Source organism: Cinclus cinclus, unplaced genomic scaffold (genome assembly GCF_963662255.1).
Source record: "Cinclus cinclus unplaced genomic scaffold, bCinCin1.1 SCAFFOLD_32, whole genome shotgun sequence".
NCBI classification, from domain to species: Eukaryota; Metazoa; Chordata; class Aves; order Passeriformes; family Cinclidae; genus Cinclus; species Cinclus cinclus.
In genome coordinates this window covers 4,038,554-4,108,368 of record NW_026912098.1, presented here as the reverse complement: position 1 = coordinate 4,108,368, position 69,815 = coordinate 4,038,554, and the positions used below count along the sequence as shown (strand labels likewise).

At 52.5% G+C, this 69,815-nt stretch overlaps 3 protein-coding genes across 3 annotated transcripts; 2 read left to right on the top strand and 1 right to left on the bottom strand.

Annotated features, from left to right (window-relative positions):
• The first annotated feature begins 16,752 nt into the window (after positions 1 to 16,752).
• On the top strand, positions 16,753 to 19,133 carry LOC134057419 (serine/threonine-protein kinase pim-1-like). The gene is made up of 5 exons (XM_062514408.1): positions 16,753 to 17,253; positions 17,340 to 17,390; positions 17,586 to 17,952; positions 18,591 to 18,770; positions 19,027 to 19,133. Exons 1-5 carry the CDS (start codon positions 16,753 to 16,755, stop codon positions 19,131 to 19,133), a joined length of 1,206 nt encoding a protein of 401 aa, XP_062370392.1.
• A 21,839-nt stretch (positions 19,134 to 40,972) lies between these two features.
• On the bottom strand, positions 40,973 to 51,689 carry LOC134057418 (olfactory receptor 14J1-like). The gene is made up of 4 exons (XM_062514407.1): positions 51,627 to 51,689; positions 51,180 to 51,310; positions 50,494 to 50,560; positions 40,973 to 43,183 (listed from the first exon to the last, which is right to left on the bottom strand). Exons 1-4 carry the CDS (start codon positions 51,687 to 51,689, stop codon positions 42,632 to 42,634), a joined length of 813 nt encoding a protein of 270 aa, XP_062370391.1. The 3' UTR covers positions 40,973 to 42,631.
• A 5,265-nt stretch (positions 51,690 to 56,954) lies between these two features.
• On the top strand, positions 56,955 to 57,719 carry LOC134057417 (olfactory receptor 14J1-like; the record flags this gene model as incomplete). The annotated part of the gene is made up of 1 exon (XM_062514406.1): positions 56,955 to 57,719. A coding segment is annotated over one exon (765 nt), but the record flags the coding sequence as incomplete, so codon positions are not given.
• Between the last annotated feature and the right edge of the window lie 12,096 nt (positions 57,720 to 69,815).

Sequence of the window (69,815 nt, the reverse complement as noted above, 5' to 3'; positions counted from 1 at the left end):
AGCCTGGAGTCAGGCTCAGCTGTGCCCTCTGTAGCTGTGGTTCTGGTCTTCCTACGTCGAATGCGTAGGAACTTCTGGAACCTCTGCAGGAGAACAAAGGACAGGGAAGAGAGGCAAGTTCCATGCAATGCTCCAAGCGCTGTGCTGGGCTGAGCAGTGACAGCAGGCCCAGCCCAGGTGGGGATGGCTGCAGGTACCTTCAGTGTTGTGCGGAAGCGGCCGCGGGTGGGTTCCTGCTCTTGTGTCTTGTCCGTGGCTGCTCCTGGGTAAGAGCGAGTGCAGCCAGAGCTGAGGGGCTGTGGGAGAGGCCAGAGAACACAGCCCAGCCCTGCGCTCCCCAGGCAGGGACAGCCCCGGGATGCCCCAGGGGATGGAGCACGGCTGCTGCGGGGTGTCTGCCCAGCCCCTCTTCTGTCCTGTCCCTGGCCATGTCCACAGTGGGTGGGATGGGATGGGATGGGATGGGATGGGATGGGATGGGATGGGATGGGATGGGATGGGATGGGATGGGATGGGATGGGATGGGATGGGATGGGATGGGATGGGATGGGATGGGATGGAGCCCAGCTGGCAGCAGCCATTAGCCCTGTGGCCCAACTGTGCCACTCACCATCCTGCATTGGCTGGAACTGCTCCAGCTCCTCAGGTGGTTGTTCTGGGGATACTCCAGGGCCTTTCTCTTTTTTCCCTCTGCAAACATTGAACAGGCTGAGAAATCTGCCCGCCATGTCAGAGTCTGGCTCAAGGGCACCTTCTAGAGAGATGCCTTGGGAAAGCTGTGAGGCAACAAGTCGTGCAGTTGTGTCTTGAAGACACCCACGACAGAGTTGCCTCAGGAAGGCTGCAGGACAGCAAGTCCTGCACTCTGCTCTTGAGGACTCCTGCCACAAGGACAGGAGACTCCTCGTAAGCAATTCTAGTCACCAAGTCCCGCGGTCCGGCCGCGAGTGCACCTGCAAAAGAGAAGCCTCGGGAAGGCCACGGGCCACCAAGTCCCACAGCCTTGCCACGAGGTCACCTGCAGGAATAACGCCTCAGAAAAGCTGCGGGTCAGACACGAACGAGTGCGCTGTGTGGGGGCTCCTCACAGCACCGCTCCGGCGCGTCCTGTCCCGTCGCCTGCTCCGAGCACTGTGGTGTGGCTGTGTCACTGCCAGCTCCTATGTCAGCACAGGTCACAAAGGGTCCTTTGACACCGTGTCCCCTTCCATGCCATGGTGACCGTGCTGCTTTGTGTCACAAAGGCCCTTGCACACACTGCCACCTGCCCTGGGGACACCCTCAGCCCACCCAAAGTGGCCCAGGTTGGAAGAAATCCCTCACCCCAAGTGTTTAAGGCAGCCTGACAGGATGTTTATGAGCAGCTCTAACCACCAGCAAACACTGCCCTGCTCTGCGGGCTCAGGGCAGCAGAAGGAGCCCCCAGGGCTGCTGACACAGCCGTAGCTGGAAGGGCACGGGGCCTTCCAGAGAAGCTGGCACAGCCTCCTTGGGACACATCCCAAATGCTGGCCATCCTAAACCTGGGGGTCCAAAAGTTCCCTCTTGGTCAGCCCTTGTGGCCTAAAGCTTCAGCTGCTTTAGCTCCTGGGGCTAAGCTGCTCATGCTGAATGTGACAACTCAGAGAGAAGAATACAGTTCATCCAAATCCTTCTGGGACACTGAGAGGGGAGGCTGTGCAAACAGGAGCATGGTTTGCTGTCACCTCTCTGCCCTTCATGCCCTTCAGCACTTGGGAAGCTCAGCCAAGCGCTTTGTCCAAGGGTGCAATGAAGCAGCTGTTCCTGCTCCCAGCTCTGGCTCTTTCCTGTCTCTGACCTTGACTGGTTTTGTCCCTCTTGCTGTGCCCTCTGTTCCCCCTGTGCTCAGTGGCTGCTCCCCAGGACTGTGGAACTGGCACAAATCAAGGGCTCCAGCCCCTCCTTTCTCTGCCCTTGCAGCTGCCTGGTCACAGCAGCCTTTTCCATCTGGAAGCTCCACATGGAGAGGCAGTCCCCACCTCTGTTCCCTGCACGACCTCCAGGAGCCCAGGGCTGCCATCTCCAGTCCCTGCTGGCACAGAGGGCTCCCAGGTGCCTCAGGCTGCTGTGACACCACTGCACACGGGAGGGAACAGTGCCAGGGGCTGTGCTCAAAGTCAGGTCCATGTGCTGCTGCTGCTGCTGCTGCTGCTGCTGCTGTGGGTGTCGTTTGTCCAGCCGTGCCCCAGAGTCAGGGATCAGATGCAGGCACTGCTGCTGCTCCCTCGGGATCAGCCACAGTTTGGGTGTTGCTGTCAGTGCCAGCAGAAGCGGTGGCTGGAGCAGAGGGTGCTGACAGTGCCCCAAGCCCCGGGGCCAGAGGGGTCCCTGGGCTGGGGCTGGGAGCTGGGAGGGAGCTGCCCCTTGTTCTCCCTCTGCCCCACACAGAGCTGGGCCGGGCACAAGGGGGGCAGCCCAGCAAACAGGGAGCCTGCGAGTCCCTTCCAGCCCTGTCTGCTCAGAGCTTGGGCCTTGGAGCTGCAGGTGGACAAAGGCAGCTGCTCCTGGTCCCTCGCTTTGTCCCCGTGCTCAGCAGTGCTGCTCCATCAGTCTGTGCCCAGCAAGGGGGAAAAGCCTCAGCCCTGCAGGGCCAGGAGCTGCCGGGCTCTGCCTGAGCAGCTCAGCCAGCGGGAAGGAGCTGCTCCACACGGGAACCAGGAGCAAAGGACTGTAGCACCTCGTTCTTGGGCAGAGCCCCGATTCTCTGGGGGAATAGCAGAGCTGTTCTCATGCACTGCTGTGTCAGAGCTGCAGGTGCTGTGCCTGCAAACACAGGGCTTGAGATCTGCACAAGAATTCTGCAACTCGTGACTGGATCAGGATGTCACCAGTGCTAAACTTTAGTTTAGTCCAAAGTAACCACTCTGCATCTGCTGCTGCTCTCTACTCTGCTACATTATTTTCTTCAGAGTATCCAGACAAAAGTAAACAGACGAGGAGCCTACATTTTCATTGTTTATCAGAAATGCATCTCATTTTGCTGTACATTCCTTTCTTAGGATGTGTTCTCTGTTTAAAAAAAGAATAAAGGGAAAAAATGAACAAACAAATAGTGAAGAAGAGGATAAAAAACCACAATGTGTAGTAAAAAAATCTTCTGTAACTTTGGACTAATTGGTAACTGACCATTTTAAAAGACAACTAAATAATTTGATTTGTGAAAGTTCTGATGGCATGGATCCATCTTTCTGACCTCAGCATCATTTTTTAAATGATTTTGGGATTTGATTGTAATATTAAGTCATCTTAAATTGTGGTTGAAGAAAGAGGAAATTGAAATATGGATTGTGTATGATTGTGTCTTGAGGGTAAAAAAAACCTGCAGTTTGAAACTTCACCCTAAAGTATTGAAAATTAAAGTTATAACTCCAAATGGATTGGGTGACAGCAGCTTTTCCTATAGGATGTGCAGCATCAGAAAGACTTCATCAGTGAGGTTGTGGGTGCTTTTATCTTTGTCCTGTGCCACTCTGGGATGTCATGAAACGGGAATTCACCTGCCACCAGCCACACTCTCCCTCTGACACTGCAGATCCTTGGACCTTGTGTCCCCAAAGCAGAGCTGGGAAAAAAATCCCCTGGCCACTGATTTACAAGGTGAGCTGTGCCAAAGTAAGAGCTCTGTGAGAAATCTCTGTCCATCCCTATCCTTTAAATATATCCATACAAGGGGGTGTGCATGGATGTGTCTGGTATCGAAAGGAAGGGGTGTGCAAGCAACGTGACTGACTTTTTCCCTCTCCGTGTTTACTCCATACCCATGGGTAAAAAGACATTATGGAAACCCTGCAACAGTCAGACCCTTCTGTCCATGGATACAGAGACATCCCAGAGCCCCTGGCACAGACAGACCCTTCTGTCCATGGATACAGAGACATCCCAGAGCCCATGGCACAGACAGACCCTTCTGTCCATGGATACAGAGACATCCCACACCCCTGGCACAGACAGACCCTTCTGTCCATGGATACAGAGACATCCCAGAGCCCCTGGCACAGTCAGACCCTTCTGTCCATGGATACAGAGACATCCCAGAGCCCCTGGCACAGACAGACCCTTCTGTCCATGGGTACAGAGACATCCCAGAGCCCCTGGCACAGACAGACCCTTCTGTCCATGGGTACAGAGACATCCCAGAACCCCTGGCACAGACAGACCCTTCTGTCCATGGGAGCACAATGGGGGTGGGTGGGCAGTGAGTCCTGGACAGGAGCCAGACCTGTGTCCAGCCCTGCCAGGCCCTGCCAAGGCTCAGTGCTGGCTCCTCTGGAATGGGAAAGCCCTTCAGCCTTGTCCCTGCCCAGAGGGGCAGTGCTGGCCTGGCAGCACAGGCTGTTTTCCCCACAGGCTGCATGAGATGAGAACACAACACTTGCAAACACTGAGTGCAAGCCACAGCTCTGGGTGCTCCCCATGCACCTCAGCCCTGGTTCCATTCTCTGCCCCAAGCTTGTGAAGTAAAAGGCAGGTGGGGGAGAGAACTGTTCAGAGAAGGACTGAGCTACAGCTTGAGCAGGCTGAAAAATATCATTTGGGGTCATCCCAGATTGATTTCATTTCAGAAGGTATTGAACAAATTTACTTTTTGGGGATTGTCATGTTTTCCCTTGGAGGTGTACACTCTGCAAACTTGAGCTGCGTTGCTGAAATGCTCAAGCAAGTCTCTGCTGCAGGTTGCTCCATTTCTCCTTTGGCTGATGCCAGCCTGGTGCTGAGCTGCAGCAGAGCCCTGGCAGAGCCCAGAGCAGCCTCAGCATCCACAGGGCCCGGCTGCAAGGAGGGAAACCAGAAATTGCCCGTCAGCTGAAGGCTCCTGTGCCCCTTGTCCCAGCTGCCACGGTGCCCAGGCCATGCTGGCCGTGCCCAGAGCAGTGCCCATCACTGCTGCCTTGGGCAGCAGAGCAGGAGGGCAGGACATGTGCCCAGCCTGCAGCCAGCCATGGCACATCCACCTCCTCAGCAGCTGCCACAGCAGGATGCTCCTGTGCTCGCTGCCATCTCCCAAAAGCTCTCATCCCACCGTGCCAAGAAGATGGGGACCCACCTCATGCCATCGCTGCTGGAAGAAAAGCTGGTCCCAAGGGATGTCCTCAGCCTTCTCCAAGGGCACGGCCCATCCACGCCGCAGCTGGTCCCGAGCACTTCCTGATCCACACTGGAGCCCACCTGGAACACTTCCTTTAGAGAAAGAATCAACAAATTAATGAAAATAGATTACAGTCCAGAAGGGGAGAGAAGAAAAATGGTAAAAAATCTCATCTCTGTCAGGGGCTTGAGGAAGGCCCAACCCTAGATGCCAGGGAAAAACCCACCCACGGGTGAGAGAAGCCCATGCTTTCTCCCTTTTCCCCTGCACTGGCCCCAAAAGTCATGGTGATCCCAAAGCAAGCAAGGGCAGTGGAGCAGCCCAAGCCCTTCCTTGCCTGCCAAGGAAAGCAGCCATGCCCAGTTCTGGAGTCCCACCTCACTCCCACCATGGGGCTTTGTTTGTGTCGTGCTGGCTGCCCCAGCCCGGGGCACGGTGGGTGCTGGGGGCTGTTGGCAGGGCCAGGAGCTGACTCCCATTTCGTACCCACCCCAGCCCATCCCCCTGGCCCTGCCAAAAAGTAGCTTAGCAGATGACAGAAGAATCAGTTTCATCCTCCCCAGCAAAGGGGGAACCTTTGCTTCCTGTCCAGGCTGTGCAATGCCCAAATCTGGGAGCATCCCCCTGGGTCTGGACTCATCTGTAAATTCACTGTGGAGCCTGGCTTTGAAGAAGGTGCCAGAATCCAAGTCCATCTTCAGCTTGCCAGTGGCCAGGAGGAGGAAGAGGCTGCCATCCTTGATGTCATCCTCACTGTCTCCAGCAGCAGCAGCCCCACCTGCTACAGCTCCTCCAGGGGCTCCTTCTCCTTCCCTGGGGTGAGACCAGGCTCTCAGTGTTCTGCCCAGGCCCCAGCTGTCAGTGAACCAGGACAAGCCAAAGCAGCTCAGATGGTGGCCACCAGTGCTGGGCAGAGCAGCTCAAGGGCTGTGTGTTCCCACCTGATGACCCCTGTGCAGTGACACAGGCAGGACAAAAAAGTCTGGGCTTCTTTGCTTCTGATTGCCAAGGCCTGTGTGCAACTGGAACTTACCAGAGCCCTGCATCCAAGTGTGCCTGTGGCTCTCTCCCTTCTTCTATGGCAGGTGAATTTGCTGCATCCAAGGGTCACAAAACAGGTCTTCTGACGAGGGCCTTTCCATGTGGAGCATGGATAAGCACCATCTGATCAGATCTTGGCACTCTGGACAGAGAAACCAGAAACCACCGGTCAGTTGGAGGAGGCTCCAGTCTGCTTTGCCCCACTGTTCTCATGCTCAGGCTGTGCTGCATGTGCTCAGAGCAGGGCCTAAACCTTCTGTCCTGGTTTGAAAGACAGGTGTTTGCTACGGAAAGCAGAAGCTTCCCTTTGGACTGAAAAAAAAAATGTGATTCTTCCGATTATTATAATTTTGGAATTAAGAGAGCTCTCAGGCAAAGATATGGGGGTAGGAATAACAGTTCTTTACTAGTATATCTAACACGACAAACAAGAACAACAACAGCTATGAAATTACCCACAAACAGAACAGTAACTCAGTCCCAGTGTTTTTTGGCTGCAGGCACCTTTTCCCTGAGCTGCAGTTCCCGGTGCTGGGGGCGGGCAGGTCCCACAGAGCTGCAGGAGGGCTGGGGGTGATGGCAGCGCTGTCCCAGGGGGAGAGAGAGATGGAGAGAGAGCCCTCTGCTCACAGTGTGGATCCTGCTCCTCAGCAGAGTGCTGGATGGTGGCAGGTTACAGCGAGAAGACAGCAGGGCAGTGTCCGATAGTGGTTTCCCGACGCTGGGATGGCAGGGATGGGACACAGGCAGCGATCGTCCTTCTTGTCCAAACTCCGCGGGGGAAATGGGCCGAGGCCCAGCCTTCCGCTTCCTCTTCTGGCTGTTTGAATCTCGCGGGGCTTACCTCTTCCCTCCCCTCCCCCTTGTCACCAGGGCCCGGTCAACAGGTACCTTAGCATGACAATGGGGAAAATTCCACAGAGGGAAAAAGGGAGAGAACCAACCCCCTACATTATCCACCCCGAATTTTCCCCTACCATCATGCTAAATCAAATTAAAATCTTCAAATTATAGACATCCATACAGTTACAGACACAGGCACAGTATTGTAGGTAGTTCACCCTAAAACAAGGTCTCCTTGGGGTATGCATCGGGTCTCTCCTTCCCTTTGCATCACTCACCAGGTACAACCTGGCCCTTGAGCAAAAACCACCCCACGAATTGGATTGTCTTTGCTGGAGGCAGAGTTCACCCAAGCAGTTTTTCCTAGCATACCTCTCATATGCACCACTGGAACCTTGTCCCCATCTGGTGTTCTCAAGGGCTCAGACTGGGAAGGGCCTGCTCAATTAGTGGAACCTCGGGTGTTCACTAACCATGTGGCCTTTGGTAGATTAATCTCCCAGTTTTTGAAAGTCCCCCCACCCAGTGCCTTCAAGGTGGTTTTAAGCAGCCCATTGCACCGTTCCACTTTCCCAGCCGCTGGTGCGTGATAAGGAATGTGGTACACCCACTGGATGCCGTGTTCTCTGGCCCAGGTGTTTATGAGGCTGTTCTTGAAATGAGTCCCATTGTCTGACTCAATTCTCTCAGGGGTACCATGTCTCCAAAGGACTTGTTTTTCCAGGCCCAGGATGGTGTTGCGGGCAGTGGCATGAGGAACAGGGTAGGTCTCCAACCATCCAGTGGTGGCTTCCACCATGGTCAGCACGTAGCGCTTGCCTTGGCATGTCTGAGGCAGTGTGATGTAGTCAATCTGCCAGGCCTCCCCATACTTATATTTGGACCACCGCCCCCCATACCAGAGGGGCTTCACTCGCTTGGCTTGCTTGATGGCAGCACACGTCTCACAGTCATGGATAACCTGGGAAATACTGTCCATGGTGAGATCCACCCCTCGGTCTCGTGCCCACTTATAGGTAGCATCTCTGCCTTGGTGACCTGAGGCATCGTGGGCCCATCGAGCCAGGAACAACTCTCCCTTGTGTTGCCAGTCTAAGTCTATCTGTGACACCTCTATCCTTGCAGCCTGATCTACTTGCTCATTGTGTTGGTGCTCCTCATTAGCCCGACTCTTGGGGACATGGGCATCTACATGACGGACCTTTACGGGTAGCTTCTCTACCCGACTGGCAATGTCTTTCCACTCATCAGCAGCCCAGATTGGTTTTCCCCTACGTTGCCAGTTAGCTTTTTTCCATCTTTCCAGCCAGCCCCACAGAGCATTGGCTACCATCCATGAATCAGTGTAAAGGTAAAGCTTTGGCCACTTCTCTCTTTCAGCAATGTCCAGGGCCAGCTGAACGGCTTTGAGTTCAGCAAGTTGACTTGATCCACCTTCTCCTTCAGTAGCTTGTGCAACCTGTCGTGTGGGGCTCCATACGGCTGCTTTCCACTTCCGGTTCATCCCCACGATGCGACAGGAACCGTCAGTGAAAAGAGCGTAGCGAGTTTCATCTGCTGGCAGTTGGTTGTATGGCGGGGCTTCATCAACCCGGGTCACTTGTTCTTGCTCCTCTTCATCGGCAAGACCAAAATTTTCACCTTCTGCCAGTTTGTAATTATTTCCAAAATCCCAGGGCGATTTGGGTTTCCGATACGTGTGCGCTGTGTGATGAGGGCGATCCACTTGCTCCATGTGGCATCGGTGGCGTGGTGGGTAGAGGGGACCTTCCCTTTAAACATCCACCCCAGCACTGGTAGTCGGGGTGCCAGGAGGAGCTGTGCTTCTGTGCCAATCACCTCTGAGGCAGCTTGAACTCCTTCAGAACCAGCCAAGATCTCCTTCTCTGTTGGGGTGTAGTTGGCTTCAGACCCTCTGGAACTTCGGCTGTGGAATCCCAGAGGGCGGCCTCGGGTCTCACCAGGTACCTTCTGCCAAAGGCTCCAGGACAAGCCCTTGTTCCCGGCTGCAGAGTAGAGCACATTCTTCACCTCTGGTCCTGTCCTGACTGGGCCGAGGGCTACAGCATGAGCGATCTCCTGCTTGATCTGGGCAAAGGCTTGCTGCTGCTCAGGGCCCCAGTGGAATTCGTTCTTCTTCCGGGTGACCAGGTAGAGAGGGCTCACAATCTGTCTGTACTCAGGAATGTGCATTCTCCAAAAGCCTATGGCACCTAGGAAAGCTTGTGTTTCCTTCTTGTGGGTTGGTGGAGATATTGCGGTGATCTTATTGATGACCTCAGTGGGGATTTGGCGCCGCCCGTCCTGCCACTTTACTCCCAGGAACTGGATCTCTCGGGCAGGACCTTTGACTTTGCTCCTCTTGATGGCAAAACCGGCTCCCAGCACAATCTGGATGATCTTCTCTCCTTTCTCAAATACTTCCATTGCCGTGTTCCCCCACACAATCATGTCATCGATGTATTGCAGATGTTCTGCAGCTTCACCCTTTTCCAGTGCAGCCTGGATCAGTCCATGGCAGATGGTGGGGCTGTGTTTCCACCCCTGGGGCAGTCGGTTCCAGGTGTACTGCACGCCCCTCCAGGTGAAAGCAAACTGAGGCCTGCACTCTGCTGCAGAGGAATGGAGAAAAATGCATTGGCAATGTCAATGGTGGCGTACCACTTTGCTGCCTTGGACTCCAGCTCGTACTGGAGTTCCAGCATGTCCGGCATGGCAGCGCTCAGCGGTGGAGTCACTTCATTCAATGCACGATAGTCCACAGTCAATCTCCATTCTCCGTCAGACTTGCGCACAGGCCAGAGGGGGCTGTTGAAGGGTGAGTGGGTTTTGTTGACCGCCCCTTGGCCCTCCAGCTCACGGATCATCTTGTGGATGGGGATCACAGCATCTCCATTTGTCCTGTACTGCCGGTGGTGCACTGTGGAGGTGGCAATTGGCACTTGCTGCTCCTTCACCTTCAGGAGTCCCACTGCAGATGGGCTCTCTGACAGTTCAAGCAAGGTGTTCAATTGTTGAATGTTTTCTGCCTCTGCAGCAGCTATTCCAAAAGCCCACCTGAGTCCCTTTTGGGTCTTTGTAATAGCCATTCCTGAGGAAGTCTATGCCTGGAACACACGGTGCCTCTGGGCCAGCCACAATTGGATGCTTCTGCCACTCCTTCCCATTCAGGCTCACCTCAGCCTCCAGCAAAGTCAATTCCTGTGATCCCCCTGTCACCCCAGCAATAGAAACAGGCTCTTCCCCCACATGTTCTGATGGTGTTAGGGTGCACTGTGAACCAGTGTCAACCAATGCCCTATGTTTTTGTGGCTCTGATGTGCCAGGCCATCGGATCCACACCATCCAAAAGACCTTGTTTTCCCGTGCCTCTCCCTGGCTAGAGGCAGGGCCCCTCTAGCACTGGTTATTATTTCCTTCCTGGACATACATGTTGGAGGTTCCCTCAAGGGGATGGGACGAATCATCCTCCCTTTTGTAATACCCTGCATCTTGGTTATGGGAAGTTGAGGCTACCTTCACTTTAGTGGAGCTCTTTTGGTTAGTGTTTCCCTCCCTGAGTTGACGCACCCGCGCTGCCAGGGTAGAAGTGGGTTTCCCATCCCACCTCCTCATGTCTTCCCCATGGTCACGCAGAAAGAACCACAGGTCAGCTCGTGGGGTGTATCCTCTCTCCCTGGCTGGGGGACATTGGGCTCTAACTCTGGCATCTGTGACTTGCACTGGTGCTGCACTGACCTTCCTCATCTCCTCCCTCACCCCTCTTATCTCCTCCTTGAATTCCTCTCTGAGTTCCCTAATCACGGCAGAGACCTGAGCCTGCATTGGGCCATTCATTTTACTCTCAAAATTTCTGAGCTTATCAGCAACAGAACCCACTGTCTCGTGGTTGGTGTCAGCATTAATGGCTGCAATGAATGTGGTGTATTGAGATGGCCCCAGGTGTGCCAGATTCCACAACATCTGCCCTGTGCACCTGACCTTGTCGGGGTCATTGTCATGTTGTCCACCCCTCCCAAAGAGTACTTCCAGTATTGCTACTTCTCTCAGCTGTTGGATCCCCTCCTCAGCGGTTTTCCAGCGCATTCTATGGTGGTGCTCCTGCATTCTCTCTCTATGGACAAACATCTCTCTTACACTCATTAAAAGCCGCTCTCAGAGGGAAAGGAGGCCTGGTTCCCTTACGAATACGTGATCCAAACCTGAGTCCTGGGTTAGGGGTCCCAAATTCCTTGCCTCAGTACCATCCAGTTGCACACCTGTACCCATAAGGTCCCAGACCTGCAATAACCACGTTGTAAAAGCCTCACGGCCCCTTCGTACAACATCTTTATGCAGATTACGGAGACTCTCGTATGACAGGGACTCTGTGATGATCTCAACCTCTGGCTCCCCTGCTGGTTGTGAGGGCCCTGCTTTCTGATCCTTATTATCCAGGTGCTTTGTTTTCACCTTAGACTTTCTAGTTTCCACGGGGGCAACTGCTGCTGGCTGTGAGTGCCCTTGCAGTTCAGCTGGAACCTGGTGAGATGTAACATTTGTGGGTTCCACTGCTGCACCATCAGGTTCTCCCTCTTTAAGGCAGAGGGAGAGTTTCTCAAGAGCTGGGGAAAGGTACTCCTTCAGCATTTGGCCCATCTCCTTCACTAGAAACACCACCCATTCTGGATGGTTCCTTTCTGAGGCGAGCTCTGGGGCAGAATCAGGCTCAGGGGCAACATCTTTAACCTATGGGGCAGAATCCTTAGTCTCTGGGGCAGGGGCAGGGTCAGGGTCAGGCTCTGGGGCAGGGCCAGGCTCTGGGGTAGAATCCCTATTTCTTGGGGGATGTATCAGGGTTGTCATCCAAGTCAATCTCCCCTCATCTCGGAATGTTAAATAGAACAGGTTTACAAGGCCTATTAGCAATGTCAGCCACTGTATGATATCATTACTGCTTAGAAGAGATTTGAACCCCTCAAAAGCTGGTGGAGCAGACACAAAAAACTGTGTAAGGGGTTGGGACAAAATTTTTCCTGCTGTCATATCCTCACAGTATGTGCCATTATTAAAGTAACCCCAAAAACATACAATTAGAGTGTGCTAGCCCTGAATCCATGTGCCCACCTTCCAGAGGAAGTTAAAAATCCATGAATTTCTCACGTTATCAGCCCACAAAAGGAACTGGATAATAGTTACAGCAGCCTGAGTTATAGGACCCATGTTCAGGTAAGGGATTGCAAATGGGAGAGATACAGCTGTGGCCACATGAAGCCTAACCACGGTAAGCTGGACAACATGATGCCACCTAACACAAAACTGAGGTAACTCAAGAACTGTTATTGCTTTTTCACCCTTTCTTCTCAATGCCCTCGGGCCCCACATTGCGTGGCCTAAATCTGTCCTGGTTTGAAAGACAGGTGTTTGCCAAGGAAAGCAGAAGCTTCCCTTTGGAATGAAAAAAAAATGTGATCCTTCCGTCCTTGTGATTATTATAATTTTGGAATTAAGAGAGCTCTCAGGCAAAGATATGGGGGTAGGAATAACAGTTCTTTACTAGTATATCTAACACGACAAACAAGAACAACAACAGCTATGAAATTACCCACAAACAGAACAGTAACTCAGTCCCAGTGTTTTTTGGCTGCAGGCACCTTTTCCCTGAGCTGCAGTTCCCGGTGCTGGGGGCGGGCAGGTCCCACAGAGCTGCAGGAGGGCTGGGGGTGATGGCAGCGCTGTCCCAGGGGGAGAGAGAGATGGAGAGAGAGCTCTCCACTCACGGTGTGGGTCCTAGTGCTCAGCAGAGTGCTGGATGGTGGTAGTTCACAGCGAGAAGACAGCAGGGCAGGGTCCGATAGTGGTTTCCCGATGCTGGGATGGCAGGGATGGGACACAGGCAGCGATTGTCCTTCTCCTCCGAACTCCGTGGGGAAAATGGGGCTGAGGACCAGCCTTCTGCTTCCTCTTCTGGCTGTTTGAATATCACGGGGTTTCCCGTTTCCCTCCCCTCCCCCTTCCCCCTTGTCACCAGGGCCCAGTCAACAGGTATCTTAGCATGACAATGGGGAAAATTCCACAGAGGGAAAAGGGAAAGAACCAACCCCCAACATGTATCTTTTTTCAGCATCTTTAAAGCCAAGGAAATACAAACTAACAGGCCTTGTAGGACCACCAGGGCCTCATTGCCATATGTGTACTGACAGCCCCGAGATGGAGAACCCCCATTCTGCCTGAAAAGAATCTGTAGAGTGAATAGGGCCCAGGGCTTGATAAGCTGTTACTTCAGATATCAGCAATTGCAGTGCTTCCTCCTGAGAAAGAGCCCAATCCCATTTCACCCCTTCCCTCAGCAAGTCATGAAGACGCCTGGCAGTTATTGAAAAATCTGGAATGGGTTTTCTCCAGAACACTAATAATGTCCAAATTTTATGGCTGCTGGCAGGAAAATGTGATTGTGAACCTGGTGTCTGCTGAGAAGGGGTTGTATAGGGAGGAAAGGGAATGGGCCCAAGGTCAGTGGAACTGTGTTGGTCACTTGGGTTCTCAAGAACTCTGTCTAGTGTGTCTACAGGGGTTATAGCTGCAATGGTGTTTTGAAGGAGAATTGCTGCAGATTAATTGACTCTGGAAGACCACAAATCAAGGGGGTCATAATTTCAGGCATTACAGGTCATTGCATAGGTGATTCATAGACAACAGTTAATTTTCTTTCATGTATCATTTGCAAGCAGGCAGCTTTGTGAATGTTTGCTAAAAGTTGGTTGGGAGTCCCAGTTAAAGGACAGGGTTTCCCCTTTCCAAGGGGTTAAATCCCCCTGCCCAACAGGATGCGTGCTGGGTTAGGGACCATGGGTTACGTCTGTCTCCTGTTGTAGAGAAAACCCCACGTCCCCAGGAGCCACCAGCTTCTTGTTCTGATAATTTAATCTGATCTCCCCCAGTGAGTGATGCTCAGAATACATATTAAGTGTCATATTGATGGGAGAACATATTCAATCAATCACATTTTCTAAATTCTACCAATTATTTTGTTCCCATTCTTCCTCTCCTTGAGGGGGTCTGGCACTTTATATAGCTAATAAAGAAAAAAATGCAGCTATATTTGTTGCACTGGAATTTTCAGTCATTTTTTCAAGGGGCAAGTAAAAACCATTACAGGGAGGTATATCACTTAAGTTACACTCACACACACACAGAGCTTTTCTCTGTGTTCTCCTTCACTTCCCTGTGTGTGCGAGGAGACCAAAGCTGCTTGGGAGGCACTAGCTTCAGTACAAATGTCTGGTTGTCTCTTCGCTACACCAAGCAGTCAAAAACACAATAAAAACCAACAAAACAGTCCCGTCTTTCCACCAAGAGATCTTTAGTGAAATTCTGCAGACAGAGCCCTCAAACGAGTGTGGGGGTGTTTTTCACCTAGGCGTGTGCAGTTTGCTTTCTAGACAAGCCCACCCCTTTGGAGGTGGCCAGCTAGGTGTGGCTGGAGCAAGACGTCCTTCCCCTATTACAGACTGCACACAACCTGCCCCCCTTCTGTCTGTCAGAATCCTGTCCGTGATGCCAATTTAATATCGTGATCTGCCAGTACCGGTGGGGGATCGTGATGGCTCATTTTGATCTCGAGGTATAAAAGACACAGCGGGGGGACAATAGTATGTTCCAATATAGCATTTTATTTGATGCTAACAATTCAGTTATCTGATAGAGGGGAGAGTTTAAGGAAACAAAGAGATAGAGAAAAGAGGGGAAATGAGAAGAAGGGAAATAGCTACCAACGATGGGACGGCGTCCTCGTGGTTTTCAGCCAATAGATGGGTCTTCCTTCCGTGGGGAGATCTCAAGAGGCTTCTCCAAAGAGTCACCTTTTTATAGTCTTTTCTCAAAGTGAGTGATGTCTGGCCAAGAGGGAGGCAGATTTATGGACCATTGTGTGCTCAGAGAAGCAGGTGCCGACATGTCCGGGCTATTGTCTGCTCGAGAGCGCTGTACCATGATGGATCAGCACAGCATGCACAGCACACCTGCAAACAGTTATTTGGTAAACATCTACCTTGGCCGGGCCAGAAGTCCTGTTCAAAGCCAACCAGGCCAGAAAACTCCTGTGTGGAGCGAGTGGGGTTCACTGGGGTCTTCTTGTGATGGTCATGAGGCAAATGAGGGAAACTTCAGACTGTCTCTTCCAGGAGTGTGTCTGTTTCCAGTGGGGAAAGTTAGGAGTTTTAGAGTACTTAAAAAAAAAGGAAAAGCATCTCTTTGCCTGAGTGCAGCCAGTTCTCCAAGCAAAGCAGGTTCCAGATGAGGGAGGACAGATGGGACGGGGTTGGGGAATTTGGAGCAAGGTTGTCCACACTGGGTCAGACCTCAAGGCACAGCTTCTCTGAGCAGGCCAGACCTGCTGAGGAGAGACCCTGGATCAACATCAGTCACTGAGTGCTGCAATCACCTCTGCTCTAAAAGGAGCAGTAATGAAATATACCCTTTAAAATCGGAATGGTTATTTCTCCTGAAGTGCAGCAGAAAACCTTCCTGATGAACTGCACCAGACCAGAGGGAAATCATGGCAGAGCTGTGGTTTGTCAGGAGTTCTTTGATCCCAATGAGCCCCGTGGTGCATTTGGTTTCTGAGCCCTTGAACCTCAGGGCCTAGGAGGAGATTGCACAAACCCTTCCAGGAGTCCAAGTCAGAAGAACCTTTCAGCTGCTGCACATGCCTGTGCCTTGGGCTGGCCCAGACTCCTTCTGGGGGATGTGGTGCACCTCAGCCCTGCTCTAGGAGAGAAATTCCTTTCTCCTTGTTTCCAGTCTGGGCCTCCACAACTGCCCTTGGCATTAATTGTTTCTTTCTCTGGATATTCTCTGTCAAAAGATCCATCACCTCTGAAACTGCCCGTCAATCCCTCCCTGGGCTCTCCTCTGCTGTCCTCAGTCTCCAGCCCACTGGGCACTGAACGCCTTTGTCCACTCCTTTGACCACTATCAAATGGTCACGTGCTTGAGGCCATGGGCACCTGGACAAGAAGGATGGCTCCTTTCTATAGGAGAGAAACCTCAGAACCCAAGGTTTTGAAGGAAGATGAGAGACAGTCACCAGAGGCCAAGGCAAGCCAGACCTGTTTGTCTTGGCAGCATTTGTCTGGGAGATATCCTTGGATAGACCAAATCTGGGAGGCCAAATGCCAATTTTGTCCATGGGCATCAGGACAAGAAATTCTTTTCTGGAGGAAGGAAAGTAGGGAGCCCCAGTGTTTCAAAGGCAGATAAGAGCTGGCCCTCAGGAAGCCAAAGTAACCTACATAGTCCTGGCAACTTTTGTCTGGGAGCTACCCTTGCATATATACAGAAATTTGGAGGCAGAATCCCAGTCTTGGCCATGAATGCCTGTGCTTGAAAGATGTTTTTATCATGGGAAGAAAATGTTAAGGGTCTGCCGCCGGGGTACGCAGGGCTTGGCATGGGCCGAGAAGGCAACGGAAAAACAGACACGGGGACAAACGGCCCCAGGGCTTCAGTTGCAGCAGCAGCAGCAGCAGCAGTGACAGAAGCGATTGTGTCGACCCTCTGGACCTCCTCTCCCTCTCCTGAAGTCCCACAGCCTCTCTTGGTCACTCTTTCCCTGGGTCCCCCTCCTCTCCCAGTCTCCGTCTCCCAGTTCCGAGCTGGGCCATGCCCTCGCGCTGCCCTGGCCCCAGGGGGGGCTTTCCCATCCTTTTCCCCATCCCCATCCATCCCGGCACGGTCTCACCTCCACCCGGCTCTGGCTGTACTGGCGGTGGTGCTGCTGGATGGACATCAGTGCGTGGAGCGGCATCGCCTCCCTTTGGCTCCGCCTGTCCCGACACCGGCCCCGGACCCGGCCCCGGCCCCAACATGGGCCCCGACCCCAACCCCGGCCCCTGGCCCTGGCCCCAAGGTGTGCCCTGGCCACGGTCCTGGTCTTCGTCCTGGCTCCTCCCGGGCCCGTGGAGCACACACACAGCACGGCTGCTCCTGCTGCCTGTGTTGCGGTTTCCCAGGCCCGAGCTCCACCGCTCGGCAGCGCGGTCGCTGGCCCTGAGCCTCTGCTGTCCCGTTCCAAAGAGCGAACACCTGGGGCTGCCCGGCCCGGGGCGGCTGAGGGGTGCTCAGGGCTCATGTCTGGCCCCGGGCCGAGCGCTGACAGCCGCGTCTCGCTGGCAGGGGAGGCGCAGCACGGCACGAAGGAGCGGAACCAGCTCGGTTTGCTGCTGGGGTGTGGCGGCTTTGGCAGCGCCTGGGCGGTGACTCGGCTCTCGGACAGTGCCCCGGTGAGTGGCGGGAGCAGTGGCAGGCAGAGGAGGAGGAGGCAGGAGGAGGAGGAGGAGCTCAGCCTGCTGCTGCCGTTGGCTTGCAGGTGGCCATCAAAAGGGTGCCGTGGAACCACGTCCAGCACTGGGGCAAGCTGGTGAGTGAGTGGGGGCCAGAGGGAGAAGCTGGGGCGTGCCAGGATGGGATGAGTCGAGGCACGGAAGGGTGGAAGCCACCAGGAGCCTGGAGGGAGAGTGGGTGTGGGGCCAGCAGAGCATCCCGTGCTGAGGGAGAGCTTCCCAAGTCCTGGCACAGCATCAGCCCCGCTGACGGCATCGTGGTCCTCCTGCAGCCCGATGGCACCAGCGCACCAGTGGAGATCGTGCTGCTGGACAAGGTGTCCACTGGCTTCCCTGGAGTTCTCCAGCTGCTGGAGTGGCTTGAGCTCCCCAACGACATCCTGATGGTGCTGGAGCACCCGGAGTGGTGTCAGGACCTCCGTCATTTCATTTGGTCACAGGGGTTCCTGTCAGAGGAGGTGGCACAGGAGCTGTTCAGCCAGGTGCTGGAGGCCGTGCAGCACTGCACCAGCTGTGGGGTCCTGCACAGGGACATCAAACCAGAGAACATCCTGCTTGACCTGGCCACCGGGCAGGCAAAATTGATTGACTTTGGCTGTGGCACCTACCTGCAGGACACAGCCTACACTCACTTTGCAGGTGAGCCCACACAGGGCTGTGTTCCTGGTCCCGGCATCTCCTGGCCCAACATCTCAGGGCCCAGCCTGGCTGTGGTAGCAGGGACTCTCCTTTTTGCTGCCAGTCATGGCACTGAGTCTTCATTTGAGTTGCTTTTGACTGGGGTGGGTGGGGGCCCAGCTTCCAGCCCTGCTGGCACCATTTGCCAGCCACTGTGTCCAGGACTGGGGCTGGGGCAGCCAGCCTGACAAAAACACCCGTGGGTGGGGGTAGTGGGTTGTGGGGGGTCCAAACCTGTGCAGCAGCTGTTTTGGTGGGCAGGTGAGAAAGGGCTTGCACTACTGTGCTCACATTGCTTGCCTTGTCCTCATAATGTCTTTTGGGGCAATGCAGGCAGGGAGGATGAAGACATGGATTTTCCCCACCACGGAGTGAGTTTTTCCTTGTCATGGTCAGGCCTTGCCAGGGCTTCTGCTGCACTCTTCCAGCACCAGTGGCTCCTTTTCCAACCCCAAGTTTGTACACAAGTCCCAGGTGCTGGCCAGAGGCAAGGGGTCACACCATGTGCCACTGGTGCAGCCCTAGCATGCCCAAGGATTCTGGGGCCAGGCTCTGGGAGCAGCAGCATCCCCCTGATGAACTCCATCTGTATTCCAGAGGAACACCGTCCTACAGCCCCCCAGAATGGACCCACTTTGGCTGGTACTATGGCAAGCCAGCTACCCTCTGGTCCCTGGGCATCCTGCTGCACCAGATGGTCTGTGGGGAGCACCCTTTCAGGAGAGGCCAGAACATCAGCTGGAACCATCAGCTCTCGCTGCCACAACAGGTCTCTCAAGGTGAATCCTCATCTCTGGGCACGGGGGGAATACCAGTGCTGGGAGACACCAGTGGGCTCGTGAGCATCCCGCTCTGGCAGCTGCTGAGGAGGTGGCACATGTCCTGCTCTCCTGCTCTCCTCCAAAACAAAGAACTGATGGGAAGGTTTAGGCCCAGCTCTGAGCACATGCAGCACAGCCTGAGCATGAGAACAGTGGGGCAAAGCAGACTGGAGCCTCCTCCAACTGACCAGTGGTTTCTGGTTTCTCTGTCCAGAGTGCCAAGATCTGATCAGATGGTGCTTATCCATGCTCCACATGGAAAGGCCCTCGTCAGAAGACCTGTTTTGTGACCCTTGGATGCAGCAAATTCACCTGCCATAGAAGAAGGGAGAGAGCCACAGGCACACTTGGATGCAGGGCTCTGGTAAGTTCCAGTTGCACGCAGGCCTTGGCAATCAGAAGCAAAGAAGTCTAGACTTTTTTGTCCTGCCTGTGTCACTGCACAGGGGTCATCAGGTGGGAACACACAGCCCTTGAGCTGCTCTGCCCAGCACTGGTGGCCACCATCTGAGCTGCTTTGGCTTGTCCTGGTTCACTGACAGCTGGGGCCCTGGGCAGAACACTGAGAGCCTGGTCTCACCCCAGGGAAGGAGAAGGAGCCCCTGGAGAAGCTGTAGCAGGTGGGGCTGCTGCTGCTGGAGACAGTGAGGATGACATCAAGGATGGCAACCTCTTCCTCCACCTGGCCACTGGCAAGCTGAAGATGGACTTGGATTCTGGCACCTTCTTCAAAGCCAGGCTCCACAGTGAATTTACAGATGAGTCCAGACCCAGGGGGATGCTCCCAGATTTGGGCATTGCACAGCCTGGCCAGGAAGAAAAGGTTCCCCATTTGCTGGGGAGGATGAAACTGATTCTTCTGTCATCTGCCAAGCTACTTTTTGGCAGGGCCAGGGGGATGGGCTGGGGTGGGTACAAAATGGGAGTCAGCTCCTGGCCCTGCCAACAGCCCCCAGCACCCACCGTGCCCCGGGCTGGGGCAGCCAGCACGACACAAACAAAGCCCCATGGTGGGAGTGAGGTGGGACTCCAGAACTGGGCATGGCTGCTTTCCTTGGCAGGCAAGGAAGGGCTTGGGCTGCTCCACTGCCCTTGCTTGCTTTGGGATCACCATGACTTTTGGGGCCAGTGCAGGGGAAAAGGGAGAAAGCATGGGCTTCTCTCACCCGTGGGTGGGTTTTTCCCTGGCATCTAGGGTTGGGCCTTCCTCAAGCCCCTGACAGAGATGAGATTTTTTACCATTTTTCTTCTCTCCCCTTCTGGACTGTAATCTATTTTCATTAATTTGTTGATTCTTTCTCTAAAGGAAGTGTTCCAGGTGGGCTCCAGTGTGGATCAGGAAGTGCTCGGGACCAGCTGCGGCGTGGATGGGCCGTGCCCTTGGAGAAGGCTGAGGACATCCCTTGGGACCAGCTTTTCTTCCAGCAGCGATGGCATGAGGTGGGTCCCCATCTTCTTGGCACGGTGGGATGAGAGCTTTTGGGAGATGGCAGCGAGCACAGGAGCATCCTGCTGTGGCAGCTGCTGAGGAGGTGGATGTGCCATGGCTGGCTGCAGGCTGGGCACATGTCCTGCCCTCCTGCTCTGCTGCCCAAGGCAGCAGTGATGGGCACTGCTCTGGGCACGGCCAGCATGGCCTGGGCACCGTGGCAGCTGGGACAAGGGGCACAGGAGCCTTCAGCTGATGGGCAATTTCTGGTTTCCCTCCTTGCAGCCCGGCCCTGTGGATGCTGAGGCTGCTCTGGGCTCTGCCAGGGCTCTGCTGCAGCTCAGCACCAGGCTGGAATCAGCCAAAGGAGAAATGGAGTGACCTGCAGCAGAGACTTGCTTGAGCATTTCAGCAACGCAGCTCAAGTTTGCAGAGTGTACACCTCCAAGGGAAAACATGACAACCCCCAAAAAGTAAATTTGTTCAATATCTTCTGAAATGAAATCAATCTGGGATGACCCCAAATGATATTTTTCAGCCTGCTCAAGCTGTAGCTCAGTCCTTCTCTGAACAGTTCTCTCCCCCAACTGCCTTTTACTTCACAAGCTTGGGGCAGAGAATTGAACCAGGGCTGAGGTGCATGGGGAGCACCCAGAGCTGTGGCTTGCACTCAGTGTTTGCAAGTGTTGTGTTCTCATCTCCTGCAGCCTGTGGGGAAAACAGCCTGTGCTGCCAGGCCAGCACTGCCCCTCTGGGCAGGGACAAGGCTGAAGGGCTTTCCCATTCCAGAGGAGCCAGCACTGAGCCTTGGCAGGGCCTGGCAGGGCTGGACACAGGTCTGGCTCCTGTCCAGGACTCACTGCCCACCCACCCCCATTGTGCTCCCAAGGACAGAAGGGTCTGACTGTGCCAGGGGCTCTGGGATGTCTCTGTATCCATGGACAGAAGGGTCTGACTGTGCCAGGGGCTCTGGGATGTCTCTGTACCCATGGACAGAAAGGTCTGACTGTGCCAGGGGCTCTGGGATGTCTCTGTATTCATGGACAGAAGGGTCTGACTGTGCCAGGGGCTCTGGGATGTCTCTGTATCCATGGACAGAAGGGTCTGACTGTGCCAGGGGCTCTGGGATGTCTCTGTATCCATGGACAGAAAGGTCTGACTGTGCCAGGCTATCCATATTGTCTTTGTACTTGTGGGACCAACATGGAGAGTGAAAGAGTCAGTCACGTTGCTTGCACAGCCCTTCCTTTCTATACCATACACATCCATGCACACCCCCATGTATGGATATATTAAAAGGATATGGATGGACAGACATTTCCTACAGAGCTCTAACTTTGGCATAACTCACCTTGTAAGGCAGTGGACAGGGGATTTGTTCCCCAGCTTTGTGAGTAGGTGTCCAAGAGCTGAAGGCAGCAGCATTTAGGAGCAATTTCAGGATTTCTAGGCAGGAAGTGGAGCTGACAACCATCTGCATAAATCGCTGGATTCACTGCTGGGATAGACTGCTATTAATTGAGGAATATGGCACAATGGAGACATGAGACTTGGAAAAATCCCAGCCGTCGTGGATCTGTGCCAAGGGGGTAGCTGCAGAAACACTTTGTGTCTGCTTTGGGGACACAAGGTCCAAGGATCTGGAGTGTCAGAGGGTGACTGTGGGTGGTGGCAGGTGAAGTCCCGTTTCATGACATCCCAGAGTGGAACAGGACAAAGATAAAAGCACCCACAACCTCACTGATGAAGTCTTTCTGATGCTGCAAATCCTATAGGAAAAGCTGCTGTCACCCAATCCATTTGGAGCTATCACATTAATTTTCAATACTTGAGGTTACAGTTTCAAACTGCAGTGTTTTTACCCTCAAAACACAATCATGCACAGTCCATATTTCAATTTTCTCTTTCTTCAACCACAATGAAAAATGATTTAATATTGCAATCAAATCCCAAAATCTTTTAAAAAAGGATGCTGAGCTCAGTAATATGGATCCATGTCATCAGAACTTTCACAAAGCAAATAATTTAGTTGTCTTTTTTAAAGAGATCAGAAACTAATTAATCCAAAGTTACAGAAGATTTTTCACTACACATTGGGGTTTTTTCCTCTACACTTTCACTTTTCTTTTTGTTCTTTTTTTTTATTTTTTTATTTTTTTATTTTTTTCTTTTTTTATTTTTTTAAACAGTGAACACATCCTAAGAAAGGAATGTACAGCAAAATGAGATGCATTTCTGATAAACAATGAAAATGTAGGCTCCTCCTCTGTTTACTTTTGTCTGGATACTCTGAAGAAAAAAATATAGCAGAGAGCAGCAACAGATGCAGAGTGGTTGCTTTGGACTAAACTGGAGTTTAGCACTGGTGACATCCTGATCCAGTCACGAGTTGCAGAATCCTTGTGCAGATCTCAAGCCCTGTGTTTGCAGGCACAGCACCTGCAGCTCTGACACAGCAGTGCATGAGAACAGCTCTGCTATTCCCCCAGAGAATCGGGGCTCTGCCCAAGAACGAGGTGCTACAGTCCTTTGCTCCTGGTTCCCGTGTGGAGCAGCTCCTTCCCGCTGGCTGAGCTGCTCAGGCAGAGCCCGGCAGCTCCTGGCCCTGCAGGGCTGAGGCTTTTCCCCCTTGCTGGGCACAGACTGATGGAGCAGCACTGCTGAGCACGGGGACACAGCGAGGGACCAGGAGCAGCTGCCTTTGTCCACCTGCAGCTCCAAGGCCCAAGCTCTGAGCAGACAGGGCTGGAAGGGACTCGCAGGCTCCCTGTTTGCTGGGCTGCCCCCCTTGTGCCCGGCCCAGCTCTGTGTGGGGCAGAGGGAGAACAAGGGGCAGCTCCCTCCCAGCTCCCAGCCCCAGCCCAGGGACCCCTCTGGCCCCGGGGCTTGGGGCACTGTCAGCACCCTCTGCTCCAGCCACCGCTTCTGCTGGCACTGACAGCAACACCCAAACTGTGGCTGATCCCGAGGGAGCAGCAGCAGTGCCTGCATCTGATCCCTGACTCTGGGGCACGGCTGGACAAACGACACCCACAGCAGCAGCAGCAGCAGCAGCAGCAGCAGCAGCACATGGACCTGACTTTGAGCACAGCCCCTGGCACTGTTCCCTCCCGTGTGCAGTGGTGTCACAGCAGCCTGGGGCACCTGGGAGCCCTCAGTGCCAGCAGGGACTGGAGATGGCAGCCCTGGGCTCCTGGAGGTTGTGCAGGGAACAGAGGTGGGGACTCCCTCTCCATGTGGAGCTTCCAGATGGAAAAGGCTGCTGTGACCAGGCAGCTGCAAGGGCAGAGAAAGGAGGGGCTGGAGCCCTTGATTTGTGCCAGTTCCACAGTCCTGGGGAGCAGCCACTGAGCACAGGGGGAACAGAGGGCACAGCAAGAGGGACAAAACCAGTCAAGGTCAGAGACAGGAAAGAGCCAGAGCTGGGAGCAGGAACAGCTGCTTCATTGCACCCTTGGACAAAGCTCTTGGCTGAGCTTTCAAAGTGCTGAAGGGCATGAAGGGCAGAGAGGTGACAGCAAACCATGCTCCTGTTTGCACAGCCTCCCCTCTCAGTGTCCCAGAAGGATTTGGATGAACTGTATTCTTCTCTCTGAGTTGTCACATTCAGCATGAGCAGCTTAGCCCCAGGAGCTAAAGCAGCTGAAGCTTTAGGCCACAAGGGCTGACCAAGAGGGAACTTTTGGACCCCCAGGTTTAGGATGGCCAGCAGTTGGGATGTGTCCCAAGGAGGCTGTGCCAGCTTCTCTGGAAGGCCCCGTGCCCTTCCAGCTACGGCTGTGTCAGCAGCCCTGGGGGCTCCTTCTGCTGCCCTGAGCCCGCAGAGCAGGGCAGTGTTTGCTGGTGGTTAGAGCTGCTCATAAACATCCTGTCAGGCTGCCTTAAACACTTGGGGCGAGGGATTTCTTCCAACCTGGGCCACTTTGGGTGGGCTGAGGGTGTCCCCAGGGCAGGTGGCAGTGTGTGCAAGGGCCTTTATGACACAGAGCAGCACGGTCACCATGGCATGGAATGGGACACGGTGTCAAAGGACCCTTTGTGACCTGTGCTGACATAGGAGCTGGCAGTGACACAGCCACACCACAGCGCTCGGAGCAGGCGACGGGACAGGACGCGCCGGAGCGGTGCTGTGAGGAGCCCCCACACAGCGCACTCGTTCGTGTCTGACCCGCAGCTTTTCTGAGGCGTTATTCCTGCAGGTGACCTCGTGGCAAGGCTGTGGGACTTGGTGGCCCGCGGCCTTCCCGAGGCTTCTCTTTTGCAGGTGCACTCGCGGCCGGACCGCGGGACTTGGTGACCAGAATTGCTTACGAGGAGTCTCCTGTCCTTGTGGCAGGAGCCCTCAGGAGCAGAGTGCAGGACTTGCTGTCCTGCAGCCTTCCTGAGGCAACTCTGTCGTGGGTGTCCTCAAGGCACAACTGCACGACTTGTTGCCTCACAGCTTTCCCAAGGCATCTCTCTAGAAGGTGCCCTTGAGGCCAGACTCTGACATGGCGGGCAGATTTCTCAGCCTGTTCAATGTTTGCAGAGGGAAAAAAGAGAAAGGCCCTGGAGTATCCCCAGAACAACCACCTGAGGAGCTGGAGCAGTTCCAGCCAATGCAGGATGGTGAGTGGCACAGCTGGGCCACAGGGCTAATGGATGCTGCCAGCTGGGCTCCATCCCATCCCATCCCATCCCATCCCATCCCATCCCATCCCATCCCATCCCATCCCATCCCATCCCATCCCATCCCATCCCATCCCATCCCATCCCCTCCCCTCCCCTCCCCTCCCGTCCCGTCCCGTCCCGTCCCGTCCCGTCCCGTCCCATCCCATCCCATCCCATCCCATCCCATCCCATCCCATCCCCTCCCCTCCCCTCCCCTCCCCTCCCCTCCCCTCCCGTCCCGTCCCGTCCCGTCCCATCCCATCCCATCCCATCCCATCCCATCCCACCCACTGTGGACATGGCCAGGGACAGGACAGAAGAGGGGCTGGGCAGACACCCCGCAGCAGCCGTGCTCCATCCCCTGGGGCATCCCGGGGCTGTCCATGGCTGGGGAGCGCAGGGCTGGCCTGTGTTCTCTGGCCTCTCCCACAGCCCCTCAGCTCTGGCTGCACTCGCTCTTACCCAGGAGCAGCCATGGACAAGACACAAGAGCAGGAACCCACCCGTGGCCGCTTCCGCACAACACTGAAGGTACCTGCAGCCATCCCTACCTGGGCTGGGCCTGCTGTCACTGCTCAGCCCAGCACAGCGCTTGGAGCATTGCATGGAACTTGCCTCTCTTCCCTGTCTTTTGTTCTCCTGCAGAGGTTCCAGAAGTTCCTACGCATTCGACGTAGGAAGACCAGAACCACAGCTACAGAGGGCACAGCTGAGCCTGACTCCAGGCTGACCGAGCTCCAGGCAGAGCCTGATGTCAGCCCAAATTCACCTGAGTGCTCAGAGGGCTCTGACACTGCAAGGAATGATGGCAGGGCAAAGGCTGACATGGCAGAGACTGAGGACATGGGCGGCACTGCAGAGACTGAGGGCATCACAAATACTGACACCACTGCCACTCTGAGTCAGGAACTCATTGGGGACTATTTCAAGGAGCCCTGTGTTTCTTCCCAGCCAAACGTAAGCAGCCTGAGGCCAGGGCTTGAGGCCTCACAGGAGTGCATGCCCACTCACGCCATGGTCACTGGGCCCCCTCAGTCTTTGAGGCCAGCACAGTGTGGCGGGGAGGGAAGCACTTCTTAGGGGAAGCTGGGGAGTGTCTCCCATGGACAGTGCTCCAAGTCTTCCCCACCTCCTCCAGGTGCCAGCCATGGTGAAAAGCATTCACCAGAGTCTCGTGTCCCATGCCACTGTGGGTGTCAGGCTGCGCACTGACATTTGGAGGCTGGCTGGAGAACACCCTGCTGACGTGGTGCTGACCCTCCTGCGCTGTGCCCCAACGTGTGACAGGTACGGGGTCCACGTGCCTTGAGAGCTCAGGGCTCAACAGCCTTTAGGGCCCATGGCCCTGTACAGCCTGTCCAGTGGGGTCTGCCAGACAGGCACAGAGCTCCAGGACCCTCAGGCCCCTCTGTTTCCTCAGCCTGCTGCCATGCTCCCTCCCTCCCCCTCAGGGCATTGGGGCTCTGTCACCTGGGCCCCACAGCTGTACAGGGCCTGGTCCTGTGACTGAGACCCCCTGACACAGAGCTGTGATCCCACAGAGCTGCTGCAAGGATGTGGAGAGCCATAGGCTCGTCAGGACCAACAGTGGAGAAGGTGCTGCCCACACTGCTCTGTGTGATGGAGGATTGGCCTCTGCACAGCATGAGCACCTCTGATGGAGACAACAAAGACGTGTTTGCCATGGCTGTGAGTTTGTGGAACTGGCCTCTGCTCGCTCTCCACTCGCCTCTCCAGCAGCTCTCCATCCTCTCCGTGCCTCAGGCACTGGGCTGAAACCTGGGCTAGGGACAGGCTCAGGGGGCACTGGGCCCGCTGCTCCCCCTGCGTCTCCCCTCGGGCCCTGCCCCATGGACAGCTCAGCCCTGAGCGCTGTCTCGGGCTGCTTCTTTTGCAGGCTACTCTGGTGATCTGGCTAATTGTGCCTCAGTGCCAGAAGGCAATGATCCTTTATTCCTCCCGCCTGTTTGTGGCTCTGCTCTTCCACATTGTCATCACCACACAGCAGATGCCAGAGGAAGTTGATAACTTCTGGACAGCGTGCCGGGAGGAACATCGCCTTCCCAGCCAGCCCAACAGGTCCCAGTCCCCCTGTCCTTCCCATGCCCTTGTGGCCAGCACCAGTGCTCCCAGTGTGACCTGGACTTTGCTCTGCACACAGGTTTGCGGTGCAGGCCATGAAGGCTCTGCTCTTCTGTCTGCACTATGACCCTGAGGTGATGGCCATGGAGCGCAAGCGTGGCTGGGACACGCTGCTCTGTGCTGACACCCAGCACTATGCCGTGGGTCTGCTGGCCAGGTGAGACCCCCATTTCCCCTCTGTCCCCGACATTTGTGCTCTGTGCCCGGGGTGCCCCACACAGTCCCTGTGCTCATGGGCCAGAGGGATTTGTCACCAAGGGACAGCCAAGCAGACTGGAAAATGTTGGGAGAGGAGGTGCCCAGAAGGAGCAGCCTCCCAAAATGCCCACATCCGCTCCAGGGATGCTTGGGAAAGACAGGACCTCTGTGACTCAGTCCTGAGAGAGGTTTGCCTGCCCACCTCAGTGTCTTGGTGCCTTTTCCCCCATCAGGCAGATGCGCCGTGCCTCCCTCTCCGTGTGTTCTGGGATTGCACGCCGCCTGCTTGGCTGGCTCAGCAGGGAAGAGCCACGCTGGGATCTGCCTTTCCTGGCATTCCTTGTGGAGGTGAGCCCGATGGCCAGCGCTGCCTCTCTGAGCTGCCTCCCAGCTCTCTGTGGTCATCGCCACAGCTGCCTGGGACGGTGCCCGTGCCCTGTGCTGCTGTCTGGCCCCAGCCCTGTGCAGATCTGGGCTCCTGCTGGCTGGGTCCCCTGTCACTGCCCTGTGCCTTCCAGGTCCTGGACTGCTTGGATTTGACTCACTGTGCTGACAGCATCCTTGAGCTCATGTCAAGGCATGTGCAGAGCAAGTGCAGGGAGAGGCGTCGCCTGGCGCTCCGAGGCCTTGTGGTGCTCAGCAAGGATCCCTCGATGGTGAGAAGGGGACAGCGGCTGATGCTGCGCTGGGGAAAGCAGCCCCTTGGGCTGGCTGGACTTCAGGAGCTGAGGCAGATGCTCCCAGCTCTCCTGCCTCACCTCCCTGAGTTCTTTGGGACAGGCCTTTGGCCTCTGGGCCCTGCAGTTGGGGTTGCAGTGCAGGGCAGTGTTGGTGGTGCTGTCGTTCGTGGCTTCACAGCACAACCTTGTGTTCCACACAGGCCCTAAAAATGTGTAGCCTGTCTCAAAGCCTTTTGGAGCTGCTGGCTGATGCAGATGGAGAGGTGGTTGGCATGAGCCTCCACGTGTTCACCAATGTGCTCCAGGACAAAGACATCCTGATATCCAGCACCACCGCCCTGAAGCTGGCCCAGGCACTCCTGGCCCTCTTTGACAACGTAAGGCTCAGTGTCCTCAGCCACGGGCACTGGCTGCTGCCCAGAAACTTGGTGCCCTGTGGATTATTTGGGCTGTTGTTCAGGGGCTGCAGTAGTTGGTGCTGAGGTTTTTTCCTTTCCTCCAGGACAACAGCCACGTGCAGCTGCTCTCCCTTGACCTCTTCTGCAAGGTGATGGAATTGGTAGTAGACGAGGGAAAAAAGCCCCTTAAGTCAACGGTGTGCCAGAGCCTACTCCCACTTTTATTCCACTGTCATGATGAAAATCGACGTGTGGCAGAGGTGAGGACTCGTGGGCTGCTGGTGCATCCCTGGGAGGGGGCTCGGCTGCCTCCTGCCCTGGCACCTCCCGGGCTGCAGCCTCCTCCAGGCCTTGGCACAGGGACACGGGTCCTGTGCCCTGAACTGCGCTGCCATCTCCACATCTCTGCTGCTCTCCAGGCCTCTCGGGCAACGCTGCATTGTGCAACCAAATTCCTGAAGAAGAGGAATCTGGAGCAGCTGCTGAAGAAGGAGCAGCTGTGGAAGTTGGCCGAGTGCCTGGTAAGGACGGCCTGGAAGCCCCAGGCTCAGGCTGGAGAAGCCCCCTGAGCGCGGTGCTCGCTGTGTGGGGCTGGCAGCTGTGGCCGTGCCCAGTGCTGCACCCAGGGGCCGCACGGGCTATGCTCCAGGCTCCCGTGGCCCCGAGCCAGGTGCCAACGGAGCCCCGGCCCAGCGGGGCTGCGGGGAGGGTTGGCACCGCGGCTCCCCGGGCAGCACCCGGCCCTCTGCCCCTGCAGAGCCCGGCGCCAGCGGCTGCCGGCCGCGCCTCAGGGCTGGGCGGGCAGGGGAGGCCGGGGCCGGGCGCCTCCGGGCAGCGCCTGCCAAAGGGGCAGAGCCCGCCCCGACCCTTCCCTGCCTGCCGCCGCTCTCCCCAGCTGGCAGAGGACAGGAGCCGAGCGGCCCAGCACCTGCGCCAGGCCCTGCCGTACCTGCAGAGCCCCCAGGAGCCCCTGCGAGAGGCGGCCATCAGGTTCATCGGTGAGCCCGGGGTACCTCCCCACCCACCACGGCTCGGCCCCGGCCCCGGCTGCTGCCCCGGCAGCGCCATCCGGGCCCGGCGCCGTGGAGCCCCGGCTGCCCTCGGGGCTGCTGCCGCCCTCTCCCAGCCGTGCCCTTCCTTGGGTGTCAGGAGGTGGCGAGGGCCCGGGCTGAGCCCTGCCGGGCCAGGAGGGCCAGTGGCCACAGGGCTGGCAGCGCCGCTGGCAGGGAGCTGTGCCGCTGGGGCAGTGACAGGCTCTGTGTTCACAGGGCTCGCCGGGCAGAGCTTGAGGGGGCAGAAGGAAGAGCCCCAGGTGCTCAGGGAGGGTGAGTGAGGGCAGCGGGCTGTCAGAGGGGCTGGTGGGGGGAGCTGCAATCCCTGGGCAGGGAGCTGCAATCCCTGGCCCAGCTGTGGAGGGTTTCACTCCCTGTGTGGATGAACGGTGGCGTGGATGGAGCACACAGAGATTTCAGGGACATGGGTGGGGGTATTCGTGGCCAACACCTTGCAGCTGATCCCCTTGGCCCCTCCTCTGTTTTGGCCATGGAATAAGCTAGGTGGGATGGCCCTAGCAGGAAGGTCACCTTGGATTCCCACAGATCTGGGCTCTGACCATGGCTCCTTTCCTCTGTCTTCCAGTCTTTCAAGCCCTGATGACAGACGACAGCCCTTCCCAAACAAACGTAGGAATTCAAGATGCACTCAATTGAAGAGCTGCAGAACCATGCTCATCTGCTGGCTCAGAAGAACCAGCATCCCTTTAAGCTCTCCAGATGCCATGGAAGATGAAGCAACCTTGAGACCAGAAGAGACCAGCTGGAGCTCCAGGCACAGCTGAGCCTGTTGAAGTTCATGTGGCTTCAGCCCTCTCCCTGCTTGTACATAGCTCTCTCCCTACAGCCTTCAGACACTGCCCATCCTCTCATCTTCCCTCCACTATCTCTCCCTTTTCACTGCTCCCTCCCTCCAGCCCTCACACTGTGCCCATCCCTTTTTTCTCTTATGTCTCATTCCACCCTTTTCACTGCCCCCTCCCTCCAGCCCTCATACTGTACCCATCCCTTTTGTCCCCTCCAGCTCCTCCCGTTGCTTCCCCCTCCATCAATAAAGAGTTTGGCTTCTTCACTTTGCCTGCATCTCTGTGGAGCTCAAGCGCCGCAAATCCGGAGCCCTGGGACACATGGGCTCTTCCTGCCGTTCTCTTCCACGCTGTGTTTTGTGCAGAGATGCAGAGGAACAAGGACAGATCAGGCTGGAAATATCTCTCTGCTAAAGGTCCAGTTCCACAACACTGTGGAGTTAGAGGTCTTGCTGAGCACTCTTGGAGGCCCTGGGTTTTAGAAGAGCCACTCCACCTGAGTATGCTCTGAACCCAACTGGGACGGATTCCATGGCAAGCATCCACAGAGGGCAAAGGAGACTGGAATGCTGCAAGGTTTCAACACCAGCTTCCTGAAAGCACAGCAATGCTCCATCCCTGCCCAGGTCAGGAAGAGGGCAGAACCAGAGACCATCAGGGCTTCTTAAGGAGCGTTGGGTGTGCCAAAGGACAAATGAAGCAGCAGCACAGTGCCTGAGACTCGGACGCGTGACCGTGCCAGTGTCCAGAGCGCTGTCAGGCAGTGCTGGGATCCTGAGTGCGGTTCTGGTCCCCACAAATGAGGAATCACAGCCCCTGCCCCAGACCCAGTCAGAAAGCCAAGCAAGTGAGACCAGAGGGAGGGCACCCTTCCAGTCTCTCTTGGGCATGGCTGCAAAACAGCCCCTGCTTCTTCTTCCTCCACCTGTGATTGGGGTGTGCTGATGGCAGAGCCAGCCAGGTTGTGCTCTGTGTGCCAAAGCCTGTTGAGAGGGGGAAGGAAAAGTGCTGCGTGCAGAGCAGAATCCTGTAAAGTGCTGGCAAGAGCATCCTGCAGGAGCAGAGCTCTGGTCTATGGCCAGGAACAGCCTGGTTTTGCTGCCATGAACGCAGGCAGGACTCCAGGCAGGTGAAGAGGCAGCAGGCAGCTTGTGTTTGTAGGGGGCCTGGGGCTGCATATCTGAACCTCCACCTGGAAACACCCTTGGAGGAATGTGACCTAGAGCTGGAGTGCCTGTTCTGCAGCCCTCAGGGCTCTTGGCCAGCCCAGGGCATGTGCCACCTGCCAGGGACAGCTCTCAGCCTGCCTGGCAGCTCCCCATGGACTGTGGGCAGAAGTTGGAGGTGGAAGGAGCCACCCCCATCAGGGCAGATTCCTCCTGCTCTGGAGATGCTGCTGCATGGCCAGGGCTGCTCTCAGCTCTCTCCTCAAGGCAAGGCAAAGGGGCTGTCAGGCGTGTCTGTGTCCCTGAGACTCCTGCACTGTCCCACGGGGCATCAGCAGATGTGCCTCAGATCTGCCTCACAAAGTGCCTCCTCCTCAGCCTGCTCTGCCTACAGACAGCAGCAGCAGCACCTTGGCTTGCAGCATCTCAGTTTGTCTGAGCTGCCCTTCTGGCCCTGCTGCCAGGGAGATGCCCCTGGGCAGTGCCCTGTGCTGGGAGGGGTCTGCAGGGCAGAGCTGAGCCCCCAGGGCTGGGCAGGGCTCTGGAAGCACTGGCAGGGACAAGGCTTGGATAGAGACCAACAGCTCCCAGTAGGAACAACTCCAGGCAGCAGAGAGCCAGACTAAAGCTGGATATCCCTCCATGTCCAGATGCACAGGGAAAGAGAGGATGATTCAAAGAAAATGATTATTGAACTGGAGTCTTCAAAAAGTCCACTTTATTTTTCAAGAATGCTTATGTTCACGCTGAAATAGAGGAAGGTATAATCAGGAAATGGCACCTGTGTGGGACAGTTAGGTCTGACTGCACTGGGGTACAGGGAGCTCTGTTTTCCCTCTGGGCTCCCTAGTGTTCAGACTGAGAGTGATGCTGAAGATGATGCATTAAATCAGCAGCAAAAACCTAAACTTAAAAATAGAAATGTGTAGTGAGGTTTTCCCATAGGAAGATAAGTAGTTTTGACTGGATTCCAGAAATTATTCCATAGGATTGAATGAGAGATATTGCTCCAAGCTTGTCAATAACTTCTTTGAACAGCCCACAATGCCCAGAGTGCAGAAATGTCCAACAGAAGCTCCATCAGGCACTTCCTCCTGCTGGCATTGGCAGACACGCGGCAGCTGCAGCTCCTGCACTTCTGCCTCTTCTTGGGCATCTCCCTGGCTGCCCTCCTGGCCAACGGCCTCATCATCAGCGCCGTAGCCTGCGGCCACCACCTGCACACCCCCATGTTCTTCTTCCTGCTCAACCTGGCCCTCACTGACCTGGGCTCCATCTGCACCACTGTCCCCAAAGCCATGCACAATTCCCTCTGGCACACCAACAACATCTCCTACTCTGCATGTGCTGCTCAGGTGTTTCTGGTTTTCTTCTTTCTTGGAACAGAATTTTCCCTCCTGACCATCATATGCTACGACCGCTACGTGCCCATCTGCAAACCCCTGCACTACGGGACCCTCCTGGGGAGCAGAGCTTGTGCCCACATGGCAGCAGCTGCCTGGGCCAGTGCCTTTCTCAATGCTCTGCTGCACACAGCCAATACATTTTCCCTGCCCCTGTGCCATGGCAATGCCATGGGCCAGTTCTTCTGTGAAATCCCCCAGATCCTCAAACTCTCCTGCTCACACTCCGACCTCAGGGAACTTGGGCTTCTTGCTGTTAGTGCCTGTTTGGTATTTGGCTGTTTTGTGTTCATTGTTTTCTCCTATGTGCAGATCTTCAGGTTTCATGCTGAGGATCCCCTCTGAGCAGGGACGGCACAAAGCCTTTTCCACCTGCCTCCCTCAACTGGCTGTGCTCTCCCTGTTCCTCAGCACTGGGACATTTGCTCCCCTAAAGACCCCTTCAATCTCATTCCCATCCCTGGATCTGTTCCTGTCAGATCTGTACTCGGTGGTGCCTCCAGCTCTGAACCCCCTCATCTACAGCCCGAGGAAACAGGAGCTCAAGGATGGTCTGAGAAAAATCATTGTTCATGCTTTCAGAAGCAAGAAACTCTTATTCTCCTTTCTAGCTCTTACAATGTTACTCATTAATGCCCACTCTGTGTCCTGTGTATTTTTTTTCTTCTGGCACATGTAATGTATTTTTGTGTGTTTGTTAACAGGAAAACCTTTGTCTCCAACACTTTCATCTCAGTATTTGCATTTGTAGCGCAAATTTCAGACTATATAGTCCCAGAGCTGTATTGTATACGCGGTTACACAAAATAAAGAACTCTGTATTGCCATGTTTGCCGTGACATCATTCCTCCATGACTTCTCTGGAGCTACAGGGTCAGTGCCTCAAGGCAGAGCTGGGAAGAAAAAGGAACCCCAGTGCTGTTCACTGCCAGGGAGCCCCAAGGCTTCAGCTCCACAACCTCCTCGCTATGCAGCACAAAGAGGGGGCACAGGCTGCAGGAGAGATGGCCGAGGGCTGGGCAGGGCCGGCAGGGCCAGAGGCACCCAGGCCTTTGTCCCCTGGGCTCGGGCAGGGCCTCTGCAGGCCCCACAGAAGGAACTTTCCTGGCAGGGGCTGCACTTTGCTTCTGCCTCGGCCCTCCCTGAGGAGGCTGGCAGGGCTTGCAGGCTGATGCCATTTGTCCTTGCTGCCCCTGCCATCCCACTGCCCCAGCAACAGCCCCGAGCCACCCGTGAGGGACAGGCCCTGCTGTCCCAGGCCTGGGCTCAGCCTTGGCCTTTCTGCTTCCTCCAGCCAGCCCAGGCCTTGCTCAGCATTGCAGTTCCCTGCTCACAGCCTTTGGCTCCTGCAATCCTGCCCTCAAGGATCTGCTCTCCCCAGGCCCTGGGGAGCCTTGGGCACTCCCTGCCCTCACTCATGGTGGCCACTGATGCTCCAAGGCACTTGCAGTTTTGCTGCTGACTCCTGCAGCAGCTTCTTCAACCTTCTCTCAGTGCCTCAGGCTCCTGCCATCAGCCCCAAATCCCCAAATCTGGGCATCATTAAAATACACAAAGGCCTTGGGAGCTCTTTGTCTTCCTTCCATTGTCTTCAAGTCTCCAGGGCTTGTGCAGCTGCTTGCAGTCACTTTGGAGTTCTGTTAGGGAGGGGGATTTCAAAGTGCACCTCATGATTTTTGGTTTTACTCAAAGGCATATTATTTTTGGTTTTCAGTCCTGAGAAGAGGTGACAGAAGCATTCCCCAAGTGATGTTGATGCTGAATGTCTCCTTAGGAGATCTGGGCACAGAGAAGAATGATCCCTTTCAGGGCTGACCCTGTTTGGACAACCTGCTCCTCACCCCAACCTCACCGTGTCTGACATTGCCCACCCGGGACTGACATCCTGAAAAATAAAAAAAAAATCCCTATAAATTTATTCTTATAATTACAATTAAAGTAAGCAATAAAATTATAAATATATTTTCCTTATAAAAGGAAATATTAGCAGTTTTTCATTTAATAAATGAAAAATAATTAAATTTAGTAAAGAAATTTATTTTTGTACTTCTAAAAAGAAACATTATTTTTAATTATCTAATTTTTGTTTTGATATTAAAATCTATCAATTTTTTAGAAACCAGAGAAGTTACAAGTCATTGGATCGAAGCAACACAAATCCTTTAAATTATTGGCTGTTGATTTCACCTTCTTTATGCTAGTCTTTTTATCAGTCCTTTTGTAATCCTTTTTATGCCAGTTTGGGATCTATAGAAACTTTTTTGGGGCACATTTGGGGATGATTTGGGTCTGTGGAGGGAATTCAGAGAGAACTTGAGGGTCTGCAGGACACTTAGGGAGCCGGGTGGGCACTGGGCAGGGCACTGGGCAGGGCACTGAGGGATTCTGACGGACACTTCGGTGTCCGGGGGAGCTCTTGGGGGTCCGGGGGGAAAAACTTGGAGGTCAGGGAGGGGAATGTGGAGCCCTTCGGGGTCCGGGCGGGCACTTGTGGGGCTCGAACGGGGCTCTCTGGGGCGCGGGGCATGATGGGAGTTGTAGGCGCGGGTAGAATACAGTTCAATGGAGCCGCGGAGCATCACGGGAGTTGATGGCGCAGCTGCAATGTCTCTCTGTCGGGCGCGGTGCATGACGGGAGCTGTAGTCCCGGAAGTGTCTGGGACTGGGCATTTGGGGTCCGGGAAGGGGCCTGGGGGACACTTTTGAGTCCGAGCTGTGACTGGAGGTGCTCAGGGTGGAACGTGTAAGGTTCGGGAGCATTTGGGGGGAGCTTGGGGAGGTCTAACGGGGCCCTTTAGGGCGAGGAACACGGCGGGTGTTTTAAACGTGCAACTGCGTTTTATGGGGCTATGGGGCCGCGGGAGGTGACAGGAGATTAATTCCCAGAAGTGGTTGTAAAGGGAATCTGTGGCGCTGGGAGCAATCAGGGAATCCGGAGCTGCTTTTGGGGGCTTCTGAGAGGATGGTGAGGGGGCACTTCGGGATCCTGGAGAGTGTGGGGGACGCTTATGGGACATGGGGGAAGGGGGGCAGATAGCGGGGTTCTGTGGAGCGCGGGGCATGATGGACGTTGTAGTCCCAGCTCCAATGGGGCTCTATCGGGCCGCGGTGCATGATGGGAGATATAGGCGAAAAGGAAAAGATGGCGCCTTCACAGGCCCCGCCCCCATTCCCCGATCCCCGGCGCTGATTGGCTGCGGGCAGTGATGGGCGGGGGCGGGAGCAGCCCATTGAACCCCTCCAGTCCCTCCCAGTACAGCCCAGTTCATCTCCAGTACAGTTCAATACAACCCCAGCGCCTCTCCAGGCCCTCCCAATACACCTGAGTTCATTCCTACTCTCTTCCAGTTCTCCCCACTGTCATCCATAGTACACCCCAGTGTCCTCCGTCATCCCCACACTGTTCAGAGTGTCTCCAGTTTGTCCCAGTATACCCCATTATCACTCAAAGTATTCAAACTTTGCTCCAGTATTGCCCAGTGTCAGTCCCAGTATGTCCCAGTATGTCCCAGTGTGTTTCTGTGTACCCCCACAGTCCATCCCAGTCCACCCAGATCCCCCTCAGCATTCCCAGTGTTCCCCAGTGTGTCCCAGTCCTCCCCACTGTTTCCAAAGAAAATTGAACTTCTCATGGTTTCCATGGCACCCAAACCCAGCAGTGGGGTCAGTGCAGTGTCCATGGCCACAGCCCCTGGCAGTGCCCAGTGCAGGTTGGGATGATGATCCACCCTCACAGCTGGCCCAGGGCAGCTCTACAGTGGTTTTGGTGGCACCTTGGGCTGGCACACACCTGAGGAGTGTGTCTGATTGCAGTGGGGGAAATTAGAAGATTGCTTCAAGAAAAAAGGGAAAACTCCTCTTTGCCAGACCTCCTGAGGAGTGACCCTGGATCAGTATCGGTCACTGAATGCTGAAATCACCTCTGCTCTCTAGAGGACAGTAGAAAAAGACAGCACTTAAAACAGGAATGTGCATTTCTTAGAAGCTCTGTGAAATCTTTCTCCATAAGTGGAGTTGAAACTTTCCTCATGAACTGCAGCAGACCAGAGGGAAATCAAGGCAGAGCTGTGGTTTGTTAGGAAACCTCTCAAGAACTCCAAGTCAGAATCGAACTCCAAAGTTTCTTAAAAGTTTTAATGGGTCCCACAGAGGGACACAACTGAGAAAGTGTGCCCAGGTTGCAGTCAGAGCAGGAAATTGGAGGCAGTGATGACAGGAGGGGACAAAGAGAAGCCAAGTCTTGGTGGCCTGGGGCACAGCAGGGTCTGTGCCACCAAGGGCTGTGAGCAGACACCTTGTCCTGAGCCACTGGGGCCTCCTGGCACAGCCCCAGCAAGGCTGGGCACTGTCAGCCCTTGTCCTGCCCTCAGCATCCCCCCACATGCCAGTGGCCTCAGGGATCTGCTGGGTCCAGTCCCTGGGGAGCCTTGGTCAGGAATGGCCCTGGGGGCTCCTTCATGCTCCCAGGGACTGCAGGTTTTTCCATGGACTTTGGGTTTTGCTTTTGCCTTGGAGTCTCTGAGAGCTTTGTGCAATCATGGCCTCCCATTTTCTGCTTTAATTAGTCTCTTGAGAGCCTTTGTCAGTAACAACACTCAGTGGGGCTCATGGGATCTTTAAGGTACTTCAATTTTTGAGGTACTTTCCTTTGTCCTTTGTTCTTTAAGTCTGGGAGGTTTTTGTGCAATCATGGCCTCCAGTTCTCTCCTCCAAGGAGTTCATGAGGATCCTGTTGGGGATGGACCTCAGTGGCACCCATTAATGCTTTGAGACAGGTTGGGTTTTAATTCTTACTCTCACTCTTTGAAAGATAACTGCAATCTCCTCTCAGGCCCTGAGGTTCAAGGGCTCAGCACCAAAAGCACCACGGGGCTCATTGGGATCAAGCAAGTCCTGACAAACCACGGCTCTGCCTTGATTTCCCTCTGGTCTGGTGCAGTTCATCAGGAAGGTTTTCAAATCCACTTAGGGAGAAATATTTCAAAGAGTTTCTAAGAAATATCCATTCCTATTTTGAATGAATGGTTTTTAATACTGCTCTGTTTAGAGCAGAGTAGACTGCAGCACTCTGTGACTGATATTGATCCAGGGTCTCTCCTCAGGAGGTCTGGCCTGCTCAGAGGAGCTGTGACTTGAGGTCTGACCCCGTGTGGACAACCTTGCTCCATATTCCCCAACTCCATCCTGTCTGTCCTCCCTCATTTGGGACATGCTTTGCTTGGAGAACTGGCTGCACTCAGACAGAGACAGGATTTTCCTTTACTTTTTTTAGAAGAACATAGAATTCCTAACTTTCCAGATATAAAAACAGACACACTCCTCAGGTGTGTGCCAGCCCAAGGTGCCACCAAGGAGGTTCCCCTTCCCCAAGGCAGAACCCTGGAAAGAATGTTTGAGACCTTTGAACTCCTTGGTTCCAGGAGGTTCATTGGTGTCACCATGGTCTCTCTCCTTGGTTCCATGTTGTTCATTGGTGTCACCATGGTCTCTCTCCTTGGTTCCAGGAGCCATCACAATGTCACAACGGCCCCCTGGTTCCATGAGGTTCCTGCAGCAGGACTTCCCCTGTGGCACAGCAGAGCTCATCTGTTCTGTCCATCAGCTGGGCCATCACTCAGGGCATCTTCCCCCTCTCAGCAATTGCTGAGATAACCCAGGCTGGACATCTGTCCTGTGCTGAGTTATCTCTGGTGCCAGGGAGGTGGAATTCCCAGCTGACCATGAACATTCTGCCTTGAGAACAGACTGAAGGGAGATAAGCCTTGAATTTCTGAGTGACACACACTTCACTTTAAAAACTATTAAATATGAACAAAATTTTCACTATACAAAACTCTTGAGCATAGTCCCTGGAAACAGGTAGGGCTTCACTCCCAAGTCTGGATGAATCTTTGTGGTTCCTTTTCTGGAAGCTGAGTGAAAGGGCTCCATGTGCGCTCCCTCATCAGTTCAGTGGTAAGTTACATTGACTCCTGATCTCTGCTATTTCTTCACTAGCTGTAATATAGGTAACTTTATTGTGCACTGGGTTTGTATCTAACTGAACTTCTTTTGTTTATCCTGGGCAGTAAGTAGTCCTTTTAAAGTCTCTTGTCTGTTAATAAATTTCCATTCTCCAGAACTTGTGAGCAAGAGGAATTTGGGGATCAGGTATCCTGAAACAGAGCTACTGCCAAAAATGGGAGCATGAGCCAGGACTTGTCTAAGCTTTCACTCAAATCAAAATAGATTTCATGTCAAAATAAAAAGAGAGAAGATAATTTTTCATATTTTTTATTTTCATATTTATAAACTGATATCAGCAATCTCCAGTTGATATTGATCTCCAGCACCTCCTCATGCATTCTGAACAGATATGAACATCCAGACCCTTTATGGCTGACAATCAATCACACTCTGTCCCTACCCCCACCCCACCATTTCCCTCATCCAAGCCCTGGCACTCAGAGCAGCGCAGTGCAAATCTGAGCTTCCTCCAGTCCAGGCTGTGCCTGCAGCTTTCAGCTCCTTGGCACCAAGTCCCAGCTGCTTTCCTTGGAGAAGGAGCTGCCCCAGACACAGAGGGATGTTCATTTGGGGTCAGCAAACAGAAGCCAAGGCAGGCCCAGCTCCATGGCAAACACAAGTGCAGCCCAAGGAGTGCTGGGCAATGGAGCCACATGCAGGGGTGTCCCCAGGGCTCAGGACTGGGGCCAGGGCAGTTCAATGTGTTCCTTGCTGATGTGGACCAGGCCATGGAGGGCACCCTGAGTCAGTGTCCAGGGGAGCCCAAGCTGGCTGGGAGTGTGGCTGTGCTGCAGGGCAGCGAGCTCTGCACAGGGATCTGGCCAGGCTGGAGCCATGGGCCCAGGACAATTGGATGAGCTTCAGCAAGGCCAAGGGCCGGCTCCTGCCCTGGGCTCACAACCACCCCAAATCCCTGGCCGTGCCCTGCCCCTGATCCCCACAGCCTGTCCTGTTTCCTTCATGCCTGCATTGCCAGGGACTTTGTGGGACAAGGGAGCTCTGCTGTGCCTATGGAGGGAGGTGCAAGAGCCACCAGTGCAGTGGGCACCAGAGCTCATCAGGTTTGTGTCCTTTGGGGGTCAGGAACTGCTGAGACTCAGAGGCACAGAGGCAATGGGAAGGCCACAGAACCATCTGGTCTAGTGAAGAGACATCCTTAGACACGGCCATTTAAACAGGAGTGGTGGAAACACCCAAATGAAGAGGGATATGAAATAATAGACAGTACAGTGTAACACAAGTAGAGGGAAAGAGCAGGATTTCTGTTCTTGCCATCAGTACACATCCAGGAAATTTCTGTTCTCTCCTGGTGGGAAAATTCTCACATTTCTTCAAGTACTCAAATACACCTCCTAATGACATGTGCTCACGCACCTCGCAAGATGCAGGTCCCCAACATCCCCAGAGGGTTCCTGTCCCATAAACATCTGCTCTGGCCCATTCCAAAATTGGGATTAGCATGGAAAATATTTTGTCGAGTCTGCAGAAACTGGGTCAGACCAAGTGGTTCAAGGCTGGATTTGGTCTGAATCTGGAAATCCCAAAAGACAGAGACAGAGCATCATTTCAGAACCTGTCTGAGCCCATGAGAACAAAGGTTTTCCACATGTCCTGTCTGATCTCCCCTCTGTCCCCCTTTCCACCCATTGTCTTTTGTCTCCCCCCAGGCCCCCCGGTGAAGATCCTGGCTCTGTGTTCTCCATCAGCTCCTGGCTGGCACTGCCAGGCTGGGATGAGGAGCCCCTCAGCCTTCCCTGCTCCGGGCTGGACAAGCCCAGCTCCCTCAGCCTCTGCTCACAGCCAAAGGGCTCCAGCCCCACCTTGGAGGCCCTTCCCTCACCCTGCTCCAGCTGCCAGACATCTTTCCTGCCCTGGGCAACCCAAACCAGGCCCCAGTGCCCTGGATAATCCACGTCCTTGATGTCCTGGTCCCACAGCCCTGGGTGCTCCTGCCCTGCCTCGCTGCCAGGGCACACGGCTGCCTCCTGCCCAGCTCCTGCCCACCAGGAGTTTTCTGACAGGGCCTGGTGGATACAGGGAGGGCTCTGGATGTTGTCTACTTGAACTTTAGCCTTTGACAGCATATCCCACAGCATTCCCTGGAAAAGCTGAAGCCTGTGGCTTGGAGCGGTTCACCCCTCCCTGGGCTAAGAACTGGATGGACATCGGGGCCCAGAGAGTGGTGGGGAATGGTGCCACATGCAGCGTGTGTGCAGTGGTGTCCTGCAGGGATCAGTGTGGGCCCAGTCCTGTTTAACATCTTTATTGATGATGTGGAGAAGGGAGCACAGTGCAACATCAGCAAATGTGCAGATGGCACCAAGCTGGGTGTGAGTGTGGATGTGCTGGAGGGTAGGAGAGCTCTGCAGAGGGACCTGGACAGGCTGGATCCAGGGCCCAAATCCAACAGGATGAGGTTTAACAAGACCAAGAGCTGGGTCCTGCACCTTGACCACAACAACCCCTACAGTGCTCCAGGCTGGGGACAGAGTGGCTGGAGAGGGGCCAGGCAGAAAGGGACCTGGGGGCAGTGATGGACAGCAGGGTGGACATGAGCCAGCAGTGTGCCCAGGTGGGCAATGGCACCTGGCCTGTGTTATAAGTGAGTTATTGGAATTGATAGAAATAAATTTGATTAGATTTAGTATAATTTATTTAATAAGTGATAATAAGTAAAATAGTGTTGGGTGGTTGGGGACTTTTGTTTTATTAATGGTTCATGATTTTTTATTTGATAGTTTTGATTTATATATTTTTAATTTTTTGTGTTTTGTATCTTTTTTGTTGTGTTTTGTGAATGTGTGGTGTGTTGTTATGGTTTTTTTTGTTTTCTAGTCGTTGTGTGGATGAAGGTTTTTTATTTTTTTGGTGTTTTGATGTATATTTATATATTTGTTATATAATATTTAGGATTTTTTATTTTTTGTTTATTTTATTGGATGGTTGTAGTTAGATTTCATGTTTGTAGTTAGGTTTTATATTTGTATTTAAATTTTGGGAAATATACATTTTGGGTTTTTTTGTTGTTGTGAATTAGGTTTGGTGAATAAATATTGATTGCATTTTGTTTTATTATTTTTTATTTTGTTTATTGAACTGTTGTAATTTTTGATGCTTTAGAATTCGAGTTTTAGTTAAGATTGGGGGTTTTTTTTTGGTTTATATCTAGTTTGGATGAGTATTAAATGGGTAGTTTTTAGGTGGATTTTTATAATAGTAATTATTTTGTTAAGAATATAAGGTTTAAATGATAATTTAAAATTAGTAATATTATTAGTTTGGTAAGAGATGATAAGAGGGTGGGGTATGGTTATGGGGAATGGTTAAACTATGATTTATATTAATTTTGTTGGGGGGGTTTTTTGTGCTTTTTCTAAAAATTTTTTTGTAGTTTTGTTATGGTATTTTGTGTAATTTTAGTATGACTTGTATATATATAGTATTTTTTTTAAGAGTAGTGTAAAGTTTTTTTTTTGTTGTAAAAATATTAATGGATGAGGAATGGTGTGGCCATCAGGAGCTGAGCTGCTGTGCCACCCCTGACCTGCCCCCACCTCTGCACACAGATATTGCTGCTGCAGCTCTAGAGAAGGGAGCAGAAGGAAGCTTCAAAGAAATGAGATCCCCAATAAAAAAAAAAAATTTGGGAGATCCTTTAGTTCATTTAAAGCTACAGAGAACAGAGCCCCTCATGGACAGAGTCCGGGGCCACAGAAAAGGTGGAGAGACAAAAAAATATCACAAATATAGACGTGATTTTGTGCACAAATTATTAGACTAAAACAAAGGTAAAAACTTTTGGCAAGAAAGAAAAAAAAAAGAATTCTCAAAAATGACTCATATTACAAGTGACTAGGAGAAAATGGCAACTCACAGAAATTGGCAAAGTTCACAGTTTCTGAAACCTTCCAGTCATCAGTGTCCACAGTGCAGCCTTGAGCTCCTGGTTCCTCAGGCTGTAGATGAGGGGGTTCAGGACTGGAGGCACCACTGAGTACAGAACTGACAGGGCCAGATCCAGGGATGGGGAGGAGATGGAGGGGGGCTTCAGGTAGGCAAAAAAGGCAGTGCTGAGGAACAGGGAGACCACGGCCAGGTGAGGGAGGCAGGTGGAAAAGGCTTTGTGCCGTCCCTGCTCAGAGGGGATCCTCAGCACAGCCCTGAAGATCTGCACATAGGAGAAAACAATGAACACAAAACAACCAAGTGCTAAACAGACACCAACAGCAATGAGCCCAAGTTCCCTGAGGTAGGAGTGTGAGCAGGAGAGTTTGAGGATCTGGGGCACCTCACAGAAGAACTGGCCCAGGGCATTGCCCTGGCACAGGGGCAGGGAAAATGTATTGGCTGTGTGCAGCAGAGCATTGAGAAAGGCACTGGCCCAGGCAGCTGCTGCCATGTGGGCACAAGCTCTGCTGCCCAGGAGGGTCCCGTAGTGCCGGAGTTTGCAGATGGACACGTAGCGGTCGTAGCACATGATGGTCAGAAGGTAAATCTCTGCTGACATGAAGTACAAAAAGAAAAACACCTGAGCAGCACATGCAGAGTAGGAGATGTTGTTGGTGTGCCAGAGGGAATTGTGCATGGCTTTGGGGACAGTGGTGCAGATGGAGCCCAGGTCAGTGAGGGCCAGGTTGAGCAGGAAGAAGAACATGGGGGTGTGCAGGTGGTGGCCGCAGGCTACGGCGCTGATGATGAGGCCGTTGGCCAGGAGGGCAGCCAGGGAGATGCCCAGGAAGAGGCAGAAGTGCAGGAGCTGCAGCTGCCGCGTGTCTGCCAATGCCAGCAGGAGGAAGTGCCTGATGGAGCTGCTGTTGGACATTTGCTGTGTCTTGGCATGGGGACCTGTAAAATAAAAAGAAATCATGGAATAGTTCCATTGTGGGAGGACTTGAAATATCCCAGCCCAGCTTGGTGTCACTTTCCCCCCACTGCCTGCCCAGGGCTCTGCTGCCTGGAGCTCTCCCTGCCAGCTGCTGCTTCCCTGTGCCCAGGGCTGGGCCCTGCCAGTGCTGCCAGAGCCCAGCCCAGCCCTGGGGGCTCAGCTCTGCCCTGCAGACCCCTCCCAGCACAGGGCACTGCCAGGGCCAGCTCTGCCTCTGCAGGCTCTTATAGGAATATGACAGCAGTCCTGAGGAGGTTGGAAAAGCAACACTGATGCTGCCTGTAAGGGGCCCTGTGATGATTTCTTTCTTTGCCTTGTTTATTCAGACCTGAGAGAAATTGTTCTTATTATTCTCAACCTGAATAGAGATATGAATATCAATGTTCAATTTTTTATCTAGGCGACCATGAGCAGTAGATTATAAAATCAGGATTTTCCCTTTTATGCAGCCCCTGACTTGCTGTGCTCCCTTTATAATCTATTTGGAAATGTTCTGTAGTTAAATGTCATGCTGGGATCAGTCCTGATCAATGCACCATCCTCACCGCACAAGGAGAACACTTCCAAGTCTCACCAGCTGTCTCCCTCCACCCAGACCTTGTCCCCCAGTGCTGTCAGCAGCTCCCAGGGCTGGCTGAGAGCTGTCCCTGGCAGGCAGCAGAGTCCCTGCCCAGCACAGCACCCTGGGCTGCAGGACCCTGCTCTGCAGGACAGCCCTGGGCACCCCTGGCTGCTCTACAGGAGAGAGAATCAGAGAATGTACTCACAGAGTCTGTGGGCATTGGGATGTTCCAGCTTTAGGAGATCCCTGCAGGAGCTGCAGCTGCATTGTCCTGTAGCCAGAGGCTTCCTGTGTCCAGGGCTGGGAGTGATTCTGCCCCAGGCACTTGTGAGCATCTTCCCAGCCCTGACTGATTGAAGCTCTCTGTGCCTCTGTGCTGTGCCTGGGATGGCTGCAGGCCATGCCCTCAGCCCTGCTGGGCTGGGAGAAGAGCTGCAAATCAGCAGAAAGGTCTTTTTGATGCTTTTCATGGTTGCCAGGAGCTGCCTCTGTGCTAGGAGCCCAGCCCAGCTCACTAGCAGAGACGCAGCACAAGGACTTTAATGACCCCCTTGAGGCTTGGATGCTGTTTACATCAGATACAGTCCCCCATACTGTGCTTAAAATCTTCACAAAAACCCAAAGTGATATTCAAACTGCAAAGTTTCTTGAAGTTTTAATGGATTCCAGTAAGGAACAGAACTGAAAATGTCCCCATGTTCCAGTTAGAGCAGAACACTGGAGGCAGTGATGACAGGAGCGGACAAACAAGGGAAAGGTGTCTGTGATGCTGAGCAAACCTGGATGTGTCTCAGCAATGCCAAGGGCCAAGGGCTGAGCCCCAGCCCCTGGCAAGGCAGATCCTGTCCCTCCCTCCTTGCTCAGGGCTCTTCCCGGGGCACTGGGCTCTGGGGATGTGCAATGCCAAGGGCAGCACCATGGGGCGGCCCCTGCCAGGCTGCTGAGCAGGGACAAGGAGGCAATGAGGCCCCAGCACAGCAAGGCTCACTTGTCCCCTGCTGGCCAAGGGCCCAGGGCCAGCAGCCATGGCCAAAGTGCTGCAGCACTTGGCTCTGGCAGGGCCTTTCAGCTGCTGCCCATCCCTGTGCCCTCTGCAGCCCAGGCTGTCCTACGGTGTCCATGCCCTGCCCCTCTGTCCCTGCAGGCTGTCCTCATCCCCCGGCTGCCCCACCTGGCTGGCCCCTTCCTTTGCTGACAGCTCTGCGTCCTGCCTGCCTCTGCCTGCACACACAAAGCCTTGGGCTGCTCCAGATTCCTTCTGGGGGACGTGCTGCACTCAGCCCTACTCTGGGAGGGAAATTCTTTTCTCCTTGGGTCCTGTCTGGGCTCTCCTCTGCTCTCCTCAGTTTCAACTCCATCGTGCACAGAGCTCCTTTGTCTCTATATTGTGGTCATGTGCCCAAAGCCTCCAAAACCAACCTTGGGTGATTTCTGGGCCCTCTTAGAGGTGTTTGCAATTGAAAACATTCTGTTCATAGTCTACTGAAAAAAACCAGAGGAACAAGGCAGCCAGATCTCTCTGTTCTGCCTATTTCTTTCTAGGAGCTATGCTTGGATACATGGAATTTTGGAGGCCAATTTTAGCCATTGCATCTGGACAAGAAGCTAGGTTTTTTTCCATAGAAAGGAAGGAAGTATGCACCAGTGTTTCAGGGGCGAATGAGCATTCACCACCTGAGGCCAAGCCCAGCTGGAGCGGTCTGGTCTTGTATCTTTTGCCTTAGAGTAACCCTTTTATATATGGAAGTTTTAGGGGGAGCTCCAGTTTCAGCTATGGGTTACAGGAAACGCAGATGGTTCTTTTCCATAGGAAGGAAATCACAAAGTCTCAGTGCTCCAGGGCAGATGAGAGGCAGCCCTTGACATGCTAAATTCAGCCAGACCTGCCAGGTAATCTGTGGGAGTCCCAGTCACCAGACCTGTTCCATGTCCCCTTGGTTCCACGGGACCCCACAGTGTCACAATGGTCTCCATGATTCCATGGGGCCTTGCAATGCCACAATGTTCTCCATGGATCCACGGTGCCCTGCAGGATCACAGTGCCCCTTTGGCTGCACGAGGCCCTGTAATGCAACAATGGCCTCTTGGTTCCACACAGCCCTGCTGCTTCACACCGGCCCCTTGGCACCATGCAGCCCAGCAGTGCCTCAGTGATGAACTTGGTTCCAAGGGGTTTTGATGGTGTCACAAAGTGTCATTTCACAAGTCCTGAAAGTGTCACATTTGTCTCCATGGTTCCATGGGACCTCTCAATATCACAATGGTCTGCACAGAAAGGAAACCACAGAGCCCCAGTGTTTCAGGGGCTGATAAACTGCAGTCAGCAGAGGCCAAGACCAGACAGACCTATCTGTGCTAGCAGCATTTTGTGGGAGAAATCCTTGAGGATAGAAATCTGGGAGGAAAAGTTCCCATTTTGGCCTTGGGTGCTTGTACAGGAGGGATGGTTCTTTTCCTTAGGAAGGAAAGCACCGAGCCCCAGGGTTTGAAGGAAGGTGAGAGCTGGCTCTAAGGAAGACAAGGGCAGCCAGACTTGTTGGTAATGGCAGCTTTTGTATGGGAGCAATCCCTGCATATTGGAAATTTTGGAAGAGGAATCTCATTTTGGTCATGGATTCTTGAATGGGAAGGACAGTCCTTTTCCATTTGAAGGAAATCCCAGAGCCCAAGTGTTTCAGGGCAACATGAGAAGAGACCCTTGACATGCCAAGGGCAGTTGGAGCAGTCAGGCCAATCCAACCAGACCTGTTCCCTGTTCCCTTGGATCCACGGGGCCCTGCAGTGTCACAATGGCTGTGTCATATTGGATCCTTGGCTCCATGAGGCCCAGCTGTGTCACACTGCCCTCTTGTTTCCAAGGGGCTCCGCAGTGTCACAGTGGTGCTTTGCTCCCATGTGGCCTTGCAGTGTCACAGGGGTCTCCTTGGTGCCTTGTGCCACCAAAATGAACCCTTGGTTCCATGGGGACTCACAGTGTCACAAGGGTCTCCTTGGTTCCATGAATCCCTTCAGAGCCCCTCGATTCAACGAGGCCTCAAAGTGTCCTCATGGCCTCCAGGATTCCATGAGGCCCCAGTGTCACAATGGACCTGTGGTTCCATGGGGTCCCACACTGTTCCATGAATCCTTAGTTCCATGGGGCCCTGCAGTGTCACAATGGACTCCTTGGTTTCGTGGGGCTGCAAAGTGTCACAGTGGCCCCTTGGTTCAGAGACAACTGTGATGCCTTAAGGTTTTAGCCTTGGTATTTTTCAAATCCTGTACTGCATCAGTGAATATCTCTAAATGCCATAGAAAATGTCAGTTTACAATCTTCACATTTTGGTCAGGCAAAACAATTCCTCCTGGCCTGAAACTCAAGGACACCCTACAGCCGCAGGGTCTGAAAATATAAATAAACGTGAATTTGGGGGAGCGAACTGGGGTAATATGGCTTCATTACCTGAAGCTGCAAAGGGAGAATTAACCACTGATATTGAGACAGACCAAACTTACAATTTTTTTTAAATTTAATGGGGATCATCATTTTTGTATGTAGGCGCTGGCCAAGAATTGTGCCCAGACAAAAGTATCCAGGACACAACTGTTTGGCTGCCTTGCCCTCTGTTGATTTGGTTAGATTATGAGAAGAATGTTTTTATTTGCCAGCAACGTGGAGAGGGCCCAAAAATCTCTCAAGATGGTGTTTGGAGGCTACAAGCAAACGACCACTATATAGGGACAAAGGAGCTTTGTGCCCAGAGGAGTGGAGACTGAAGAGAGCAGAGGAGAGCACAGACAGGACACGAGGAGAAAGGAATTTCCATCCCATGGCAGGGCTGGGGCCTCATTGCCTCCTTGTCCCTGCTCAGCAGCCTGGCAGGGGCCGCCCCATGGTGCTGCCCTTGGCATTGCACATCCCCAGAGCCCAGAGCCCCGGGAAGAGCCCTGAGCAAGGAGGGAGGGACAGGATCTGCCTTGCCAGGGGCTGGGGCTCAGCCCTTGGCCCTTGGCATTGCTGAGACACATCCAGGTTTGCTCAGCATCACAGACACCTTTCCCTTGTTTGTCCCCACCTGTCATCACTGCTTCCAGTGTTCTGCTCTAACTGGAAACTGGGGAAACTTTCACAGTCATATCCCTCGGTGGAATCCATTAAAACTTCAAGAAATTTTGGAGTTTGAGTAAGACTTTGAGTTCTTGACAAGTTTTCTTTCTGCTCCCTCTCAGGGACTGATGTCCAGGGACTCAGCACTCTTGGAACACCCCAGCTCTACAGACAGGGCAAGTGTGAGGAATTCTTCTGAAAGATATTATTACATTATCAGTCTCGTAAAGGGTGAAATATAAGAGAGGTAAAACTACATGCCAGTCTATCAGAAGCCAATGTATTTCCTGATTGCAATGCAATAAGTAAATATTTTTCAACCTATTAGCTTTTGCCAGACAATAGCGCTGATATTTCTAACATAAATCAAATATTATTTTATCAATCACAGAATGCTACAATGACCTCTGCTCTAGAGACAACAGTAATAAAATGCAGCCTTGATAATAGGAATGGAGATTTCTAAGTTTTTTGACATATTTCTCCATAAATGGAGTTGAAAACTTTCCTGATGAACTGCACCAGAGCAGAGAGGAATCAAGGCAGAACTGTGGTTTGATAGGAAACCTCTCAAGAATTTAGTCGTAATCAAATTCCAAAGTTTCTGATACTGTTCATGGGTCCCACTGAGGGACACAACTGAGAAAGTGTCCCCAGGTTCCAGTCAGAGCAGGAAATTGGAGGCAGAGATGACAGGTGGTGTGGGAAATGCAGGCATGGAGAGCTCCCAGGGCCTTGTGCATACAGGCTGAGAGATAGAGATGGATCCAAGGTTTGACCTAAGACCTTGGAGAAGAATTGGAGAGTTAGAGCATTAAAAGTAAAAGAAACATAAACCAAGAATATAAGTTTGTAGTTTAAGTACAAATATGTTTTAAGCAAACAGAGATATGTATTATGTAAGCAGAGCAATATGAGAATTAAGATAGTAAAATAATTTAAACTTGAGCAATAGAACCTGTTATAAATTTAGTAAGAAGTTAAAGATGTACCAGTTTGTGATGTGTTATATTTGATTGATTGAGAACTGACACATTGTGGTAGAGCCATGGGAAGCAAAGCAATTAATGATTGGTGTAAAAAGATGCTAGCAAACTTGTAGAGGTATTGTATTGGCTAAAAAACTGACATAAGGCATTGTAACTGAGAATTGGGCATCCTCTGATATTATGGCCTTGGATGTGTTACATTTAATATCTCAGCATTCAATGAGATGGATGCAATCAACCCATAAACCACCTTTTACGATGTCTCTCAGTTGCCCTGTCCTTTGTAATATTAATCTCCTGATTGGTATTTTCTAAACATCTGGAATACTCTTTAAAATCAATAGGGATGTAGGCTCACCAGGTCTACCCCATTGAAGTCAATGAGGATTTAGGGAAACCCGGTCTACCAGTTGAAATCAGTGGTGATTTTGCAGACAATTGGAGCTCAAATGGAGAAATACGTGTAAATTACAGAGAAATCATGGGCTGAATTCTGGGAATTTCTGCTCCAGGAAAGTGGTGCTGATGATCTGGAAGTCCTGGATGAATTCCTGAAAGCTACTCCCGGATCCCTGATCCCACAGCTGCAGCCTGTGCTGGAGCTGTTCCTCCAGGTAAGCCCAAAAGTCTACATTTTCAGCCCAAAATCTGGAAATTCTGAGCCCAAAATTGGGATTTTTAGCACCAAAAAATTTTGGGACATAGGGTCTGTGATTTGAAGTGAATGGATATTGAGGAACACCAGGTCTTCCTCATTGAAATCATTTGGGAATTTTGGGACACCGGGTCTATCCATTAATAGAGCTTGATTGGGAAGGATTACTGGCTTAACTGGGAGCACTGGGAGTGTCTAAGGGGTCCACTGGAGTTCCTGGGAGTACTGGGGCAAAAGTGGCACCACTGGTAGGGATTGGTAGAGATAAATGGGGATAAAGTGGGCCCCATTGAAATCCATCACAATTTAGGGATATCAGATGTAGCCAATAAAGTCATAGGGAATTTTAGCGACACCAGGTCTACCCAGTCAAAGCAATGAGGATTTTTGGGATGCCAGTTTTAGGGGGCCCAAGAGATTTTAGGTGATCCAGGTGTCCAAGGGGTACCAAGGTGTATCCAGCTGATTTTTGGGGTGCCTAGGTGGTTTTTGGTGGTACTCAGGTGTAGCCAGGTGATTTTTTTGAGGGGGCTATCCAGGTGATGTTTGTGGCACCCAAGCATCCTGACTCACCCTGATGGGCCTGGAGAGGATGATGGACCTGGTTGTGTCCTCCTGGTCAACTTGGACACAGATGACCCTTGGCAGTGGGGGGGGGAGAGGGGGGGTGTCAGGGGTACCCCAACATTCAGGGGATACCCCCAAACTCCAGGTGAGAGCCCCCGGGGTGGGAGGGAGCCCCAAGTGATCTCAGGAGAGGATGCCGTGCAGGTACACTCAGGTGCTTTGTTCTGTGGGGTTGATGAAGACGGTGTTCTGCACAAGCTCCAGTTCTGGAATGGGCAGGGAGGGCACCCCAAAATCCCAGGGGTGCAGCAGGGTCACCCAAAGTGATGTGCAGAAAAACTCTATAACCCACAAGGTAGGTTAGAGGTATGTATTTTATTTAGCACTGAGGTACATGAGGGATAGCTCTTCCAAAAACATGCACAGCTTCAGTGACCTGTGCCTCTCCTTTCATTCTCTACAAACTGGGATTGCACAATACACCTCATACACATTCATTTCCTAACTCTGCCTGTCCCTGCTTTGTATTAATATTAGCTCTAAGCATCTTTGTGACTGCGCACTGCTCCTTGTGGGTTGCTCTGGTGGTCATCTGGGGGTCTTTGGGATGAAGTAAACAGTCTTCCTCTCAGCTGAACTTTTCACCTTGCCTTCTTTGCGCAGGAAAATTAGTCTTTGATCTCTTTCCAGACCTTGATACCAGTTTTTCTGGCTCAGGGGTCTGAAGAATCCCCCTTATCTCGAAGGGGCCTTGTTCTTTCACACTGTTTGCACATTCTTGCTTCTGTATCTTATCTTGTAGCCTTGCTCTCTTCTCCAGTTCCTTCAAAGACAAAGAATGTGAAGCATTCATAGAATCTTGTCATCCTCCTTCTAGTTAAAGCATCCTCCTGTATTTTTACCCTTCACTCTTTAATTTAAATTTTAATTCCCCCCGTTTCAGTTTCACAACAGCTCCTTGGTTCTACAGGACCCACAGCTTCATCCTTGACCCTTGGTTCCATAAGGGTCCTGAGTTTCACAAGGGTCCCCCTGATTCCATGAGGCACCAGAGTCTCACAGTGGCCCCTTGGTTCCATGATGTTCTATAGTGTCTCCATGGTGTCCTTGGATCTGCTGCTGCCCTTGTCACAACTGACCCATGGTTCCAAGAGGTTCTGCAGTGTCACCATGGTCGCTGTCAGAGGCTGGATGAGATCCATGTCCCGAGACACCGCGGGATGAGCTGTCAATCAAATGGAACAACTGCATACATGCGACAAGCTTTTAGAATCACATATCCACAGAAGGTTGTGTGTCATCCCCTGTCATCCCCAGCCATCTCTAAACCCAAATTAGTGTTAAGGAGTCTTTTCCTGGTATTTTGGAGATTTGGTAGCAGTCCATGAGTTGACTCATGGACCCGAGGATTCAATGGTCACACTGTGGAACCTCATGGAACAAGGGGTCCATTGTGAGAAAGCAGAGTCCCATCGAGCCAAGGGGCCATTTGGACACTTGGGGTTACCTGGAACCAGAATCCCTTCTGGCACAGTGCAGTCATATGAAACAGAATGTGTCACAGAATGAGCAGGGCTGGAAAAGACCTTGGAGATCACCAAGTCCAACCTGTGCCCTGACACCGCCCCATCTCCCTGAGCCTTCTCTTCTCCAGGATAAACAACCCCAGCTCCCTCAGCCCCTCCTCACAGGACTTGTGTTTCAGACCCTTCAGCAGCCTTGTTGCCCTTCTCTACACACGCCCCCGCGCCTCCATGTTCCTTCCTAAATTGGGGAAACAGAACTGGATACAGCACTCCAGGTGCTGTCCAACTGGTGCAGAGCACAGGGCAAGAATCACTGCCCTGCTCCTGCTGCGCACACCATCCCTGATCCAGGGCAGGTACCATTGGCCTTCTTGGCCACCTGGGCACACTGCTGGCTCCTTGTTGGGGGTTGGTTATCTCCCTTTTCCTTCTGTGGAATTTTCCCCATGGTCATGCTAAGATACCTGTTGACTGGGCCCTGGTGAAAAGGGGGAGGAGAGAGAGGAGGGAAACCCCGCGAGACTCAAACAGCCAGAAAAGGAAGCGGAAGGCTGGGCCTCAGCCCATTTCCCCCGTGGAGTTCGGACGAGAAGGACGATCACCACCTCAGACCCATTCCTGCCATCCCAGCGTCGGGAGCCATCCTCACTGCTGTCAGACCCTGCCCTGCTGTCTTCTTGCTGTAACCTGTCACCATCCAGCACTCTGCTGAGCACCAGGACCCACACCGTGAGCAGAGGGCTCTCTCCATCTCTCTCTGCCCCTGGGACAGCGCTGCCATCACCCCCAGCCCTCCTGCAGCTCTGTGGGACCCGCCCGTCCCCAGCACCGGGAACTGCAGCTCAGGGAAAAGGTGCCTGCAGCCAAAAAACACTGGGACTGAGTTACTGTTCTGTTTGTGGGTAATTTTATAGCTGTTGTTGTTCTTGTTTGTCTTGTTAGATATACTAGTAAAGAACTGTTATTCCTATCCCCATATCTTTGCCTGAGAGCTCCCTTAATTTCAAAATCATAATAATCTGTAGGAAGGAAGGATCACATTTTTTCAGTCCAAAAGGAAGATTCTGCTTTCCTTAGCAAACACCTGTCTTTCAAACCAGGACAATATCCCAGTTCAGCCAGTCTGCACTTCTTGCCTAGACACATCCTTTAAGGGATGGATGACATTGCTACAGAAGCAGGCACACTTCAGGAGTGGAAGGGATCTTACTGGGATATTAGGAACAGGACTGGGGGTTTTAAATCGAATTGATTCAAAAATCATAATGAATAAGCTGGCCATGGCAACCAGTGATTTGACAAAACTAGAACAACCCCTACAGTCATCCCTATTAGTGTCAGGAACTAGCCAATGGCAGATCTCAAGAATGTTACCAAAATGGGAAAAGGTGGAGGAGCAAGAGCACAAATTAATACTAGATGCACTCCATGTGGCCCAGGATAATGTGTCTTTAGCTCTCAGCTGGATACAAGCACAGTTATGGATACAATCAATAACTACTTTGATCATAAGGGGAGGGAATGAAGGAGCTTTCCAGACTGAAATTCCACAGGCAGTTTGGGATAATGCCACAGGTTTTGAAAGAAAGTTCCAATCGTGGTGGACCCTGGTGAATTCCACCTCTGATCCCATTGATGATGTGGACACTGCCTTTGTTCTCACTATCCGTAATGGCACGATTCATGTCACTCACCCCATTATTGCACTAGGATTAAACCATGAGGGGACAGTGCTCCACCCTTCAGAACATAGAATGGGGGTCCAAAAACCGAATGAGAAATGGCAAACTGTAAACCTAGAATCCTGCATCACCCGAGAACAGCGAGGATTTATTTGCGAGGGTAATACAATTGATGCCCAAAATATATGTCTGGACACTGAGCAAGGAGTCTGTCACTCTGACATTCATCCAAATCCGAGTCAAAAGACTGTGCCTGTATATATTGACCAAGGCTGTGTATGCCTAAGAACTGCTTGTGCTTTTACAGAAATAGATAACAGCAATTATGCAATTTTGTCTGATAAGAATCACTCCAATTTTCATATTTGTCATTTTGCTAAGATTGTTGGATGTGACTTCTCATATTTTGCACCATTGGATCCTACCAGCTGATAAGATCTAATTACACAATGTATCACAAATTATTACCTACACTTATTGGAATGGACCTTACAATGGTAAGACAATTAGCCAAACATCAAGACCTGGCTAAAACCTTGAAGGAGACCTGAGAACATGGACAAAAAGCTCTAGTTACTGTCTAGCATGACACAAAAAGGATACTCAAAATTGTACAGAGTCTGACACAGGACACAAGTCATCACTGGTGGGATACACTCTTTGCATGGTCAACAATTGCAAGTGGAATTTTAAACACACTGCTACACCCAATAACTCTAATATTGATACTAGTTGGTATCAGGTTTGTAGTATCCATTATGATAAGTGTTTGGAGTTGGAGAAAGTTGAAACACATAGCAATTTTAACAGCATTGTCAAAGGTGCACAGAAAGGCACTGAGAGACACCATCGTAACATTTGGCAAGCAAGAGAATCCTTGTAGTAAGTAAAAGAATTTACTTAAAATTTTCCAGAAAAGGGGAGGGGGAACGAGACGGGGAACTGATGAGTAAGGAATAGTTCATCAAAATTAGTTAACCAAGACAATGAGGAATGCCTGACATTTACTGTACTTGCAAAACTGGGAGGAGAGGCAGACAGGATTGTGATAAACAGATCCAGAACTGGCAAACAGGGCGAGGGGTGCAAGACTTCCAGTGATACGTGATAAATCCAAAACCTTAAACCAGTGACAACTAATCTCAAGGTCTGGAAAACCCCAAAGTGTCTCAAAGCATTAAGGGATCCCACTGAGGTCCATCCCTAACACAGGCTCAGCTTGGACTCCTTGGAGGAGAGAATGGGAGGCCAGGATTGCACCAAACAATGTCTCAGAGAATAAGAGAAGAAAGGACAAAGGAAAATACCCGAAAAAACTGAAGTAACTTGAAGATCCAATTAGCCCAACTGAGTGTTGTTACTGAGGAGCCCTCTCAAGAGACTAATTAAAGCAGAGAATGGGAGGCCATGATTGCACAAAGCTCTCAGAGACTCCAAGGCAAGAGCAAAACCCAAAGTCCTCTGAAAAACCTGCAGTCCCTGGGAGCATGAAGGAGCCCCCAGGGCCATTCCTGACCAAGGCTCCCCAGGGACTGGTCCCAGCAGATCCCTGAGGCCACTGGCATGTGGGGGGATGCTGAGGGCAGGACAAGGGCTGACAGTGCCCAGCCTTGCTGGGGCTGTGCCAGGAGGCCCCAGTGGCTCAGGACAAGGTGTCTGCTCACAGCCCTTGGTGGCACAGACCCTGCTGTGCCCCAGGCCACCAAGACTGGGCTTCTCTTTGTCCCCTCCTGTCATCACTGCCTCCAATTTCCTGCTCTGACTGCAACCTGGGCACACTTTCTCAGTTGTGTCCCTCAGTGGGACCCATTAAAACTTTTAAGAAACTTTGCACTTCTATTCTAACTTGGAGTTCTTGAGAGGTTTCTCCACCTCTCTCTCAGGGACTGATGTTCATGCCCTCAGCACAAAATCCCAGAGAGATTCATTAAAGTCCTTGTGCTGTGTCTGTGCTGGTGGGCTGGGCTGGGATCCTGGCACAGAGAACAGTCCTGGCAATGAAGAAGAGCTTCATAAACCCATTTCTCTTGATGAGCAGCTCTTCTCCCAGCCCAGCAGGGCTGAGGGCACTGCCTGCACCGCCCCAGGCACAGCACAGAGGCACAGAGAGCTTCCATCAGTCAGGACTGGGAAGATGGTCACAAGTGCCTGGGGCAGAATCACTCCCAGCCCTGGACACAGGAAGCCTCTGGCTGCAGGACAATGCAGCTGCAGCTCCTGCAGTGATCTCCTAAAGCTGGAACATCCCAATGCCCACAGACTCTGTGAGTACATTCTCTGATTCTCTCTCCTGTAGAGCAGCCAGGGGTGCCCAGGGCTGTCCTGCAGAGCAGGGTCCTGCAGCCCAGGGTGCTGTGCTGGGCAGGGACTCTGCTGCCTGCCAGGGACAGCTCTCAGCCAGCCCTGGGAGCTGCTGACAGCACTGGGGGACAAGGTCTGGGTGGAGGGAGACAGCTGGTGAGACTTGGAAGTGTTCTCCTTGTGTGGTGAGGATGGTTCATTGATCAGGACTGCTCCCAGCACGACATTGAACTACAGAACATTTCCAAATAGATTATAAAGGGAGCACAGCAAGTCAGGGGCTGCATAAAAGGGAAAATCCTGATTTTATAATCTACTGCTCATGGTCGCCTAGATAAAAAATTGAACATTGATATTCATATCTCTATTCAGGTTGAGAATAATAAGAACAATTTCTCTCAGGTCTGAATAAACCAGGCAAAGAAAGAAATCATCACAGGGCCCCTTACAGGCAGCATCAGTGTTGCTTTTCCAACCTCCTCAGGGTTACTCTGACTTTGCCATCAGAGCCTGCAGAGGCAGAGCTGGCCCTGGCAGTGCCCTGTGCTGGGAGGGGTCTGCAGGGCAGAGCTGAGCCCCCAGGGCTGGGCTGGGCTCTGGCAGCACTGGCAGGGCCCAGCCCTGGGCACAGGGAAGCAGCAGCTGGCAGGGAGAGCTCCAGGCAGCAGAGCCCTGGGCAGGCAGTGGGGGGAAAGTGACACCAAGCTGGGCTGGGATATTTCAAGTCATCTCCAAACCAAACTATTCCATGATTACTGTTCTTACAGATCCCCATGCCAAGACACAGCAAATGTCCAACAGCAGCTCCATCAGGCACTTCCTCCTGCTGGCATTGGCAGACACGCGGCAGCTGCAGCTCCTGCACTTCTGCCTCTTCCTGGGCATCTCCCTGGCTGCCCTCCTGGCCAACGGCCTCATCATCAGCGCCGTAGCCTGCGGCCACCACCTGCACACCCCCATGTTCTTCTTCCTGCTCAACCTGGCCCTCACTGACCTGGGCTCCATCTGCACCACTGTCCCCAAAGCCATGCACAATTCCCTCTGGCACACCAACAACATCTCCTACTCTGCATGTGCTGCTCAGGTGTTTTTCTTTGCGTTCTTCATCTCAGCAGAGATTTCCCTCCTGACCATCATGTGCTACGACCGCTACGTGTCCATCTGCAAACCCCTGCACTACGGGACCCTCCTGGGCAGCAGAGCTTGTGCCCACATGGCAGCAGCTGCCTGGGCCAGTGCCTTTCTCAATGCTCTGCTGCACACAGCCAATACATTTTCCCTGCCCCTGTGCCATGGCAATGCCCTGGGCCAGTTCTTCTGTGAAATCCCCCAGATCCTCAAACTCTCCTGCTCACACTCCTACCTCAGGGAACTTGGGCTCATTGCTGTAAGTAGTTGTTTGGTATTTGGTTGTTTTGTGTTCATTGTTTTCTCCTATGTGCAGATCTTCAGGGCTGTGCTGAGGATCCCCTCTGAGCAGGGAAGGCACAAAGCCTTTTCCACCTGCCTCCCTCACCTGGCTGTAGTCTCCCTTTTCCTCAGCACTGTTCTATCTGCCTACCTGAAGCCCCCCTCCATCTCCTCCCCATCCCTGGATCTGTCCCTGTCAGTTCTGTACTCAGTGGTGCCTCCAGCCCTGAACCCCCTCATCTACAGCCTGAGGAACCAGGAGCTCAAGGCTGCACTGTGGACACTGATGACTGGATGGTTTCAGAAACATTAAACCTTTCCATTTTCTGCAAGTTGCCAATTTCTCCTAGTCACTTTTCATATTAATAGTTTTTGAGAATTCTGTATTTTTTCTTCATTGTGGGAAGTTTATACCTTTGTTTTACTGTAATAATTTGTCTACAAAATCATGTCCATGTTTTTGATATTTTTTTGACTCTCCACATTTTCTGTGGCCCCAGAGTCTGTCCATGAGGGGCTCTGTCCTCTGTAGCTTTAAATGAACTAAAGGATCTCCCAGCAATTTATTTTACTGGAGATCTCCTTTGTCTGGAGCTTCCTTCTGCTCCCTTCTCTAGAGCTGCCGCAGCAATATCTGTGTGCAGAGGTGGGGGCAGCTCAGGGGTGGCACAGCAGCTCAGCTCCTGATGGCCACACCATTCCTGATCCAGGCCAGGGGCCATTGGCCTTCTTGCCCACCTGGGCACACTGCTGGCTCATGTCCACCCTGCTGTCCATCACTGCCCCCAGGTCCCTTTCTGCCTGGCCCCTCTCCAGCCACTCTGTCCCCAGTCCTGGAGCACTGCAGGGGTTGTTGTGGCCAAAGTGCAGGACCTGGCTCTTGGTCTTGTTAAACCTCACCCTGTTGGATTTGGGCCCTGGATCCAGCCTGTCCAGGTCCCTCTGCAGAGCTCTCCTGCCCTCCAGCACATCCACACTCACACCCAGCTTGGTGCCATCTGCACATTTGCTGATGGTGCACTGTGCTCCCTTCTCCACATCATCAATAAAGATGTTAAACAGGACTGGGCCCACACTGATCCCTGCAGGACACCACTGCACACACGCTGCATGTGGCACCATTCCCCACCACTCTCTGGGCCCCGATGTCCATCCAGTTCTTAGCCCAGGGAGGGGTGAACCGCTCCAAGCCACAGGCTTCAGCTTTTCCAGGGAATGCTGTGGGATATGCTGTCAAAGGCTAAAGTTCAAGTAGACAACATCCAGAGCCCTCCCTGTATCCACCAGGCCCTGTCAGAAAACTCCTGGTGGGCAGGAGCTGGGCAGGAGGCAGCCGTGTGCCCTGGCAGCGAGGCAGGGCAGGAGCACCCAGGGCTGTGGGACCAGGACATCAAGGACGTGGATTATCCAGGGCACTGGGGCCTGGTTTGGGTTGCCCAGGGCAGGAAAGATGTCTGGCAGCTGGAGCAGGGTGAGGGAAGGGCCTCCAAGGTGGGGCTGGAGCCCTTTGGCTGTGAGCAGAGGCTGAGGGAGCTGGGCTTGTCCAGCCCGGAGCAGGGAAGGCTGAGGGGCTCCTCATCCCAGCCTGGCAGTGCCAGCCAGGAGCTGATGGAGAACACAGAGCCAGGATCTTCACCGGGGGGCCTGGGGGGAGACAAAAGACAATGGGTGGAAAGGGGGGAAAGAGGGGAGATCAGACAGGATATGTGGAAAACTCTTCTTCCCACGGGCTCAGACAGGTTCTCAGATAATGCCCTATCACTCTTCTTTGGGATAATCAAATTCTGATCACATCTGGCCTTAAACCACTTGGTCTGACCCAGTTTCTGACAGCTTGGGCTGCAGACTTGCTGAGGTCCCTTCCATCCTCAGCACCTTGATGATCCTGGAACAATGCTGCGCTCGATTTTGGAATGGGCCAGAGCAGATTTTTATGGGACAGGAGCCCTCTGGGGGTGTAGGGAACCTGACACTTGCAAGGTGCATGAACACATCTCACTAGCTGGGGCATTTGAGTACTTGAAGAAATATCCATGTCTTCCCACCAGGAGAGAACAGAAATTTCCTGGATATGTACTGATGACAGGAGAAGAAATCCTGCTCTTCCCCTCTACCTGTGTTACTACTATGCTGTCTATTATTTCATGTCCCTCTCCATTTGGGTGTTACCCGCTCTCCTGTTTAAATGGCCATGTCTAAGGATATCTTTTCACGAGACCAGATGGTTCTATGGCCCTCCCATTGCTCCCAGATTTCCTTCTCCAGTTGTTCTCTGATAATTTCACATCAGTCATAGTTGTGTTTTCATTTGTAATAGAATCACCCTTTCTAATGTCTTTTTTTAAAATTGTTTCTGAATGGAAATCCCTTGTGCATGGTGGACATATCTGATACTGGTTTGACATTGCACACAGCTGAGGGAAGAATTCTGATGTTTATTAAATTATAACATTGATGCACTTCTTATGTTGGCCATGAAGAGAAACCTTTCTGTACCTCTGAGTCTCAGCAGTTCCTGACCCCCAAAGGACACAAACCTGATGAGCTGTGGTGCCCACTGCACTGGTGGCTCTTACACCTCCCTCCATAGGCACAGCAGAGCTCCCTTGTCCCACAAAGTCCCTGGCAATGCAGGGATGAAGGAAACAGGACAGGCTGTGGGGATCAGGGGCAGGGCACGGCCAGGGATTTGGGGTGGTTGTGAGCCCAGGGCAGGAGCCGGCCCTTGGCCTTGCTGAAGCTCATCCAATTGTCCTGGGCCCATGGCTCCAGCCTGGCCAGATCCCTGTGCAGAGCTTGCTGCCCTGCAGCACAGCCACACTCCCAGCCAGCTTGGGCTCCCCTGGACACTGACTCAGGGTGCCCTCCATGGCCTGGTCCACATCAGCAAGGAACACCTTGAACTGCCCTGGCCCCAGTCCTGAGCCCTGGGGACACCCCTGCATGTGGCTCCATTGCCCAGCACTCCTTGGGCTGCACTTGTGTTTGCCATGGAGCTGGGCCTGCCTTGGCTTCTGTTTGCTGACCCCAAATGAACATCCCTCTGTGTCTGGGGCAGCTCCTTCTCCAAGGAAAGCAGCTGGGACTTGGTGCCAAGGAGCTGAAAGCTGCAGGCACAGCCTGGACTGGAGGAAGCTCAGATTTGCACTGGGCTGCTCTGAGTGCCAGGGCTTGGATGAGGGAAATGGTGGGGTGGGGGTAGGGACAGAGTGTGATTGATTGTCAGCCATAAAGGGTCTGGATGTTCATATCTGTTCAGAGTGCATGAGGAGGTGCTGGGGGTCAATATCAGCTGGAGATTGGCGATATCAGTCTATAACGTGGAAAAGAATAAATGGGAAAACAATATATTCCTGCTCATTGTTTTTAAATAAAATATGTTACAAATTCACTGAAAGCTTAGACAAGTTCTGCCTTATGCTCAGGTTTGTGGCAGTAGCTCTGTTTCAAATACCTAAACCCCAAATTACTTTTGCCCACAAGTTCTTTAGAATGGAAAATTAGGTCTATAATAAATTTAATTATTTACTGAATGGACTCAAGATTAACAGACAAGAGACTTTAAATGGACTACTTACTGCACAGATATAAACCAAAGAAGTACAGGTAGATAGAAACCCAGTGCACAATAAAGTTACCTATATTACAGCCAGTGAAGAAATAGCAGAGATCAGGAGTCAATGTAACTTACCACTGAACTGATGAGGGAGTGCACATGGAGCCCTTTCACTCAGCTTCCAGAAAAGGAACCACGAAGATGCATCCAGACTTGGGAGTGAAGCCCTACCTGTTTCCAGGGACTATGCAGAAGAGTTTTGTATGGTGAAAGTTTTGTGTATATTTTATAGTTTGTAAAGTGAAGTGTGTGTCACTCAGAAATTCAAGGCTTATCTCCCTCCCTTCAGTCTGTTCTCAAGGCAGAATGTTCATGGTCAGCTGGGAATTCCACCTCCCTGGCACCAGAGATAACTCAGCACAGGACAGATGTCCAGCCTGGGTTATCTCAGCAATTGCTGAGAGGGGGAAGATGCCCTGAGTGATGGCCCAGCTGATGGACAGAACAGATGAGCTCTGCTGTGCCACAGGGGAAGTCCTGCTGCAGGAACCTCATGGAACCAGGGGGCCGTTGTGACATTGTGATGGCTCCTGGAACCAAGGAGAGAGACCATGGTGACACCAATGAAGCTCATGGAACCAAGGAGAGAGACCATGGTGACACCAATGAACATCATGGAACCATGGAGAGAGACCATGGTGACACCAATGAACCTCCTGAAACCAAGGAGACAGACCATGGTGACACCAATGAACCTCCTGGAACCGTGGAGAGAGACCATGGTGACACCAATGAACCTCATGGAACCAAGTGACCTTTGTGACACTGCAAGGCCTCAGGGAAGCAAGGAGTTCAAAGGTCTCAAACATTCTTTCCAGGCTTCTGCCTTGGGGAAGGGGGAACCTCCTTGGTGGCACCTTGGGCTGGCACACACCTGAGGAGTGACTCTGTTTTTAATGGTGAAAGTTAGGAATTCTAGATTCTTCTAAAAAAATTAAAGGAAAATCCTGTCTCTGTCTGAGTGCAGCCAGTTCTCCAAGCAAAGCTGGTCCCAGATGAGGGAGGACAGACAGGATGGAGTTGGGGAATATGGAGCAAGGTTATCCACACTGGGTCAGACCTCAAGTCACAGCTCCTCTGAGCAGGCCAGAGCTCCTGAGGAGAGACCCAGGATCAATATCAGTCACAGAGTGCTGCAGTCAACTCTGCTCTAAACAGAGCAGTATTAAAAACCATTCATTCAAAATAGGAATGGATATTTCTTGGAAACTCTTTGAAATATTTCTCCCTAAGTGGATTTGAAAACATTCTTGATGAACTGCACCAGACCAGAGGGAAATCAAGGCAGAGCCGTGGTTTGTCAGGACTCACTTGATCCCAATGAGCCCCGTGGTGCATTTGGTGCTGAGCCCTTGAACCTCAGGGCCTGAGAGGAGATTGCAGTTATCTTTCAAAGAGTGAGAGTCAGAAGAAAAACCCAAAGTGTCTCAAAGCATTAATGGGTGCCACTGAGGTCCATCCCCAACACAGGATTCTCTTTGACTCCTTCGAGGAGAGAATTGGAGGCCAGGAATGTCCAAAAACATCTCAGAGACTGAGAGATGAAAGGACAAAGGAAAGTACCTGAAAAAATTGAAGTACCTTAAAGATCCCATGAGCCCCACTGAGTGTTGTTACTGAGAAAGGCTCTCAAGAGACTAATTAAACCAGAGAATGGGAGGCCATGACTGCACAAAGCTCTCAGAGACTCCAAGGCAAAAGCAAAACCCCAAGTCCATGGAAAAACCTGCAGTCCCTGGGAGCATGAAGGAGCCCCCAGGGCCATTCCTGACCAAGGCTCCCCAGGGACTGGTCCCAGCAGATCCCTGAGGCCACTGGCATGTGGGGGGATGCTGAGGGCAGGACAAGGGCTGACAGTGCCCAGCCTTGCTGGGGCTGTGCCAGGAGGCCCCAGGGGCTCAGGACAAGGTGTCTGCTCACAGCCCTTGGTGGCACAGACCCTGCTGTGCCCCAGGCCACCAAGACTTGGCTTCTCTTTGTCCCCTCCTGTCATCACTGCCTCCAATTTCCTGCTCTGACTGCAACCTGGGCACACTTTCTCAGTTGTGTCCCTCAATGGGACCCATTAAAAGTAAAGGAAACTTTGGACTTCGATTCTGGCTTGGAGTTCTTGAGAGGTTTCCTAACAAACCACAGCTCTGCCTTGATTTCCCTCTGGTCTGCTGCAGTTCATGAGGAAAGTTTCAACTCCAGTTATGGAGAAAGATTTCACAGAGCTTCTAAGAAATGCACATTCCTGTTTTAAGTGCTGACTTTTTCTACCGTTCTCTATAGAGCAGAGGTTATTGCAGCATTCAGTGACCGATACTGATCCAGGGTCACTCCTCAGGAGGTCTGGCAAAGAGGGGTTTTCCCTTTTTTCTTGAAGCAATCTTCTAATTTTCCCCACTGCCAACAGACACACTCCTCAGGTGTGTGCCAGCCCAAGGTGCCACCAAAACCACTGCAGAGCTGCCCTGGGCCAGCTGTGAGGGTGGATCATCATCCCAACCTGCACTGGGCACTGCCAGGGGCTGTGGCCATGGACACTGCACTGACCCCACTGCTGGGTTTGGGTGCCATGGCAACCGTGAGAAGTTCAATATTCCTTGGAAACGCTGGGGAGAACTGGGACATACTGGGGAACACTGGGAATGCTGAGGGGGAATCTGGGTGGACTGGGATGGACTGTGGGTGTACACAGAGACACACTGGGACATACCGGGACACACTGGGACTAACACTGGGCAATACTGGAGCAAAGTTTGAATACTTTGAGTGATAATGGGGTATATGGGGACAAACTGGAGACACTCTGAACAGTGTGGGGATGCTGGAGGACACTGGGGTGTACTGGGGATGACACTGGGGAGAACTGGGAGAGAGTAAGAATGAACTCAGGTGTATTGGGAGGGACTGGAGAGGCGGTGGGGCTGTATTGCACTGTACTGGGGATGAACTGGGCTGTACTGGGAGGGACTGGAGGGGTTCAATGGGCTGCTCCCGCCCCCGCCTATCACTGCCCTCAGCCAATCAGCGCCGGGGATCGGGGACTGGGGGCGGGGTCTGGCGAGGACGCCATCTTTTATTGCCTATAACTCCCATAATGCACCGCGGCCCGATAGAGCCCCATTGGAGCTGGGACTACAACGTCCATCATGCCCCGCGCTCCACGGAACTCCGCTATCTGCCCCCCTCCCCCCATGTCCCATAATCGTCCCCCACACTCTCCAGGATCCCGAACTGCCCCCTCACCATCCACTCAGAAGCCCCCAAAAGCGGCTCCGGATTCTCTGGATGCTCCCACCCCCACAGATTCCTGTTACAATCACTTCTGGGAATTCATCTCCTGTCATCTCCCGCGGCCCCACAGCACCTCATAACAGTTTCACTCTTAAAATTCCTGCCGTGCACCGCGCCCTAAAGGGCCCCGTTAGACCTCCCCAAGCTCCCCTCCAAATGCTCCCGAACCGTACACGTTCCGTCCTGAGCACCTCAAGTCACAGCTCGGACTCAAAAGTGTCCCCCAAGGAGCCTTCCCAGACCCCACATGCCCCGTCCCAGCCACTTCCGGGACTACAGCTCCCATCATGCTCCGCGATTCCCGTCGGGTGCTATTCCAGCCGTCACTTCATCTCCCGTCATGCACTGCGCACTCCAGATAGACATTGCGGCTGCGCCTTCAATTCCCGTGATGCTCCGCGGCTCTATTGAACAGTATTCTACCCGCGCCTACAACTCCCATCATGCCCCGCGCCCCAGAGAGCCCCGTTCGAGCCCCCCAAGTGCCCGCCCGGACCCCGAAGGGCTCCACATTCCCCTCCCTGACCTCCAGGTTTTCCCCCTGGACCCCCAAGAGCTCCCCCGGACGCCGAGGTGTCCGTCAGAATCCCTCAGTGCCCTGCCCAGTGCCCACCCGGCTCCCTGAAGTGTCCTCCAGACCCTCAAGTTCTCTCTGAATTCCCTCCACAGACCCAAACCTGACCCACATATAGCCCAGAAGTTTCTCCAGGGACCCCAGAGTGGCTTATTTTACCTTAAATGACAAAATGATAATAAGGATTACAAAAGGACTGAAAAAAATCCTAATTAGTGTAAAGAAGGAGAAATGGAGAGCCAATAATTAAGGGAGTTGTGTTACCTAGAGCCAATGATAAGTAATTTCTCTGGTTGCTAAAAATGTATAGATTTTTCATACAAATGCAAAAACAATAGGTAATAAAACATTATTTCTTCTTAAAAATGGTAAAAAATATTTTTTAGTAAATTTAATTATTTTTCATTTATTAAAATTAATAAAATTTCCTTTTATATAGATAAAATATATAATGTAATTATTTACTTTATTTAGTATAATTTTTTGGGGATTTTTTTTATTTTTCAGGATGTCAGTCCCAGGTGGGCAATGTCAGACACGGTGAGGGTGGGGGTGAGGAGCAGGTTGTCCAAACAGGGTCAGCCCTGAAAGGGATCATTCTTCTCTGTGCCCAGATCTCCTAAGGAGACATTCAGCATCAACATCACCTGGGGAGTGCTTCAGTCACCTCTGCAATGAGCTGAAAAATAAAAATAATATGCCCTTGATTAAAACCAAAAATCATGAGGTGCACTTTGAAATCCCCCTCCCTAACAGAACTCCAAAGTGACTGCAAGCAGCTGCACAAGCCCTGGAGACTTGAAGACAATGGAAGGAAGACAAAGAGCTCCCAAGGCCTTTGTGTATTTTAATGATGCCCAGATTTGGGGATTTGGGGCTGATGGCAGGAGCCTGAGGTACTGAGAGAAGGTTGAAGAAGCTGCTGCAGGAGTCAGCAGCAAAACTGCAAGTGCCTTGGAGCATCAGTGGCCGCCATGAGTGAGGGCAGGGAGTGCCCAAGGCTCCCCAGGGCCTGGGGAGAGCAGATCCTTGAGGGCAGGATTGCAGGAGCCAAAGGCTGTGAGCAGGGAACTGCAATGCTGAGCAAGGCCTGGGCTGGCTGGAGGAAGCAGAAAGGCCAAGGCTGAGCCCAGGCCTGGGACAGCAGGGCCTGTCCCTCACGGGTGGCTCGGGGCTGTTGCTGGGGCAGTGGGATGGCAGGGGCAGCAAGGACAAATGGCATCAGCCTGTGGGACACTCCACATGCTCATGGAACCAAGGCACAGGGTGACACTGTGGGGCCTCATGGAAACAAGAGGCCATGGTGAGCCTGCAGGGCTGTAACACCCCAGAGCAATGAAATGCTGGGGGTAACAAAAGGTTCCTTTACTGGAGTTTGGTGCACAGGAGAAACCCCAGTCAGATATTCTGAAAAGTTCAAAATGGCACAAAACCTTTAGTGGCAAAGCATAGAAAATCAAGGAATTCTGGAAAATGATTTAATATCGAATCCAATTCAACATAAAACTCTTATCACGGCAGGAACTTCTTTAACTTTGGCCATTTATCCTTAGAAACCTTTAAGCATTGAAATTGTTGAGGTAGCCAAAACTGTTCCATATAAAGAACATTAGAATTAGAGGAAAAAGAGAGAAACAGAAAGACAGAAGCTCTCTAGAAAGACACACACACATGGCTACCAACTCCTAGGGTTCCAGTGTGGGTGAGACACAGACCCCAGGAGAAGGCAGGGTACGCACCATGGGCTGAGCTCCTGCTCTGTGTTTTCAGCCCCTGGCCCTTCGTGGCCTCCCCCCAGGTGGGACTTGGGATTTCTGGGGCAATGAGAGCCTGGGTCAGCACCAGCCCACTGTGGGACTGACTGACAGCTCATCCCGAGGTGTCTGGGGACATGGATCTCATCCAGCCTCTAACAGCAACCATGGTGACACTGAAGAACCTCATGGAACCATGGGTCAGTTGTGACAAGGACAGCAGCAGATCCAAGGACACCATGGAGACACTATGGATCCTCATGGAACCAAAGAGACCATTGTGACACTCTGGTGCCTCATGGAATCAGGGGGACCCTTGTGAAACTCAGGACCCCTATGAAACCCAGGGTCAAGGATGAAGCTGTGGGGCTCGATAGAACCAAGGAGTCATTGTGACACTGAAACAGGGGGAATTAAAATTAAAGACTTAACGGTAAAAATATAGGAGGATGCTTTAAGTAGAAGGAGCCTGACTATGAATTATGAACTGTACTATGGAGATTCTATGAATGCTTAACATTTCCTGTCTTTGCAGGAACAAGAGGACAGAGTAAGGCTACAAGTTGAGATAGAGGGACAAGAATGTGCAAACAGGATGGAAGAGTGAGGCCTTTTCAAGATAAGGGGGATTCCTTAGACTCCTGAGCAAGCAAAAACTGGTATCAAGGTCTGGAAAGAGACCAAAGACTAATACACAAGAGCAAAGAAGGTGAGGTGTAGAGTTCAACTGAGAGGAAGATTGTTTGCTTCATCCCAAGGACCCCCGGACGACCACCAGAGCGAACAACAAGGAGCAGTGCTCAGTTGGAAAGCGGCGTGGAGCTAATTTTAATACAAAGCAGGGACAGGCAGTGTTAGGAAATGAATATGTATTAGGTGTATTGTGCAATCCTAGCTGGTAGGGAATAAAAAGAGTGGTGCAGGTCACTGAAGGTGGGCACATTTTTGGAGGAGCTATCCCCCATGCACCTCAGCGCTGAATAAAATACAGATGTATAACTTACATTGTGGATTATAGAGCTTTTCTGCACATCAATTTGGGTGACCCTGCTGCTCCCCTGAGATTTCAGGGTACCCCCTTTGCCCCCTTGAGATCTGGAGCTGGTGCTGAACACCATGTTCACAGACCCCACAGACCAAAGCACCTGAGTGTACCTGTGCTGCATCCTCTCCTGAGGTCACCTGGGGCTCCCTCCCGCCCCTGGGGCTCTCACTCGGAGTTTTGGGCTGCCCTCTGAATGTTGGGGTGCCCCTGACAGCCCCCCTGCTGCTGAGGGTCATGTGTGTCCAAGTTGACCAGGAGGACCAACCGTGGCCATCATGTTCTCCAGACACATCAGGGTGAATCATCACCTGGATATCTCCCCAAAAATCACCTGGCTACCACCAAAACCCACGTTCTTGCCCCAAAACTCACCTGGTTACACCTTTGTACCCTGTGGGCACCTGGATCATACAAAACCCTTGGGACCCCTAAAACTGGTGTCCTGAAAATCCTCCTTTCTTTGCCTGGGTACACCTGGTATCCCTAAGTTCCTATTGACTTTAATGGGTACACCTTATGTCCCTAAACTGTTACAGATTTCAATGGGAAGATTTTGTGTTCCTCAACTTCCATTGACTTCAAAACACTGACCCCCATGTCCCAACATTTTTGGTGCTAAAAATCCCAGTTTTGGGCTCACAAGTTCCAGATTTTGGGAGGAAAACTGAGATTTTTTGGGCTTACCTGGAAGCACAGCTCCTGCACAGTCCACAGATGTGGTATCAGGGACTCACGATTGGTATCCAGGATTTCCAGAGCATCAGCACTGTCATCCTGGAACAGAAATTAATGGAAGTCAGCCCATGATTACTCCCAAATTTACCCATATTTTCCCATTTTAGCCCCAAATTCCTGCAAAATCACCACTGATTTTAATTGGTAGACCTGGGTTCCTTAAATCCTCATTGACTTCAATGGGGTAGACCTGGTGTTCCTACATCCCTACTGATTTTGAAGGGTACACTTCATGTTTAGAAAATACCTATCAGGAGGTTATTATTACAAAGGACAGGGCAACTGAGAGATATTGTAAAAGGTGGTTTATGGGTTGATTGCATCCATCTCATTGAATGCTGAGATATTAAATGTAACACATCCAACACCATAATATCAGAGTGTCTTGGTTTGAAAGACAGGTGTTTGCTAAGAAAGGCAGAAGCCACCCTTTGAACTGAAAAATGTGATCCCTTTTCCCTACAAATTATTATAATTTTGGAATTAAGGGAGCTCTCAGGCAAAGATATGGGGGTAGGAATAACTGTTCTTTACTAGTATATCTAACAAGACAAACAAGAACAACAACAGCTATGAAATTACCCACAAACAGAACAGTAACTCAGTCACAGTCCCTTTCTGGCTGCAGGCACCTTTTCCCTGAGCTGCAGTTCCTGGTGCTGGGGGCGGGCGGGTCCCGCAGAGCTGCAGGAGGGCTGGGGGTGATGGCAGCGCTGTCCCAGGGGGAGAGAGAGATGGAGAGAGAGAGCTCTCCACTCACGGTGTGAGTTCTGGTGCTCAGCAGAGTGCTGGATGGTGGGAGGTTACAGAGAGAAGGGAGCAGGGCAGGGTCCGACAGCAGTGAGGATGGCTCCCGACACTGGGATGGTAGGGATGGGACTGAGGTGGCGATTGTCCTTCTCGTCCGAACTCCACAGGGAAATGGGCTGAGGCCCAGCCTTCCGCTTCCTCTCCTGGATGTTTGAATCTCACGGGGTTTCCCTCCTCTCTCTCCCCTCCCCCTTGCCACCAGGGCCCAGTCAAAAGGTATCTTAGCATGACCATGGGGAAAATTCCACAGAGGGAAAAGGGAAAGAACCAACCCCCAACAGAAATACAGACCAAATCAAGCCTTGAACCACTTGATCTGAAGCAGTTTCTGACAGCTTGGGCTGCAGACTTTCTGAGGTCCCTTTCAACCTCAGCTCCCTGATGATCGCAGGATGATGCTGCTCCTGATTTTGGAATGAGCCACAGCAGATGTTTCTGGGAAAGGAGTGCATGTGGCAGTAGGGGACCTGATGCTTATGTGCTCAAGCACATCTCATTAGTTGGGACATTTGAGTACTTGAAGAATTGTCTAAGTTTTCCCACCAGGAGAAAACAGAAATTTCCTGGATATGTACTGGTGGCAGGAGAAGAAA

Coding starts and splice junctions, on each gene's coding strand:
- LOC134057419 (XM_062514408.1), top strand. CDS start 16,753: ATGGACATCAGTGCGTGGAGCGGCATCGCCTCCCTTTGGCTCCGCCTG. Junction 17,953..18,590: donor AGCCTACACTCACTTTGCAG/GTGAGCCCACAC, acceptor TGTATTCCAGAG/GAACACCGTCCTACAGCCCC. Junction 18,771..19,026: donor GCCACAACAGGTCTCTCAAG/GTGAATCCTCAT, acceptor TTCTCTGTCCAG/AGTGCCAAGATCTGATCAGA.
- LOC134057418 (XM_062514407.1), bottom strand. CDS start 51,689: ATGGATCTCATCCAGCCTCTGACAGCGACCATGGTGACACTGCAGAAC. Junction 50,561..51,179: donor CCAGAAAAACTGGTATCAAG/GTCTGGAAAGAG, acceptor CCCACTGCCAAG/GGTCATCTGTGTCCAAGTTG. Junction 43,184..50,493: donor TCCTCTCCAGGCCCATCAGG/GTGAGTCAGGAT, acceptor ATCTGCAAACTC/CGGCACTACGGGACCCTCCT.